Below are 72089 nucleotides of genomic sequence, written 5' to 3' on the forward strand. Positions count from 1 at the left end.
GTAAGAAGTGAATATGATCATTGTGTTTACTTTAAGCAGTTAAATAATGGCATGTTCATTATCTTAGTGTTGTATGTTGATGATATGCTTTTAGCAAGCAAAAACATTGATGAAATCAACAGGTTGAAGACTCAGATGGCAAGGACGTTTGATATGAAAGATATAGGAGCGGCAAGACAGATTTTGGGCATGGAGATTTTCAGAGACAGGGGCAATGGTAAGCTGTGGCTATCACAACAGAAGTATGTTGAGAAAATACTTTTGAGGTTTGGTATGAACAATGTGAAGCCTGTGTCGATCCCTTTAGCTTCCCATTTTAAGCTTTCTTCGAGTTTATGTCCTAATACAGATGAAGAAAAGGATTATATGTCTCGAATTCCTTATGCCAATGTAGTAGGATGTTTGATGTATGCGATGGTGTGTACGCGACCAGATATTTCTCATGCAGTTGGGGTTGTCAGCAGGTACATGGCAAATCCGGGTAAAGAACACTGGTCAGCAGTGAAATGGGTGCTTCGGTACTTGAGAGGCACAAGTAGTTATTGTATTTCTTACAATAAGAGTAGTGAATTTGTTTGCGGATATGTTGATTCCGATTTTGCAGGTGATTTGGATAAGAGAAGGTCAACTTCAGGGTACGTCTTTACTCTTGCAGGTGGAGCTATTAGCTGGATGTCAAAGCTACAGAACATTGTTGCTTTGTCTACTACTGAAGCAGAATACATTGCTGCTTCTCATGCTTGCAAAGAGGCGGTTTGGTTGAAAGGTTTGCTTGGTGAATTTGGTAGGTTACAGGATAACATCAGGTTACTTTGTGACAGTCAAAGTGCAATACATTTGGCTAAGAATCCGGCCTATCATAGTAAGTCAAAGCATATTCCAATCAAATATCATTTTGTAAGGCAGGTTATCACTGAAAGGGGAGTTTCTCTTGAAAAGGTGCATACAAAGGAGAACTGTGCAGACATGTTCACGAAACCAGTTTTGTTGGAGAAGCTACGCTGGTGTTTGGCTTCTCTTGGCTTGCAGAAAAGATAAAATAATAATAACAGGGCATCAGGCAAATTGTTGTCAAGGTGGAGATTGTTGAGATTTTCTGTTTTAGTCAAATACGCAAAAATCTCTGAAGGATGACAACAATAGGGATTCAGTTCCTAGATTAGCTCCAGGTTGTTGGGAGGGAGTTAATGCCTCCTATATTTGATGTGAGGGAGTTATGAGGCTGTTAGATTCTCTATGCTATATAACAGGCAACCATTCGGATGTTTGCCAAGAGAGTGTGAGGATTTCATGATGTAATCTCCTAATTTGATTAATAAACTCCTGATGCCTATGTTTGGTGGACGTAGCCCAGATTGGTTGGGTGAACCACGTTAAAAGCTGTGTCTTATGTGCTTGTTTATTTTTCTGTTGTGTGTTTAATTGATTTGCTGTGCCTCTGAATTCCAACATGTATATCAAGCAAATTTACTAATGTGGTTGTGGTAATGTTAGTGTCAGTCTTTGCAGCCTTCTTCCAGTGATCAAACATGTTCTTACAAAGTGATTTTAAGGTGTCAAGGTCAAATTTTGTGACAATGGAGAGAATATATGGATAAATCCTCTGAAGGCTACTTGTCACATGGTGACATCTCTTGGAAAACATTAGTACCTTGCACACCTTAGTAGATCGGTATGGAAAACATTAGTACCTTGCACACCTTAGTAGATCGGTATTATTAAAAGGATCAACCAGAGCTTGGTTGAAATGGCATGGGCTTGTCCTACTTTAATTGCGAGGAACTATTTAATAAAATAATGAGGAAGTCATACGTCTATTGAAAACAAAGATTTTGACTATCTTAAATAAATTGTCATTTCTACGTAAAATCCCAATGCAAAAAACACAGGGAATGCTAATTAAGATTTTACCATTTGAATACCACATCAAACTCCAAGGTAAAGTTCTTTATACCTTACATTTTTTAATTAAATCATATTTTTATCCCCACAAACCGATATAGGAAAACATTTCATAATATTTATTTTCCTCAATTATCTTTGTACGGAGAGGCACATTCAATAGTCTAATATTTCATAATATTTATTTTCCTCAATTATCTTTGTACCGAGAGGCACATTCAATAGCCTAATATGACATGGATGTGTAAGTATGTTCGTGCTCAAAGTTAAATTTTAGTTAATATCGGCAAACATAAAAACAAAAAATTAGAAATTCGTCTCTTCAATAAATAATAATAATGAAAATAAAAATAAAAAAAAATAATGTTGGCCCAAACAAAAACGAAAATAACCATATAGATAAAAGAAACTACAATACAAATGAAAATAGAAAAAAATAATGTTGGCCCCAAACAAAAATGAAAATAACCATATAGATAAAAAATAAACTACAATACAATTATCTCACGCGTTTAGATAAGAAAAATTACAACACACTTATATCATGCATTTAATAGTTCTTTTATCATATACATTGAATTTGAATGGATCATAAATTTACCTTCAACAAAAAAATTTACCACATTAAAATTCCAAATTAGGTAAAATTTTAAAAATCTTCACTCTTTACTAAAGCTACTACCATTTCTTAAATCAAAGTAAAAAGGTTAATTCAACACAAAAAATTCAAAATATTGCTGTAAAACTTTTAATATTTCTTTTAATTAATTATTTGTAAAATGAATCTCTAAAAAGAAAACCATATCCTATGGATATATTTAAAAACTCTGTACACATAAATATTTCCATGTCAAAGTTATAATATTAGAAAATATCCATTTGATGTAGTTTTATTATAAATTTTGTTATCATGCCATGTAAAAACATCATTAAATATAATATTAATATTTAAAGTAAATATTTATATTTATATTTATATTATTATTAAATCTAATATTAATATTATATATTATAATATTAATATTATTCAACTTAATAACTTTTAATTAATGCAATATTAATTTTTTTATATAATAATGATATATATTAACTCTAGGCCCATGGAGCTTTGGATTGACAGTGAATGGGTGTGTTGTTAAGGCCTTCCTTGCGATAGGTCACTGGTTCAAATCCCTGTGGGTACTTAGGTAGTATTATTTAGAAGAAAAAAAAAAGATATATATTAACTCTAGATATATATGGGAGGGAAGAAAAGAGACAAAGAATGATAGAGGTGGAGAGAGAGAGGGAGTGAGAGTAAGGAAAAGAGAGGGAGGGATAGAGAGAAGGAGTTGGAAGGAGAGAAAGGGAGGGAAGAAGAAATACATAGAGAGAAAAAAGTGAAGAGAGAAAGGGAGTGACAAGGAAGAGATGGAGAGAGAATGTTTATGCTTGGGGGTTAGATAGAGAGACAAAGGAGAGAAGGAGAGAGGGAAGGAGATAGTGACAGAGTTGGAGGGAAGAGAGAGAGAGAGAGAGAGAGAGAGTTTAGGGGGAGATACGGAGGGAGGTGGGAGAGGAAGGCAGAGAGAGGAAGGAAGAGAGCAAGGACATGAGAGAGAAGGAGAGAAGAAGCGAGATAGAGAGGAAGGTAAGAAGAAAGACACATAGAGAGAGAGGTGGAGAGAGTGAGACAAAGTGATAACGGAGATGGAGAGAGAGGGAAAGGAGCATGAAGGAAGAGAGATAGAAGGGGGGAGAGAAGGAGAAAGGGGGAAGAGAGAGAGCTAGGGAGATGAAGAGGGAGGGAGATATAGATAGATATTAAGAAAGAGTATGTGTATTTTGGGGGTGATATAGAAAGACAAGAGAGACAGAGGGAGATAGAGATATAGATGGAAGGTGAAGAGGGGGAAGAATATACAAATAGAGAGAGGGAGAGATAGATAAATATGGAGAGAGAGAGCACGTGTGTTTGGGCAAGTAAGATAGAAAGACGAATAAGGAGAGATTGAGGGAGCTAAAGATATAAATGGAGGGGCGAACTGGGAGAATATTTCTTGCACTAGATGCATTTATTTTAGAGTAGAAGGTGATTTCTAATGTTATTTGATTGCTTTCACTAAAGGAGATAAACTAAATTAAAGGGGGAAGGAGGAATGAAAAAAGAGAGAAGGAGAGGATTAAGAGAGGGAGAGAAGGCTAAGAGAGAGAGAGAGAGAGAGAGACAAATATGGAGGGAAGAGAGGAGGAGAGAGATAAGGAGAGAGGGAGGGAGAAAGTGACAGGGTTAGAGGGAAAAGAGCGAGTGAGAGAGACAAATATGGAGGGGTACAAAGGAGGAGAGAGATAAGGAGATAGGGAGGGAGAAAGTGATAGGGTTAGAGGGAAAAGAGAGAGAGAGAGAGATGGGGGGTGGGTTGGGGGGGCGGGAGAAATGGGTAGAGGGAAGGATGAGAGAGAGGAGGAGAGAATGAGGGAAAGAGAGGAGAAGAAATGGAGTGACAAAGATATGGAGTTGTAAGGGGAGAAAGGGAGGGAAAAAGAAAGACATAGAGAGAGAAGTAGATAGAGAGAGAGAGAGGGAGTGACAAGGGAGAGATGTAGAGAGTGTGCGTATGTTTGAGGGTGAGATACAGAGACAAAGAAGGAGAGATGGAGGGATATATAGATATGGATGGAGGGGGGAGAGAGGGAAAAATATTTCTTACACTAGATGCATTGATTTTAACATACATGTGATTTCTAATACTATTTGATTGCTTGCACTATATGCATTGATTTCACTGCATACGTTGATATCTAATCCTATTTGATTGCTTGCACTAGATGCATTGATTTCAATGTAGATATTTTCTAATTCTATTTAATTTCTTGCACTATATGCATTAATTTCAGTGTAGATAGTTATTTATAATCCTATTTGATTTCTTGCACAAGATACATTTATTTCATTCTAGATGATGATTTATAATCTTATTTGATTGCTTTCACTAGATGCATTGATTTCAATGTAGATGTTGATTTCTATTGATATTTTATTTTTTGCACTAAATGCATTGATTTCAATGTAAATGTGATTTCTAATCTCTATTTGATTGCTTGCACTAGATGCATTGATTTTATTGTAGATGTTTTCTAATTCTATTTGATTGCTTGCACTAGATGCATTGATTTCAGCGTAGATGATAATTTCTAATTATATTTGATTTCTTGCACAAGATGCCTTGATTTCAATGTAGTTTATTTTTTATTATATTTGATTGTTTTCACTAGATGCATTGATTTCCGTGTAGATTTTGATTTCTAAACCTATTTGATTGTTTGCATTAGTTGCATTGATTTGAGTGTAAATATTTTTTCTAGTCATATTTGATTGCTTTCATTTGATGCATTGAATTACGTGTAGATGTTGATTTCTGATTTTATGTAATGGGATGTATGATGGCACATTAATTTTAATGTGATTGGATTAACAATGTGATTGGCTTTAGTGTAAGCACAAAAAAATGATTGACAATGTGCATTGATTTTTTTGTTATAGTAATTCAACCTATTAATATTGGAGAGCAGGAGAGAAAAGGTAATATGTTTACCACAATAACTCGAGTTAAAGATTTGAATGGTTTACGATTTCAACTGCATTTTTCATATAATTCATATGAAAATATGGCAAAACTAACAGGGGCGACAATAAGAATAATAGAAGAAAATTGTTGAGATTGATCAAGGCAAGCAACATAGACTAAACTAAAGAACATAATTATATGGTAATTTCAGGCAAAGAAAACATAATGTAAATTTAAAAATTTGAAGTTTATCTCAAACATATACATAATAATGATAATCTAAAAATTTGGCATTGCTGCCCTCGGCTTGAATGAGCCTAGATCCATATAAATATTTATCTATCATGTGCCAAGAGGGTTCGAATCCTTCCAGGTGTAAACCTTTCCTCAAATTCTACACTCTAAAAAAAGAGTTTGCACTTTAAGGGATTTGATCCCTCTCGACGCATAATAGATCTGGAGTTAAATAAATCTTGACCGGTGAATAAAACGTATCAAAAAGAACTTGTTCTATTTTTGTTTTAAATATTATCTTATATTAATATTTTATGTCAATACTTTATCATTCAATAAAAACTATAAATTCATTTTTCAATAAATAAACATTTAAATTTTAAAATACTTTCTAGTTATACTCATTCCTTTAAACTCCTCCTAAGCATATTGCAAAACATCCAGATTTAACTTTAAGAATTTATTATTATATAAATTCACCATCTCTCCACAATTTAATATGACTTCGCTTTAATATAGACCATTCATTTCATTGAAGGATTACTATATGATTTTTTATTTATTTACAAAATATTGCATTGCTAATAAGAAATCGAGAAAAAAGATGAGTCTACCCATTCTTAATCGGAAAAAGATTCAAGGATCTAAAACTATTGTATTTCTTATGTTATACATATGTGAATTAATGCTTTTTCATTGCATGGAAAGGTGTTGTAAAACTGAGTATACTTGAATGGGTAGGTGTAAGGTTAGTAAGTAAACAATTTTAAATGTTAGTTTAATTAAAAAATAATAAATAAATAGTGTTAAAAGTGGTTGGGCATGAGAGAAAACATCTAAATATTAGTTCAATTAATAATAAAAAGTTAAAGTAATAAATATAATAAAATTCAATTGGTTATATTTTGATTTTTTATTAACTTGTGAATAGGTTTTGTTACAATACCATGAGCCAATACTATGGCTTATATTATTAACTTGTAAAAAATTGGCTTTGTTATAGTACCATTGCTTATCAATACCACATGCCAAAAAAACATAACTTATTTCATAATCAAAATATTTTATAACAATATGAAAATATTCTTAACCATGGATATCATTAACTTGTAAATAGGCTTTGTTACAATACCATAGCTTATCAATACCACATGCCCAAAAAATATAACTTAAATATTTTATAACAATATGACAAACCATACTGCATCCATTGGTGGTTTTGATAGAATCCAGCTGTGTTAAGAGCTAGTGTGGCCTAGGCCAGATGTTTGATACATCCATGGGTGATTTTGATAGCTTAGGTGCCCTTGGGTCACATTTCTGAAGCTAAAGGTTAACCATGATCTCAGTACTTACACTACTAAGCAAACAAACAAAGAAAGAAACAAAAAATTCATCTATTAATTTAATATTAAAAAGTAAATGAATTGTACATTCTCCCTCTTATTATTATTTTTAGTTAACATTTGATTTTTTTACTTTAATAACTCTTTTTTAAGTATTGAAATATTTTATCATGGTTAACACATATATAAAGTTGATATTAAAATAAATTAATTAACAGTAGTATTCATATCGTTTATTCAATTAACATGGATATACAAATAATTTATATCTTGTATTGAAATATTTTTTAAAATATTATAATTGTACATTTTCCTTTCCTACTAAACTGAAAATACAATATTTTCTTTCTTACTTTTAATTCTTTTATTTTTTTAAATTTGATATAAAATTATGTTACTTTACAGATATTTATTTATGACTAAAAGTAAAAATGAATATTTTTACCACATTTTCTTATTGAATTGTAATATTAATAATAGAGTAGACACTAAGATTATTGATATTTTATATTAATTTTAATTAAAATTAATTAAATACATATATTCATTTTTATATTTTATTATAATTAATTTTTTATTTAGAGAATACTTTTATTTTTTTTAAATCCATACCCGTCAACTTCACATTATTGAACATGACAAAATCACGGATTACCCTTATACCAAACTGTAAAATGTGCTTCACAACACAATGAAGAGACGTGACGTATCGTTGAAAACTTTAATAACCCAACTCTTTGCATTAACCCTTAAACTCCAAAGGAATTATTATCAGTGATAATTTAACCAGAAAGGCTGTGTCCAATGCATTGTTGTATTTTTGCATTAACTCTTAAACTCCGAAGGAATTATTATCAGTGATATAACCAGAAAGGCTATGTGTTGAATGCATTGTTGTATTTTAATCAGAGCATTTCTTTGCAGAGGTGGTTGCCTCCTCACAAGTTTCTTAAAATAAGCGAGAGATTATTATTGGAATGTTGAATTGGCTTTTCCCGATGCCAAGAGAGAGAGCCCATAGCAGAAGGATGATTCAAGATGGTGATTTCATAGCTTTTCTCGAGAAGTTTGATAATATGGATGATAATAACATCAACTCAGAAGTAACTGACACTATGATTTAGTTGGAGGGTGAGATGAGGCTCAACGACATTATAAAGCCCACGGAAGATGAAATTGGTTTGAAGGCATACACAGAATAAAATCATGTCTTGTGTGTGAGAGATTTTTTGGCGAAAATCATATGGGATACCATTTGTGATGAATCACACTAGTTGGTTCGAAACGCGTCACAAATGGTATCCCATGAGATTTTCACCGAAAAATCTCTCAAAAATTTGACATGGATCACAGAAGCCTGAACTCTATAAAATCATGTCCTCTCATGAAAAAGGTAACACTGATAATATGAATCACAGAAGCCTTAACTCTATAAAATCATGTGCTCTCATGAAAAGGGTAATACTGATAATATGGATTGCAAGGTGAATTAACTACAAACAAGGATTCGGAAGAAACCTCGGTGACGTTTGACATAGGAGACTTCACCTATTTATTCACGCAGAGTTTGATTTATTCGTAGATGATATTACTCCAAATGAACTTGGAATCATCATTAAGAGATCCAATGTGTGATATTATGCACTCGACACTGTGCATGGCAATGCTGAGACGAGGGAGTTTTTCCATGGATCTTTGTGGGAGGACGATATTTGGCTGTTAAATGAACAACTAATCATTCAAAATGAATCTGAATCACAGCCAAAAAAGAATTTGGAGGTACTAGACCCAAGTTTCTTGACCGTCCAACGTATTAGCTTCAGCGAGAAAATATTGTGAGCTTAAAACATACTCAGACCCAAGACTGCCATGTCAATCTGCACCTATTTTCTGTGAACTATCATAGCTTTGAAGCCGTGTGTAACTTGTCAAAAAAAATTGTATGTCAAAATTCGAAGGTCGACACGAAACGTTCTTTTCATGTTGTTTAATGATATCTATATTTTCACAAAGGTTCTCGCAATTGTTTATACATTTTGAGGAACCGTTCGGGATAAAATATTTAGCCAGTTTCCTTAGTGGAATCAATACCTTATCTGTTTAGTTCGACTTGGTTCTATTCCTGTGATACATTATGAAGGGGATGAATGCCCTATCGATTTCAGTTCTCTTCTTACAAGTTTAATGACAACATCAGATTACCACTAAAGCAACTTTCTCAAGATTGTTATATTTTAACGAAATTTTAAGATTACCACTAAAGCAACTTTCTCAAGATTGTTATATTTTAACGAAATTTTAACATTGTTGTCCATAGTTGTGGCTTCTCTTTTGAAAAATTAGGACATGTTTTTTTAAATCTTTTTTTCTTTTTTGCGTGTGGTTTGTGGACACTTTCGGTCAACGAGTGGTGCTACGTCCACTGGAAAAATCTGAACTGATGACCCTCGGCCTACTACAAGACCTGACCCCAAGAGCTTTTGGGAATTGACCTTGTGACTTCCCATCTCGCGAGGCCCCAACTTGACCGACTAAGCTAACCCTTGGGGCTTTCTTTTAAATCTTGTACTTACTACTTCAACAAATCTATTATTGTGGTTCAATTTCTAAATGGATGATATTATCATAAGGTGTAACTTTGTAGTAAGATTTTTGGAATGGCACCTATGGAATCCTCCATGTCGCATTGAGATTGACCTCTCGTTTATTTTCTATTACCTTACTCTAAAAATTAGTTGACACACATTTAAGATTATGAAATACCTACAACTAGCACAACCAACTATATTAGTAAATGTGGTTGATATATGTGGATTGATTTCATTATTATACACTCTTATTTGCATATAAAAAGTGGAAATGTCACCGATTGGTGTATATCAAGCACATTTACTAATGTGGTTGTGGTAATGTTAGTGTCAGTCTTTGCAGCCTTCTTCCAGTGATCAAACATGTTCTTCCAAAGTGATTTTAAGGTGTCAAGGTCAAATTTTGTCATTTCAGTGAGTCTTCAAGTAAAATTTGGTCACTAGGTATTAGGTTTAGGGTTTTCTTTTACTCCTATCAAAGTTGTCCAAATGTCACTACTCAGTTGAGTGTACCATCATTGAGAGGGTTTTCATCATCATGTTAGGTTCCAATGGGTCATGTTACACCTTGTTCATGCTTCAATTGCGCCTAGATAAGGTTCATTTCCCTCTCCTAGGGTTTTGAAGGTAATTTTTCTTGGATGGTCAAATCATCAGCAAAACTTGTATCCTGATGTTCATACACCTTCCCCTATCCTTAATGTACCTTAATGAACACTTCCCATCATTGATATCCGTCAAATTCCTCATTTTCGCACAAACCTAGTTTCTTGCTACAACTTGACAATTTTCTAGGCTAGGCCTGTGTTTTGCCCTTTTTGACCCCTTCTCTCACTCAATATTTGAAATTCCACTTTCCCCTACTTCCTAACATCCCTCCCTACTTCTCGAAGTTTTCTCAAGAATTTAGACGCCTCTTATCCTCTTCATTTCACTTCATTTCGACAAATCCCCTGTTCCACACATCGAGATAGGTTTTACCTCAATGATGTTTCTGAGCAAGAAAAGATGAATTTGGGAAAACTGGGAGATGTTTTTGTCCACAATAGGCCAATGAAGAAAAACCTCCTTCACCTTTTACACAAGTGTCATGGTTTTAGAGAAATGTCAAAAATACAGTTGCTTCAGGAGAATTGATGCACCTCTGATGTGACCTTCGGAAAATCAAGTTTTCTCCTAGCTTGGTTGGCCAAATGACTTCTTTGATGAGTCAAATGATAACTAGAAGCAAAGATCTTTCCAATGAGCTATCATGAGCTCAATTTGGAGTTGAGGAAGATCTTCAAAGGTTGACTGCAACATCACTTTTCCTTGAAGCAACCTCATTTTGCCCATTTTGACCAGTCTTGGAAGATTTGATTTTTGATAAGGCAAATGAACTCCAAATTAAAAAATTCAAGCTAGGTTGGAAAGTAAACTCAATAATTTTTCCAACGAGCTATTCTACACCCAATTTGGACACCAGGAAGGCCTCCAAAAGTCTCCTGCAAAAAGGCGCTACACATTGAGATGGCGCGACGCATTGGGCAGCCCTCTATAATGTAAAAAATGAATTGGCGCGGCGAATTGGGCTAAAAAGCTTGAAATCCATTCAAATCTTCCTCCAAAGACTCTCAAATTGCAAAATTTGCTCAATCTTCTTGTGTTCAAGTAAGTTAACATTTCTGCCATGACTAATGAATGAGTTACCTTGGTGTTGATGGTGATTTAATGAGAAAAAATAAAAACCCTACCTCTTTACATTTCTTGCCAAAAGTAGTTGCATAGGGTTTGCAAATTTTATATTTTGCTACCAATTCCACTCTTAGCTATCTCTCACTCCCTCACTCCTTTATTCCTTCATTTTTTCCCTCTCATTACATTTCATCAACCCATTCCCAAAATCCCATATCCCTAACATCGCTAATCCTAAATCCCTAGTCCTACTATCCCAAACCCTAGTAAAATTTCCCAAACCCTAATTGTTGTCCAAAAAGTCTAATTATTGTCCCTAAAACCTTTCTATTCCTAAGAAACTTAACAGCGATATTCCCAAAACTCCTCATACACATTTCCTCCACAGTCCTTCATACATTCTCATCCTTGACAGCAAAAACCTAAAGACACCATAAATCTCTTCATACTCATCAAGAAAACTCAAACATTGGCAAACATGGAGTCTGATCCTTCCTATGATAGAGATGAGGAGACAATCAGTGATTCTTCTAGATAAATGCATGCACCAAGGACGCCTCGCAAAAGTGGAAAACATAACCGGGAGGAGACCACTTCACTTGCCGAGTTGCAGCAGCAAAAAAACGAGTACTATCTCCACCCGGGGTGGAAGGGGTCTCATTTTCACCATCAGTAGAGCAGGTACAGGACAAGTATATCCCTTGCATGATGAGGGACCATCAGGAGGTCAAGAGGTAGATTTCATCCTCATTCAGGATGAAGACACAGATTTGGGCTCACAAAGCTAAAAGCTCAAAGAAGTCATTTGGGAGCAGCAAGATGACATTCATCATTTGTCTCTCAATCTGGAAAGAGCCAAGTGGATAATTAACTATTTGGAGTAGAGGAACAAACAACTAGAAGATCAGAAAATTATCACGGAGTTCCAAAACATGAAGGCAAAATGGCAAGCTGCCAAGAAGAGGAAAACCAAGTTGACAACACTTGAACAAGAAATCCAAGCTGATCGTGAATCTTGGCTTGAAAGGACAAACTTGCACTTGGAGAGGATGCTGGAGAAGGCCAACAATGAGAAAAATATGTTGAGGAACATGGCATACCACTACTTGGCAAGAAACAAAGTGTGCAAAGCAAGAATCAGGAACTTGAAGGCCAAGTTGAAGAAGACATCAAGGAGGCAAAAAGAGAAAGATAAACTTCAGATCTTGGCTGAGGCTTCCTTGGCCCAGCATAGCACTTAACGGAGTACACTCAGCCCAAATTTCAAAAAAAATGGGACACATTTTGTAATTTTTGAATTTTTGGCTTAGAAAATAAGCTTTACTGCCTGATGCGCGGCGCCACCTGACACTCGCTTTTGATGGGGACCTCATTTTGAGGAAAACTTAGCATTTTTGGATTTTCATGGAAAAATATGCATGCTCACAAATGGCCAAGAATTTTGACAGGTTTTGAGCTTCCAAAAAGACATAGAACATGGATATATACATGGCATTGAAGGTGCTGGAAATCTATCAACCAAGGGGCCTTCAAGATGTAAAGTCCCAATTAGAACTCAAATCTTTTGGAGTAGGAGCCCCATATGGAATATCAACCCAATTTCCATTTATTCTTATATATTTTCCTTGGCTCTAACTCTCAACAAGAGAGGAAAGTGTGGTGCCTTCTTAAAGAAAGAAGGTGTGCGTCGTGAGTGTTTGGTTGTAGGTGTGTCGAAGTTCTTCTACTGTGGAGGGAAGGAGTAAAGTGAGCCTCCAAGAGAGAGTTAATAGTACCACCCAAGAAGATACACACGCAAGCAAGAAGGATCTGTCTAACATCCAGCGGAATAGTCCATAAAAGATGTGATGGTCATTACAAATAATCAATGAGAAATATTTGTCTAGCATCTTGCAGAATAGTCCACAAGGATGGGATAGAAATAAGAACCATTATAGAACATTCTCACTATGATAAGTACTAAAATAACTAAAATAGTTCAACTACTTTAGCACAGATGAAAGAAAGCATGAAATACAAACATCTGCATAAGAGTGTTACAAATATTCATAATCCATGCATGAAGAATGTGCCGACCATGAAGGCTTTTGTTATTAAGTAAAATTTCTAAGTCATTTAACATCACTAGCTCCAATAGTGGAGTGTTGGAGCCACTCCTTGCTCCTTAAAATAACTAGTTTGTCTCCCTAATGCCTTGCGAGAGGAGCCAATATGAAAACGTACTTTGCTCTTACAATGAGGGTGTATATATAACAATGAGGAAGTATGCTTCACCTTTTTTATTCCTCTTCATATACCCTCATGATTGTTTGACTTCCTATGACTTTTGAACATTGCATGACTCTTCATATTCCATACATGTCCTTTGGACTTTCACTTTACAATACATTTTTGAAGCATGATTTGCATCATTAACCACAATGGTGTGACTCATGACATGACATGACATGAAATTGTTGAGATAAACTACTTGATGATGTGCCAATGTCAAGCCACTTCTGCTACTGTGTGTTGCAGGTCTGTTTGAGAATACTTTTCTTTTCACCTCTACATGGCTTGGTGATAAGGGATCTTCAATGATCTCAAGTCTTGAATGGTGATCATAAATATGCGTCCCTTTTATTTCTCTTGATTGATCAGCTTGCATACTCAGCTACAAGAATGTCTTTCAACATGTTGGGCTACTACATCTCCTTATTCATCAAACTGCAATGGCATGATAAGGTATTTGTTTCTGCAATTCAAGCATGATGAGATGAGATCAGTCTGAAAACCCCCTAGTCTAAGATTGTGCATATTGATCCAATGAATGAGTCAAAACCAAAAGGAAAGTTGGGAAAAGGGATAATGACTACTCATTTGTGTAGTTTAAGTAGTCAAGGGGAGCCTTGAGCCTTGAGACTGCGCAATGCATAGTTCAAGCTGGGTTGAGGAAGGAAACTACACAATTTTGGAGATCAGTGTGATAGGCTGAGGGGATAAGCATTGGGTGAGCACATTACATAGTTCTGAGAGAGAAGGGAGTATGGTCCATTGCACAATTACACAGTTCAATAGCTCAAGGATGAACTTAAGGCTAGAGACTACGGAATGTGTAGTTAAGGCTAGGCTGGGAGAAGGAATTGTGCAATTCTGGGAGCCAAGGTCAAGGTTTGAGCATTAAAACTACACAGTGCCACAATCCTGGGAGGCAAGAACTGTGAATTTTGTGGTGCCAAGAGGCAAGGTCACAGCTAGAGGACTAAGACTACATAGTGTGCAGTTCAGGGAGGTCAGGTGACGCTAGATTGCTTGGTTAGGAAACTTTTCAGAAAATGACTAAGTGTGGGATGGGTGAGACTAATTTGAACAGTGATAAGACTTTGGCTGCGATCACACACTTAGACTACTTTATGAAAAAGCAACATAGATCATCTAGGACACATGACAATGCCTTTCCCTCCATGCGACAACTTTACAACAGCTTATGACAAGCGTGAAACTTAAGGTACACATTGTGATGACTGTGATAACACTTGTGCGACAATGCTTAAAAATTTGGAAATGAGTGTGATGGATGTTTTCAAGGTTGGAAGAACTCATTTACACAAATGTGACCTCTTGAAACCACCATAACAAGCTTATATACATCATACAATAGCTAACATGTGAAAATACAACATTTTTCCTATCTTGTAAAGGGGGAAAAAGCTCCTCAAGAAAACGCATAGAATGAGTTTCAAAGTTTGCGACGACAATGTACAAGACCAAGGAAGGCTATGAAATTGAGTGTAGGTGAACATTTTGGAAGGTGTTGTAGCAACGACAACACATGGAGAGTGAGACTATTGGGTTTCATCTCCCAATGTCTCTTCGTCTTCCAATTCCCTTTATTTTGTTATTTACAATATTGACATGCATTTACCTAATCCTGAATATTAGGTTTCAACAATGGAGGTTCCAACTTTGGTAGACACAAGGTTTGTGGTGGGCCCCAGTATTGTAGCAATAATGCTACAACTCCTGGAACTCCCTTCTTTAATTTTATCAACCCGGTAGTTCGTAACAAACTTGGAAGCGACGGTGCTGTATGCACAAGTACTAGCTTTTGCCGCAGCTGTCACTTGGTCAGCTGGCACAAGTCCGCTAGGGGCTCAAGCCAACTTCTATGAGCTCTTAGAAGAAGCTTTTTAACTGATGGACGAAAGCTAACTCAAAGGAAGCTAATCTACTTGCGGAAAGAAACTGAAAGCCAAAAAGAAATACAAACCCTAGCAAACCCTAATTCTACCAACTAGTCCTACTGATGCAAAAATGAGAATGCAAACTACGAGAAGAGATGCCATTACTTCTAGGAAGGTAAAATGCATGTGTCTAAGTTATCACTATCTGAAGAAAACATCTTTTTGTATTTTTGATTAAGTTATTAGAATTATCATGCATGTGCTTTTAACTGGATTTTCACTGTGCAAAGGTGGATCAAGGAGGAGAAATGCTTGGAAAAGGTTGGGAAGGTACAGAAAGGGTCTAAGGAGTCCCTAACATCCTTTCAGAGAATTTCATGAAGTTCAGATGCTTGGCAACCGTGTTTACAAGCTTCTACAAGAAGTCTGCAGGGGTTTCTACAGGATGTTCTGTAATTCTTCTACAGGATGTTTCGAAATGGGATTTTGGAGCATGGATGGAGGGAAAAAGATGGAGGAATGAGTATGGAGGTGAAATAGGGGTGTGAAGAGGTCTAGGACTTGGTGGATGAGGCTAAGGAGTGATTGGATTTGTTCAAGGATGGATGAAGCGATGTTGCACAAGAAGATGAGAATCATGGCAAAGTAAGCGGATGAGGCAAATGTAAGGTAAGGTTTATAAGTGAAGGATGAAGCAGGTAGGTTGGATGGAGTATGGGAAGGTAAGGAAGGATAACAGGTACTCTGCAAGTGGTTTTTCAAACTGAACAAACAAAGACATGCAAGAAAACAAAGATCTAGTTATGCTATCCTAATATGATCTAGCTAACAGTAACAAGAATGGACATCAGCTTTATTTGCAAGGAAACCATGTACAACATGTGAGCAAGAACAGTCCAAAAGATCTGAATGCATGACTAAATCCTACCACTCTATTCCAAACATCAAAAGCTACTTCAACCATCAAAAGCAACCTAAGTAACAAAGCACGAATTAAATCTAAAGAGCAGACTTTATTTTAAGAATGCAGCGAACACACATAAAGATAAACAAGGGAGGTGCTGGGCGCTTGAGATGGGCCCAACCCCAAGAGCTACAGCCTCCCAAGAGAGATTTAGAGCTGGTGCAAAGCTGGATTCATCTTTATTAATCAAGAATGAAGAGTTACATCAAAACTGTCCACAAGGAGAGCTTGAGAATGAGCTGAGAGCAAAGCTAGTCTATTTCCTACAAATCGAATTACAAAATGACTACAACAAGGCTATGAAATGACTAACTACTAGCTACTATTTACTGGCTAACTAGCTAACATCCACTGGCTACACTGGCTAACCAAAATGAGGCCCTAAGCCTTCTTATTTATACAATTTGAGGACCCAACAGTCCTCCTAAAATTTAGGGACTCGGCTGCCCAAAACTTGGAGTTAACAGCAGTCCTACTTGACTTGCTTGGCTGCCCTTGTGCTGATTGATTCGGTGGCCTTTGAACTCCGAGCTGATGGTGGAGAATTCGAGGTAAGGGCCCATAAATGAAGGGGACACCTTCCTACAAATCCTCTAGCTTGCTCTCCCACGAATTTGGCTGCCAAGTGCTCATTAAGACCTTCAATTTTGTCTCCAAGTTGACCAAAAAGGCTACACAAAGCACCCATTAGACTTGTTGGCATAATGACTAACCAAATTCACTCTATTAACATAAATATAATAAAAAACATGCAATGAACTAATGAGAATGGTGGATTAAGTCAAATTAGGAGGTTGAATGAGCCCAAATAATTGTCCATTTTTGGGGCTCATCAGTTTGACCCTGGGTGGGCCCTGTCACAACTGAACCAAGTTTCTAACAATCCAAAAAACCTTTCATTGGTTTCTTTGCCATAAATTTTATATAAACCCAAGTTTACCATTCAACCGAGGAAAGAAGAGGTGGAACCACACCAAGAATAGCAGAAATGAATCGTGTGGCATGCAGTTCAAGGAGGGTATATTCTAGGGGAATATTCCCATGAAAAATCTTGTGGAGAATCTTGGAGATTCCCTTGGAGCTAATTTTTGAAGGTGTTAGAATTATGTCGAATTTATACTCTTTTTTTTTTATTTTTCTCTAGGAACGTGATGGTATGATTAGTTTCTTCATCTGAGCAGCCAAATTTTAGGCAGCCCATAGAAGAGAATCTTTGAGGAATCTTTGAGATTCTCGGGGAGCCCAAATTTGACTGAGTCAGAAAGGGGTTGAGTTTATAGTTATATTTCACTATTGTTCGCTAGGAATTCAACTGTGTTTTCTATTTCCTTGATAGAGTTGTGCATTTTCAGGCCATCCCAAAAAGTGGAGGTATAGGATGCTATGATGCCATGTCTTCTTTTGATTTTTGCTGAGATTATAATTTGATGTTGAGATGCTTGTTTGCCACTTTGTTGGAGGATTCTTGTATGCCACTTCATGTGAGAGTTTGGTATTTTTTCATGCAGAATGAGAGCTTATATGAGTGAGAGTTCTCATAGGAGAAATTCGTATGGAGAGACATGTCACTCTAGCTAAGGAAGTTCTTCCTTTTATTAACAAATAATGCATCATGTACTCATCATCATCTTGCCAAATTTAATGAAGTGACCTCCCCACACTTGACACCGAGCCTAGAGACATCGTCCACATTGAACGAACTTCATTATCAAGTTGTATGTGTTCTTTTATTTTTATTGTTTCCTTTATGTTTCCTCCTCTTTCAATTATGCACATGTGATTTCTTCATACTCTTTCACATGCAATTATGGCAACATCACATAAGTAAAAGATCTTGGTTAATTTTGGTAACTGAGAGAATCCAGATCATTGGAAGATGTAGATTTTGCTACTTTTCACAAAAACTTCTTGCCGACTACCTATTTTATAAAATCCAATACTAAGGATTCACATAATTCATAATATGTTTTATTAGACCAATGCTCAATTAACTATTTACTTCAAAGAAAATTTTTCATTTTGACAACCCAAAAACCAAATCTTCTAACAGTAAACATAGGAGGTGGTAGCAGATCCACACTACACTGATCAACCTCAATTTTTCTTTTGTCTTTTGTTGAAATTCTTGGTTCCTCAACTATGGCCTAAAACTCTTTAAACATGGCAATGATCTCTGACTCTTCTTATCGATTACTTGTTTTGATATGCTTCAGTCATCCTTTTTGACCCATGACTGTTGTCTTTCTTCTGTCTTATGGATGATTTCCTTATTGCATGAGGCTTCTTTCATATCAACCCAAAAAAAAATATCATTTTTAATATATATCCTTGTATCGAACACTCTTAAACCAAAAATACTATCATAATTAACAAAATAGACAATTTCCACAAACTTTCTCGCTTTTTCAAAGATCTAGACTCTCTCTCCAATAAGAAGGCTTTTTTTAATACTATACACCTTTATTGTTTTATTCTTTTATATAAAAAGAAAAAATCTTAAAAAAAAACCTTTTTATAAACCTTTACAAAATCCTTGTATAATATTTTATAAACACTTTTTAGGGAACCTTTATAAGCCTCCCAAAAAAAAATACTTACGATTCTTTTTGTTATACCATAAAAAGATTTATTGAAAAAACTTCCTCGAATTGCATATGAATCTTTACACGTGAATCTCCTTTTGGAAAAAGCTTTTAGAATGACCTTTAAACCTTTGATTGTTAATTTTTTCTAGTTTACCATGGACTTTAATGTGCCTTTAACCTTTAAAATAAAGCTTTGAATGTTTTTTTTAAACTTTCCCTTTTTTTGGTTACGTTCTTCCCTTTTTAAAGATCCTTTTGACTTTCTTAACGTGGCTTGAAGTATAGTGGGGCCGAGTTACTAACACTACTCTAGAGCTTTGGAGGTCACATTAGTCTGCTACTACTAGCATAGAGAATACGCCTTTTATGGGGCTCTTCCGCTTTATAATGCACGTGGAATAGTTTCGACCGAGCATTATATTGATACTTTTCAAACAAAACAAAAAAATCCCCTCACACAGATTGGAACTGCTCCCTTTAGCTCCTCCTTGGACACTTAAACTCGATCTCAACTTTGGTACCAATTTGATGGAAAGGCAGAGAGGAGGTAACAAAAATTAAACACACAAATAAACTTCAATTCATAAGACTCTGACATACACATTCATCTAAATAAGGCTCTTGGCTCTTTTTGCCTCATACATCTCACAATAAACCAACTAGAGTATATAAAGCCCTAACTTATTTAATATGGAATCATGCTATTTCTAACTAACTTGACTCAACTCCAAGTAACTTTTTCATGAAAACACACACTAAATTAGACTTTTCCACATATATATAAAACTCAAACTAACTCACATTTACTCAAAGTAACTCATACTCTTAATATAGACTGCACTGCATGTGAGAGTAATTTTTATTTCCAACACTCCCCCTTAATTACAACTGTATGAATCAACAAAACTCAAACATGACTCAAAATAACTTAAACATGACTCAACTGTGTATGTTAGGCTTACAATAAAAATTGACCCAATCATCACTTAAACATGCATGTTGTTCTAAATCTCATTTAGGCTTACAATGATTCAAAAAATTTACAATGTTATATTTTATTTTTCATTTCTTCTAAATTAGATACCCTCAAAACTACTTCACTCTCAGCAACACTTTCTTGTTGTAAGCTCCATATTTCTTCTCTTCATGTTGCTGCAATTTTTGTTTTACTTGTGTTGTATTTGTTCTGAAAAAATACTAAACGTGTCTTCAACAACATCCTTTTCAAAAAAAAATTTACTCATGGATTGTTTCCACAACTCTTCATCTTCAAACTACCTTCTTCACTCTACTTCTTGCACTTCATATTCATGATCTTCTTTCTGCCATATTTCGTGGTGATGAATCTAATTTCTTCTTGAATCCATTGCTAAAAAATTGTTTCAATGCTTTCTTCTTTGTCTTAAAAGACTTCTATATCTTTCTCTTCACTTTCATCATGAGGTGCTACTACTTTTTTCCTCTATTCCACACATTCAAGGTCATCATTAGGATTACATGTAAAATCATAATCCTGCTCCTTTTTTTGGTTCACCATTTCATTTAATTCTTTTATTCCAGCTACTGCTTTAAGACTCTCATAAATTTGTTCAAATTCCTTCTCAATTCATTCTTTAATGGATTCAAATTTTCATCAAACTTATTAATAACGTTTTTTTCAACTTCAACTCCCATACTATTTTAGAGACTTGCATATTAAAAAACAATGTTAAATACATCTTCATTACACTATATAGTGAGATATTTCTCCTCTTCCGCATCCTTCATTTCCTCCTCAACTTCATTGAAACTATCTTCCACCATTATGTCGTTAGTGGATACTCTCATCAAAAACTTTTAATTATATTATCCTCTTGTTCATCATCAACTACTTCTAGATCACACACTACTTCTTGTGGAGTTCCAATTGCTTCATAACTTGTTGCTATAGTGGAAATTTTAATGTTCAATTCTTCATCAAACATGGAACTTACCATATTACCACGATAAGTCCTTAGTTCAAAAAATATACACAATTTTCATTAATTAATGTTCATCAACCCTATGGTGGGATATCTGAGTATGCATGTGCTTAATAAAAATTTCAACTTCATCAACTTAATCACCTATGGATGGATTCACCAATTCACATTTCATTTTGAAGTTATCATCCACATGTGTCTCATCATTGTGGGATTCACCATCATCGTCACCATCCAAATTATAGTGGATTTATTGAGAATTTATATTCTCTTGTTGTACTCCATACATAAAGGCTCCAACTCCTCTCTCCAAAATCTTTGTTGCACATTCTCTAGCCATATGCATGTCTGCATAATGGGTTTCACTTTTATATTCTTCATGACCACCATCCACTTTTGAGCAGGATTCTCTAGGCTTTGTTGTCCTCTCAAATTCTTTCACATCTACTCTCAGACCTGTGATTGACTTTTCTATTGATTCTTCTACAGAATATGACACAAATTGGTCTTGAATGCCACTTTACTTTGTACCAAATTCTCCTTCGAAGATCTTCCATCCTTCCTTAGAAGATGTAGCTTTTTCTACCTTGCACGAAAAATTCCCATCCAATGTCTGTTTTATAAAATCCAATACTAAAACATCACATACTTCATCATATGGGTTATTAGACTGATACTTAATTAACTCTTTACTTCAAAGAAAAGTTTTCATTTTGACAACCCAAAATCAATTTTTTCCTGGTAAACATAGGAGGTGATAGCAGATCCACACTACACCAATCAACCTCGATTTCTCTTTCACCTTCTTCCAGAATTCTTGGTTCCTAAGGTACGGCATGAACCTCTTTAAACATGGCAAAAATATTTCTCTCCTTGTCAAAATCTTCTTTTGATCTACTTGAGATGTCATTTTCGACCCATGAATGTTGTCTTTCTTCTGTCATATGGTTGTTTTTCTTATTTCATGAGGCTTCCTTCCATATCACCCCTAAAAAAATATGACTTTTAATATGCACCCTTAGGCACAATATTCACCCAAAGATGTTTCCATGCTTGAAAAAAGAAACAAACAAATTGTAGACTTACTCACTTTTTCGAGACTCTAGACTTTCTTGCAAATAGTTTTTATTTTATTTTTAATACCATACACCTTTGGTTTTTTTTTTTATATAAAAAAACCTTTTTATAAAACTTTGCAATATCCTTGTATAAACTTTTATAGACGCTTTTTAACGAACCTTTATAAGGCTCCCAAAAAATATACCTTCAAATTAGTGTTCAAAATTGAACACATCACAACCCGTCAAGAGGCCTATGGCACGTTAAGGAAGTGTTATGAGAAAATCACCTCTTAAAAGAATGTAAAGTTTGATTTCTACTAGTTTTTAATAAAATTTAAATAATATTATAAAATGTCATATGAAGGGTTGTTAGTTTCTAGATAAATTGTTAAATATCTATTATCTCGGTTGGAATATTGGACCAGTGGACAGTTGATCCCCGAGACCCCATTGCAGCTTACCTTGTTCCACTTGATGTATAGCATATGTATAACGTTATTGTAGTGTAATAGAGGTTGTTGCAGCGTAATGGAGGTTTTTTCTATAAAACTTGACTAAAAAATAGCTAAAAGGCATTTGTTTCCTCTTAGTTATAAGGATATTTTGAGAAGAGGAAGTTTGTATACTCAGTAGTGGAATTTTAACAACTACTCGCATGAAAGTTGAACTGAATTGCCCCAAAACTATTAGAGAAAGATTGAATATGGTTGAAAATAGAAATATAGATATAATAGAAGGCACTACCACGGATGGAACAATGATTTCTGGTGGTCCTCCTTCATTTGATACCCTACAAGTTCATCACATTTCTCGTTAGTATCCTATTATGGTAGGTCATTTTTATTGGGAAATCTAGTGTCCACTCAGAGCTGCTAGTCCCACTAAGACTGGTAGCTATCTTAGAAACAAACAAGCTAAAACTACTTTCACTTTCCTTTATGAGAAGTAGATAAGAGGGGAACAAAGGACACCAACCTCAGTCTTGCGCCTAGTTCCTTGCTTGGTTCCTCTCCCTTATGACAGATCCTTGCCACTTTTCTTTTGTCTACCCAGCTTCAAAGAGCACCCGTGGAATCAAAGAAGCATAATACTATCGAAGAACAGAGATCTACAATCATAAAAAATATAGGACCAGATATATATTGACCACACCAATGCATATATCATCAAACATACAAGAATGTGGAGGAAAACTTCAATAGCTTTATTAATATCAAGAATAGCAAAGAGGATTACAACCAATTGTTTTGACCCAGCATCATCCTCCCAGCATGAAAGCCCTTCTTCACCTCATGAAAAGCTTAGATCACCCAACACTATGATATTCCACCAAGAAACCAATAGCACTTCCTTACAAGATACAAAATTCCAGCCTCTGGATCTCTGGGATGAGGGATCAATATATAGATGATTGTAGGGCAGTGAGTTAGCTTATGGGATTTTGATTAGTGTCCTCTATCTGATAGTTCTTGATTTCACTTGGAGATTGATGATCTCTTACTCATCCCTAGGCGATTTCAGAGAGGCAAGTGTCACAGGAGAAGTTTCTGGAAGATTCCATGACGATCCACCTTGCAAACTATCTCTGCCATTTGTCTACTCTCGCCCATCGCACCCTACATAAGGGCTTTCTAGTATGCATCACTGTTGTGGGGAAAAGTATCCAACACGGAATGACCCTATCCCACTCTAAGGGTGATAGTTCCTTAGCAACAGCTGAAGCAAAGCTATCTAAAGTTACTTCTTTATGACATGCAAGAGATGAAAGGAAGAGATCCACTTACCGATGTCTTGCGCAAATGGTCGATCCAATCTCCTCTATTTGCCGCTCGCTCCCAGCTCCAAGTCTTCTCACGGGCCCAGCTACACGAGATCCTGCGAACAAGACAAGAAAAGGAAACTACAAGAAGCATGCATTCATAATTGATTCAAGGATTAGCATAAATCAAATACGTAAGTAAGACAATACACCATTGAAACACATGCGAATAGAAGAACCTCAAATGCTTTATTAATATAAGGAAGTAAGGTTCAGGCGGTGATACAACCGTGAGAGGTCCAATCCAGCATCACCTTCCCGACGGAAAGAAATCTCCTCTTCACCTCCCTCAAGCAATCACCCAATACTCACAACTGTAAACCAACAGCAATTCTTTGCACAAAATTCCCGCCTCCAGATCCCATGGGATGAGATCCTTATATAGAGTTTTGGAGTGAAGATAAGTCAGCTTGATGTGTGACTTGTTGTCCTCTTCAACTCCAGTTGTTCTTCAGTCCTTGAGTCCACTCGGAGTTTCTACCTTCCACTTGGAGTTTTAGAACCTCTTTACTCATCATTAGGCGAATCTTCTGATCCAAGTGTCATTTTGGAAGCTTCCTGGGCACTGGCACATTGAGAAAAGATTCCTCCACATGTCAAAGTACGCCCAGCGTAGGTAGCCTTTGTTGTTCTTGCTATGCAGCGCAGGTACACCATAGAGCTTTTGACATTCAGCGCAGATGCTTAATGGAGCAGCTGCTTTGATCCAAAATTGACCTGTTTTTGAGTGTTTTTCAGTGGAGAACTGATCTGAAGTGCTGTGGTTTGCTGACCTTGTTCCTCTAGGGGTAGGAACAACATGTTTAGGGACTTTGGATCCCTCAGATTATTGACATTTCATGCTCCATGCTGTAAGGCACAAAAATGTCTATAACAGTTGCCCCCTAAAGTATGAGGTCGTTTATCGGGTGAAATGCTTTATTAGGAGGATCCGAAGTTCATTCAATCGTCGGGAGGTGACCTGTAACAAAATACAATACAATACATTATCTTTTCATACTTTCTTTTCATGATCTAGCTGATGCGGGCATTTCCCATGCTCAACTTTATAAATACATTTGCTGTACATAAACAGACGATCGTCTGATAATAGACTGATAATTCTCTGCTTTTAATTATCATCCTTTTAGTAGGATGATCATCTGCTGCACATGTTTATGTTTTTATCTCCTGAATATATATCGCAGCCCGGATGGATGAAACTAGATCCGGGGTCTTCAAACTTGTCCGATCTTCACTCTAGTACAAGTCAATCCATGTGAGAATTTCTTGAAGTCGAACATGGAAAGACATCGCTTGATTACCAGTCAATAATGTAAACTGTTAACAAGCGCGAGAGGAATCACCGATAATGATGATGACCCTCAAGGTACTGCAGCACAATTCACGTGGCGTGAATATAGGATCTGACATCGAACACCACGCAAAGTCTCCCGATCGAAGGTCATTAATGTATACCTATCGCCGGAAGTGAGAAACTTGCCATTGAGGCATGCAAGCTTCAAAGTACTGAGGGGGTGTTCCTAGATCAACTTCTTGGATAATGAGCTGATGTCGACAAGAAGTGATCTGTCAAAGGAGGGCCTTAATGAATCCCACATCAGTGACACGGAACGGAGCTAGTGATGATGGTGAAAACGATCTGTGAAATATGATTCAGGGTGGCGGTCATGGAAGGGCGAAAGATGATGTATGGCAGTGGATGGGACCCGGTTGACACTTTCTGAATGACATCTCTTGAACATATAACGACACTGATGTGATGGATCGGTAGCATTACCCCATGTATGGATGGTATGGCGAGACCATGGTGAAGGGACTGGTGAATGATAATAACCCAACCCGATATTTACGGAGGCAAAAGTGTCATGTTCAAGAGCGACTTGCTACCATTAAGCTTTGAGGTTCTTCCCAATTTTTCCCCAGTCATTTCTGACCAGTACCTCTTTATTTTTGTCAAGCTTGAGGAGGATAACATATGCTTGTTCTATAACCTGCCCTTCGGGCAAGCCCATCGCTATGTTTTAACGAGCTTAGCGATAGGGAAACTCGTTCTCGTCTAAAGACAAGTTTGTCGCTATTCAATATTTTTAACGAGCCTAGCGACAAAGACAACTCGGCCCTTTTCATTTTTAGAGAGTCTGAAAAGGGTACATAAAGTGGACTCCAGGGGTCCTTTTTCGTCATCTAATCCCTTAAGTCTGAAAAAGTATAAAACAATACAGAAGGGATGAATGTTCGATATCTTTATCGAGCCGAACTAGACAAGCGCTCGATCTTTTTGTGCAATAATCCCACAGGTCCAAAAAGATTAAAATCTAGAGGAGGGATAGCTCTTCCGGTCCTTTTAACGAGCTGGAAGGCCAAAACTCGGCAAACTTTTCATATTTTACGAGTCAGTGAAAAGAGTTCAAAGAAGACTCGTATTTTGAGGAACGAGTGATAAACAGGGATAGCAGCAGATTCCAGGTACAGGTTGGAATTTTCCAATCACGGCAGTGTTACAAGGATGGCTAGGTGAAATCACTCTTCGCAGCTGTTCCTCAAAATAGGTAAACAATCAAGTGGATGTGAATGATCGGCCAAATGAAAAGTGGAGGTGACGGTGCACAAACACGACCAAGGCTTTTATGGCTAATGAATTTACGGTCTCAAATGGTTATTTACCGTTCATTTTTTCTGGATGAGCTTGAACTCTGGGGGGGAAGCCTGCTCACATGCTTATGTTTATTTTTTAACGAGCATGAATTCCGCGTTAAAACTGCTCGGATCTTGCGTTTATTTTTTAACGAGCATGAACTTTGCCAAAACTGCTCGTGTTTTTACCAGTCATAAAGTAGGAAGGTCTCCTGGTAGGTTGCTCGCTATTTTTTAAGGAGCTTCATCTCGCTATGCTTTGCTCCATATCCTCTCTTTATGCAAGCTGGGTATCGGCTAATCCTACGAGTTTAACGGGTTAGACCTACAGGTTTAAAGGGGTGACCTAAAAAACTAAAAAACAAAATAGCTGCTCGTGCTTGCATTCCAAGAGGTTTGCATGCCCCCAGGTGTAAGTCTAATTTCAAGGTCTCCCCTACTTGTCCGTCAAAAACCCTTGTTTTCAACGGGTGAGGCTTACCTCTTTCTCGTTACCCAAAGAATGGTTTTGTTTGCTACCGCAAATGAAACTCTTTATTCGGTGATGTCTATCATTAGGTTACACAAAGATGGTTACAATTTGTTGCAGCAATAGAATCTCTTTCTTTGGAGGCTGCCCCTACTTATCCTTTAAATCATTTGTTTTAATGGGTGAGGCTTGCCTTTTACCCAAAGATGGTTACTACTTGCTGCCGCAAACGGATCCCCTTCTTTGGCAGAGCCTACTTATTTAGACAAAGGTGAATGACCTTTGTCAAACAAGTAACCTTGACAAAAGAATCCTTTTCCAGAACAACCCCATTCCTAACTGCCCCTTCTTCTGCATGAGAGCTCTTGCTGGCTCTTCTGTTTTACGAAGATGAAGGAGGGGACGGGGCACGGACTAGTCATATTCTCCCGCGGAAATTCTACTTTACACCCAAGGTTTTCTCTGACCCCAGCAGACCAGGATGCATGCCCCCTGGGTTCCGGCCCTACTTTCCCGAATCACTCGCACTCATCAGGAAGAAGAACTGGAGGTAGAGACCTTTCTTGATCGAAAAGACCATTCAGGATAGGTATGTGACTATTTGCGATGCGTGATCCCGGAAATGAAAGTTGGTCTACGAGCTTGACCATTCTTCCTTCGTATGGAAAACACATTATTCGAAAGAGTGAGGAGACTATTGCTTCCATGCAATATATGTAGTCTCGTCCAAGGAGTAGGTTATAATCCAAGGGTCCTTGGACGACCATCAAATTCATCTTGACAGCCTTCCCTTTCAATGTAATAGGCACATTAGGTAGAATCCCTAATGGTCGACTGGTTCCTTTGTCAAAACTCGAGAGATTCCTTATCTCAGGAAAAAGCGCTGGGCAACCCAGTGCTTTCCAAGCAATAGAGGACAGGATACTCATAGATGCCCCTTCATCAATGATAGTCCGAGCCATCACCATTTTGTATATTTGGACTATAATTCTAAATGGTATACTGGCTGGTAACCGGGGTCTGCCTAGTTGGTTCCAATCAAAGGACACAACCAGGTTGCTTGGTGGTGGGACCGAATATACGGCTGGGTATGATCCTGACGATGCTCCTTCTTGCGATAAAGGAGTGGGCACATTGCCCTGATGTTCATCAGAATCGGTGTTGATGAAAAGAATCTGGACGGTGTCATCCTTACTCTCTTCGGTAGGGGTGTCAGCTGAAGATGAATCCTCAGTGACTTTGGTATTTGAAGATGAAACTTCTGAAGGGAGAACCGGGTCAACTGCTGTTTCGACCTTTGGACTTTCGTCCGGTCCGGATTCAGTAGGTTCACTTTCAGTGACTGACACTTCAGCTGGCCCTATGAGCGGGGCAGCTGTATTTTCGACCAACGAAGGACTTGGCGCGAGTTTTTGGTATCCAGGAGGAAGTAGCAACGGTGCAACCGGTTGATCTTCCAAAACTCTCTTTGCTTTGTCTAAAAAGGGACAACGGCGGAGGGTGTGATTGCCTTCACATAGTTCGCAGGGGAATCTCATTCCCCTTCGTTGTCTAGAACCTTCACTTTCGTTGGTCGACGGTAAGCATTCCACCTGGTTGTCAGAGGTTGACGCTTCCGAACTGTGCAAACGAGGGGACCAGTCCCTTAGTATCCGGGGAATACCGAGACAATCACGGTGGAGGTGGTCCCCTCTACATATGACACATGGAGATTTGGGCCCGGTCCGTGCTGTGTGTGGATTTTTGTTAGATGCCTTTTGCTTGCCCCCAGGCGCCTTTGGCTCCTTCTTCTTCTTTTCTTTCTTCTTCTTTTCCTTCTTCTTTTCTATGGGAGCTCCGCTTTCGGCGGCTTGACCTTTCGAAGAAGAAGGATCGGAGGAAGGCTTATAAGAAGTGGAAGGCTGGAGGGTAGCTCTAGACTGGTCTAACTGTTGACTCGACTGTTCAGGAACCGTGGTGTTCTGAACTATAGTGGTTGAGAATAGCCAAACTGGCAGGCCAATTGTCAGTCCTGGAAGCGACAACGTGGCCATGTGGGGCGCACCAACTTCTCCCCAAGAGGAGAAAGGGCTAGGGTTCCCATCATGTGGAATCCCTCGGTTGGCGTGTTCCATGTTCCCAACCTCAAGATCAACGCAGGAATAAGGGGTGATTATGTTCCGTTTAGAATGAATTTTATATGACGACGCTTTAGACACAACTTGCTTTTTCAATTTTTAAGAGTCGAGAAAAAGCTAAAGATGACTCTAGTCTCCTTCAATGTATTAACGAGCCCGAAGTGACAAATGCTCGGATGGACTTTTTCAGTTATAGAGTTTGAAAAAGGCCAAAAGAAACTACTCTGGAGTTCTAGGCAGAGGGTGTGCCAAACCTTTCGCGAAACCACAGAATACGTTTTATGGTACGAGTGGTCGATCTTCGTGAATGTTGTGTTCACTGCATCGCGATCAGTAGGGCGGTCGACACGGCTTCCTATGGATAAAGGCTTTGTTCCTATAGGGGTCCCCCAATATACGCGACGGTACGCGGGGGCACAAGTCCGTATTAGTGCTGTCGTCCCTCAGGAGGAATCACCCACCTTCGTAGAGATCGACGGTCACTATGTTTAACGACGTCGGAACACGTCTCTACCTAGACCTCTACTGTGTTTCGTTATGTTTCAAAGCGTTGTTAGATAAATTCAGTTCTTTTTTAGGTTGATCTTGCTTAGCAGTTTGCCTTTATGGATCACCACGTGATGTATGATACAACTCCTAAATGCAGTCTAAGAATGATAAGCAAGCTTTTTCAATTCTTTCAACTTATGAAAATCTTAACTACTGAGGGAAAAGAAAGACATCATCTTTTCAAACAGATCATAGAGCACACACTGATGCACTTTTCCTAAATCGACATGCAAACTGTCAAAATGCACATGCACAATGCAAGTATTTCTTTTCTTCTTCCTTAATGTTGATGTATTACAAAAAGAAAGCTGTTGTATAATTTCGAATTCAATTTCAAGTGAAAGAAAACAAGTTTTTGTCCAATAATCAAAAGAACACCTTAAGATTCACTCGTTTCAACACAAGAAATACTGAAATTCGAACCATATAACGAAAGCAAATGTTTAAGCAGCTATGAACAGTAATAAACTAGCTCTTAGAATCACAATGACACTTTCTTACAGGCCTAGATCCAAGAGGTCACAGCAAGACTAGTTCACTTTCGCTACGGGAAACTGTGAATGAAAGCAAGAAATACAATAAGAACAATCACGGTTTCTTCATACAACTGAGGCGGAATGAAGGCAAAGAAAGGTAGTTTCAGCTGGGTATACAGGTTGACAACAGGCTGCAAAAACAATATTGAAAACTGGGCAACAGACAGTAGGGAACCCCAGTTGCACAAGGCAAAACTAGATCAACGCAGGTACTGCACTGTCAATCTGACATGCAGCGCAGGTAGCCCCTTCGGGGCCTGCGTTGCAGCGCAGGTAGCCTTTGCTGCAGCTGCACTGAAGAGACAACTCTCGTCTCTCTCAGATTCCGGGTCACAGTTTGCTCAAAAATCAATGGTTTTTGGCCAAATCAGAGGCTATCAGCCAAGTATACACTAGAGGATGATTAAGGAAGATGAACACTATCACAAAGAGCTAAAAAGAGTCCTTGTGGATCAGCTCTTCAAATCATAAACATGCCCAGCACTGAGCTAGAGTAGCTGCCCTCTACTTTGCATTCGAAGGATTCGAATGCAGTTCGATTCGGTACTCCCTTTGTTTAGGAAATGAATAGCAAGAAACACAAGCTACCAACAAGACACGATCCCCAGCGGAGTCGCCAGTCTGTTGTCGGGAAAAGTATCCAACACGGAATGACCCTATCCCACTCTAAGGGTGATAGTTCCTTAGAAACAGCTGAAGCAAAGCTATCTAAAGTTACTTCTTTATGACATGCAAGAGATGAAAGGAAGAGATCCACTTACCGATGTCTTGCGCAAATGGTCGATCCAATCTCCTCTATTTGCTGCTCGCTCCCAGCTCCAAGTCTTCTCACGGGCCCAGCTACACGAGATCCTGCGAACAAGACAAGAAAAGGAAACTACAAGAAGCATGCATTCATAATTGATTCAAGGATTAGCATAAATCAAATACGCAAGTAAGACAATACACTATTGAAACACATGCGAATAGAAGAACCTCAAATGCTTTATTAATATAAGGAAGTAAGGTTCAGGCGGTGATACAACCGTGAGAGGTCCAATCCAGCATCACCTTCCCGACGGAAAGAAATCTCCTCTTCACCTCCCTCAAGCAATCACCCAATACTCACAACTGTAAACCAACAACAATTCTTAGCACAAAATTCCCGCCTCCAGATCCCATGGGATGAGATCCTTATATAGAGTTTTGGAGTGAAGATAAGTCAGCTTGATGTGTGACTTGTTGTCCTCTTCAACTCCAGTTGTTCTTTAGTCCTTGAGTCCACTCGGAGTTTCTACCTTCCACTTGGAGTTTTAGAACCTCTTTACTCATCATTAGGCGAATCTTCTGATCCAAGTGTCATTTTGGAAGCTTCCTGGGCACTGGCACATTGAGAAAAGATTCCTCCACATGTCAAAGTACGCCCAACGCAGGTAGCCTTTGTTGTTCTTGCTATGCAGCGCAGGTACACCATAGAGCTTTTGACATTCAGCGCAGATGCTTAGTGGAGCAGCTGCTTTGATCCAAAATTGACCTGTTTTTGAGTGTTTTTCAGTGGAGAACTGATCTGAAGTGCTGTGGTTTGCTGACCTTGTTCCTCTAGGGGTAGGAACAACATGTTTAGGGACTTTGGATCCCTCAGATTATTGACATTTCATGCTCCATGCTGTAAGGCACAAAAATGTCTATAACAATTGCACCTTTTACACTTAGCAGGTGAGATGCATCACACCCTCTGCACTGGGCAGTCTGTATGGTCCAGCTTTGACCAGTTCTGAGCAGTTTTCTATGGAGAACTTTTGGGAGATGATGTAATCAACTGACCTTGTTCCTTTAGGGTGTGAAGCAACACTTTTAGGGACTTAGGAGCCCTTGGTTTATGGACATGTGTGATTGGGGTTGCAGTTCCCAAAAATGTCTATAACAGTTGCCCCCTAAAGCATGAGGTCGTTAATCTTTTGATGTCGGGTGAAATTCTTTATCATGACGATCCGAAGTTTTTTCAAGCTGGAAGGCGACCTGTAATAAGATACAATACAATACACTATCTTCATAATATTTTTCATGACCTAGCTGAGGCGAGCATTCCCATGCTCAACTTTATAAATCCATTTTCATGTACATAAGACAGACAACCGTCTGTGTGGCAGACTGATGATTCTGATAGGGTCATCATCCTTTGATTCGGATGATCATCTGTGTAGCAATGATGTACATTTGATGTCTTTATTTTCCTGAATATATCGCAGCCTAGATGGATGAAACTAGATCCAGGGTCTTCAAACTCGTCCAATCTTCACTCGGAGTATAAGTCGATCCATGTGAGAGATGCTCTGGAGTCGAACATGGAAAGACATCGCTTGATTACCAGCCAATGATGTAAGCTGTTAACAGGTGCGAGAGGAATCACCGATAATGATGATGACCCTCAAGGTACTACAGTACAATTCGCGTGGTGTGAAAAAGGGACTTGGCGTCGAACACCACACAAAATCTTTTGGTCGAAGGCCATTGATGTAAACCTGTCACCAGAAGTGAGAAATTTGCCATTGAGGCATGCAAGCTTCAAAGTACTGAAAGGGTTGTTCCTAAGCCGACTTCTTGGATAATGAGCTGATGTCGACAAGAAGCAACCCGTTTTACGAGGGCCTTAATGAATCCCACATCTACGACATGGAACATAGTAAATTATTTTGGAGGTGAATACGATCTGATGATACAAGGTTCAGGGTGGCGGTCATGAAAGAATGGAGCGTGAATGTATTGCAGTGGATGAGACACAGGTGAATTCTCTGAGTGACTTCTCTTGAACATACCGGTGACACTGACATGGATTGGTAGCGTTAACCCCAAATATGGATGGTGTGATGGACCAATGGTGATATGACCGGTGAACGGAATAACCCAACCTGACTCGGATGTGGAGTGAAAGTGTCATGTTCAAGAGCGACTTGCTACCAATAAAGTTTCTTCAAATTTTCTTCCCAATTTTTCCCCAGTAATTAGTAACCAGTACCTCTTTATTTTTATTAAGCTTGAGGAGGATAACATATGCTTGTTCTATAATTTTCCCTTCGGGCAAACCCGTCACTATGTTTTAACGAGCCTAGCGATAGTGAAACTCATTCTTGTCTATACGGACAAGTTTGTCGCTATTTGGTTTTAACGAGTTTAACGACAAAGATAACTCGGTCCTTTTCAATTTTAGAGAGTCTGAAAGGGACGTAAAGGAAACTCCAATAATCCTTTTTCATCATATAATCCCTTAAGTCCGAAAAAGTATAAAATAATAAGAAAGGGATGAATTTTTGGTAATTTTAAGGAGCCGAACAAAACAAGCGCTCGATCTTTTTGTGTAATAATCCCTCAGGTCAAAAAAGATTAAAATCTAGAGGAGGGATAGCACTCCCGGTAGCTTTAACGAGCTGGAGAGGCAAATTGCTTGGCAATCTTTTCATATTTTACGAGTCAGGTGAAAGGAGCTTAAGGGAGACTCATTTTTTGAGGAACGAGTGATATTTCTAGGTAACAGTTGATTCCAGGTAAGGTTTGGAATTTTCCAATCACGGTAGTGTCACAAGTATGGCTAACAGAATCACTCGTCTCAACTATTCCTCAAAAGGGTAAACAATCAAATGGAGGCGTATGATCGGCTAAAACAGAGTGGATGTGATGATCAAAACACGACCAAGGCTCAAAAGCTGATAATAATGCATTCACAATGGTTATTTACCAGAGATTGGTTCATTTTTTAATGAGCAACTCTGGGGGAAACATTTGCTCATTGCTTAGGTTTAATTTTTAATGAGCTTGAACTTTGCATAAAAACTGCTCATGGTGGGTTTATTTTTTAACGAGCTTGAAACCTGTGGTAACACTGCTCGTGATAAGTTTGCATGCCCCCAACATAATAACGAAAATCAAGGTGCATGCCCCCCAAGCTTCATTGCATTCAACACGGTGGTTGGAATGAAGGTTTACCTTCGAGATCTTTGAAACACTCGATTTGGATTTTACGAGATTGTAATCAAAGACGCGATTTCGAAAGGGAGTTGTTTCAATTTTTAATCAGGTTGACACAAGAAAAGAACTACCCTCAGAATCCAACATATTTACAGTATTTGATAGAAAATCAAAAACTGAAGGATGATTAAGGTTGCCGAAATAATCTTCATGGTAATCCGAAAGATGGGAACAATGGTGGTAATCTTCCCATGGTGCCTCTCTTATCATCTTTGACTAAATGATTCCTTCGTCTGTAGAATGTACATGTGACCAAGGATCTGAAGAGGTGCCATATTCCTTAGACCTATCTATCCAAACACTCAATGAGCTTTGATTTGGGTTTGCCTCCTAGGCCAAGAAAATTGATTGCTACAATATTTCTAAAATGGCGATGATCCATGCTGTCAAAATGTTCAGGAATCTTCTAAATCTAGAAGATATCATATTGCAGGTTCCCACCGTGGCCACTTCCGCTAGATTGTTTGGAGGCAGTAGGGCAAAAGTACCCATCAATGTAGGGTCTTTTAGTAGGCCTACTCTGATATTTTGAAGTGCCTGAGAGCTTCCGTGGATCATCAGAATGCTTCCTGTAACTTGTGAACTGTTGGGGAGAAATGTTTGTTGGTCGACGATTGTAATTCCTCCTTGGAAGGGAAATGCAATCTTCCTGAAGTAGGTCGACACAACAGCAGCCATAGCATATATCCAGGGCCTTCCCAGTAGGATGTTGTAATCAAGGTTTCCATCGATAACTTCAACATCAATTTCTACTGTTTTTCCCCCCAGTTCAATTTGCAAGTTACTTAAAATCCCATATGGAGTGTATGTTCATCCATCAAATGCTTTTAACATCATTGATGATCGCGACAAGGGTGGAGAGCCTAAACTTTTTCAGCAACTCATTGACATAATACATGTAGATGACCCCTCATCAATAATTGTTCGATGAACAGTTTTGTTGAGGGCTTTCACTTGAATAAGGAAAGCTAGTTGAGCTGGTAGCTGAGGGTCATATCCTTTGTGATTAAAGGCCACAAGATTGGAATCCATTGGGTCAATCCCACCTATCACTGATAATAAAGCCTGCTTTTGGGAGGGGCAATTTTGTAGTACCACAAGTGTTGACATAGCAGACGATGATTGGGCCAGATCCTCCACTACATTATAATGATGTGCTGCTTTGGCACAAGGATTAAATGTCGATATGTGTACTACTCCCTTCGACAGTTTTATCGTTAGCTCAGGGATGATGGGTGGCACAACTTCGGTCAAAGTTGTTGTCAAACTACTAGGTTGATCATTAGACTTGTTGTTTGACAGCTGTGGATTCCCGTAATCTTTATTCCTTGTTGATATCAAAGCATCATTTTGGTGCTTCGAAATGGACAACATAAGTACTTGGGATCGGAAAGCATTGTCACTAGCAACTAGATTGGTTCCTAGGTTTGGAAATGGATCAGTCAATACCGCTGAAGTTTCTAAATTCTTAAAGAATTTCTTAATCTCAGCTTTATGTGGACAATCTCTTGTCTGATGATCCTCATTGCATATCTGACACCTCGAAGGGGGTTTCCTTTGCCAAGAAGGATTTGGAGAAGATTTCCTAGGAGATGACTCCTCCTGTTTTTTCTTCTTCCCTTTCTTTTTCTTCTTGCCCCGTGGTTGCTTTGGTTCTTTGCCTTTTTCAGTCGACACGACATTTACCTCTAAGGCGAGAAGCTCCTCATTTAAATTTTGACTTGAAAACGTACGAGCCTTCTTTGATGTAGCTTTTACGGTTTACGTGCTAATCGCACCTATCACACAATCGATGGCATGCGAGCCTTTGCTTGATTTAGGAGGGGGAGGAATGGAAAATTTTGGTCTAGGAGCATCAGGGATTTTATCGTAGAGCATGCCAGACTGAGTATAGATCAAATCTAAATATTGCGCACGAGCAATGACTTTCTCTTCAGTGATGACTCCTCCCTTTGCCACATCTTCTGTAATAGAAGGTAACAATGACTTAATAAATCACTCAGCTAACAACTGATCAAGAACATATGTTTTTACCATTCTACGATGACGTCGCCACTCATGAATATGATCGGATATATGAGTGGCCGTCGTTTGCTTGAAATTGGTAAGAAGCTATGTTCCCGTTTCGTACCTTATGGGTAACTGAAAATGGGTTAAAAAGGTTGTGGCTAGGGTACTGAAGTTATCAAACGAAGATCTAGGAAATTCGATATACCATTTTGCTATTGGACCAGTTAACATTCGCTGAAAAAGGTGAAGCCTAATCGAATCATCATTTAGAGTGTTAGATGAACACCACAGATGAAAGGTCATCACATGATTCGACGGGTCTTCACCCGGATTTCCATTAAATTTAGCAATATCTGACAGAAGTTTATGAGGAATTGCTAGCCACCAAGGGGCGTAAGCGATTGGATCGTTTGTTAGCCGATTTAGATCTGGTAACTCTAAAGTTGACTCGAAGGGAAACTATTGATTCAGGTTCGGCGAAGCATACCTAGGATAAGATGGGATTGCCTGAGCAGTGGGTCTTTGCATACCTGCATAGTGCATCTGATGTTGATAACTTTGGTAAGGTTGATGGGTGTAACCGTTATGAAATGGTTGATGTTGACCATTTTGAATATACCACTGCCCATTACTTGCAAAGACTTGGTGCTCAGATCCTTGGTAAACTTGTTGGAATTGTGGTCATTGATATTGCACCAGCCATGGTTGTCAGATCATGTTTTGTTGTCCAATACTAGTTGTTTGACCAAGATGACGGGTAATGGTACCCGTTTGAGCCTGGGTAACTCCAGTTAAGGAGCCACTAATCGATGATTGTGGTGGCGTCGCAGAGACAAGGGGCTATTGGATTGCGACCTAAGAGACTTGAGGTTGGCATACAACAGGTAACGCTTGTACTTGCGACACCATCACAATAGCCGGTGTAGTGGGGATATTTGACATAGGCAGACTTTGTTGCATTGAGTATACAACTCTTGGTTGTTGAGGCAGTATTGGCATCCAACCACTGGATGTAATTCCAACATAACCTAAATTCTGTTGCGAACTCTCGCATGTTTTTTCTCCTGGAGGAGACAGTGAAAGGGCATATTTCCCCCCATACGACAGTAATCCAGTGCTTAAGGGAATGATTTTCCTTTGAGGATCGGACTGCCCAAATTGACATTGTGAAGGATCAATTTTCTAAGACTCAACATAAGAGATTCCAGATATTATTCTGGGCGAACAAACGAGAATAGACCATACCATCGAAACAGCCCCTGGATGGGTTCCATCCAGTGATTGAGATCTAGTTGTGACAGATGGTACGCTGGCGAACATTGTTGGAGTGGCAGCAGGAAGTTCTGTCGCTACTGTGTCAGATGACACAGTCCTAGATGTCGATGATTGTTCAGACATATCTAGTCTTTCCAAAATATTTCCTAGAGATTCTACAGGAACTTCTGATAATGGTAGACTAATTTCTGACGAAGAAGGATATAGGGTGATCCCAACTCCAAAATGCGATGGAGTACTAGATGGGGGATCCTCCACAATCTCTTTGATAGCAATCAACCCAGGTGGAAGAGGTAGACCATCAGGTCCGTAAAATATTTCCGGTGCCTAAGAAGGTATAGACTCTGCAGCGATAGATGTTTGGGGAATAACACCTTCCGAATCAGTTGTAGATGGAACAGGTTCAAGTATAGAAGTGTTTACCCTCACACTAGGATCAGTTATACTATCCTCTAGTGGCTGCGGAACTTCTTCTGTAAAGGCAGGGATACCAGAAATGTTTGGAGTAACCAGAGTCTCCGAGGGTGTCAGAACACTTGTTCCAACTAGACCAGGGGACTTTGAACTCGTTAAATGAGTTCGCTTTGTCTGGAATAGTTTTGATTTTGGATACAAAGACGGTTGACTCATAAGCCTCCATGAACGACGGGGTTTCAATTGACTTTCCTCCACGATTGCGGATTAATCGATCAACTAAAAATAAAGGGGAAAATGATTCCGAGTTAAATGAATTTTAGACGCTTTGACACAACTTGTTTTTTTAATTTTTAAGAGTCGAGAAAAAACAAAAAATGACTCTAGTCGCCTTCGATTTTTAATGAGCCTGAAGTGAAAAGTGCTCAAATGGACCTTTTCCTTTAAGGAGTCTGAAAAGGAATGAAAGAGACTACTCTAGAAATTTATACAGAGGAATTACCAAACCAATTGCAAAACTACAGAATAATTTTTACGGTATGGCAGTCAATCTTCCTGAATGTTGTGTTTAGTGCATTGCGATCGATAGGGCGGAAGACACGGCTTCCTATGGATAAAGGCTATATCCTATTGTGGTCTCCCAATATATACTCGACAGTACATGGGAGCACAAGTTCGTACTAGCACTTGTCATCTCAAAGAGGAGGAATCACACAACCAACAGTGAAAACGACAGTTACCAGGCTTTACGACACCGGAATACATCTCTAGCCTAGACTTCTAGATGTTGTGTGTTAGGTTCCAAAGCATTTTTATGTTCATTGAATTTATTTTACAGTCAATCTTTCTTAAGAAATTTTCCTTTCAGGTTCACCGCATGATGTAGATGTACAATTCCTAAAATGCAATCTAAGATGATAAACAATCGTTTAATCTTCTTTTTGCAATGAAAATCCTAGCTACTAAACAAAGAGAGATGATATTCTTTCAACATAGAGCAAAGAGCACACACTAGATGCACTGTCCTAAACCAAACCAACAAGCAGTCTAACTGCAAATGCACATGCATGCATTTGTTTTCAGCAAGGATAATTTTAGGGGCGAATGTTCGCCCTTTGGCGAAATTAAGGGGTTTTAAATTTTTAGTGGGCGAATATTTTGTATCATATTACATTTTTACAAATCACCTCAAATAGCCCACCTTATTTTAAGGGAGAGGGTAAAAAAGGTAAATTTAGCCCTTGAAATTAGGACTTACAACCTTCCATTCGCCCATTTTCAAGAATAGGTTTTATTTAAGTGAATCCTTTGGGCCAAATACCATATTTATAAAAGAGGTATGGTAAATTAATAAAAATATAAATAAATGAGGGGTATGGTAAATAAATAAAACATTTTTTATATTTACTCCATAAGTCACCTTATATACATGTAAGGATGTAAACAAATAAAAATATAAGTAAAGTGGAGGTATGGTAAATAAATAAAACGTCTTTTTATACTTACTCAAAAGGTATGGTAAATAAATAAAAATATAAATAAACTAGACGTATCGTAAATAAATAAAACCTCTTTTTATATTTAGTCCATAACCCTCGTTCTATTTATGAAGGCTCAAGAAAGAGGTTTTATTTAAGTGAATCCTATGGGCCAAATACCATATTTGTAAAAGAGGTATGGTAAATTAATAAAAATATAAATAAACGAGAGGTATGGTAAACAAATAAAACATTTTTTTATATTTACTCCATATGTCACCTTATATTTACGAACACTCAAAAAATGGGTTATATTTAGGTGAAACCTATGGCCAAAATACTATGGGACAAATACCATGGACTAGATTGTTATTAATACCATGCAAAAAACCATTATTAACCCTAATATTAGAATTAATAAAAATAAAAATGGCACATGGTATTGACCCATGGTATTCACCAAAATGGCACATGGTATTGACCCATGGTATTCACCTGGAATGTAGCCTATTTAAATGGGGGAATTAAACCAGCATGTAGCCTATGCTAAGATTCACTAGGACTTTACAAACTTTTATTATTTAGTGAAAGACTCGCCAAGATCTTACAAGATTTTATAGTTGAGTAAAATATTCGCCATGCCTGGTGAGAGATTCGCCAAAAAATTATAATACATATTATATTATTGATAAAATCGCCTTCCACTTTTCCTATATACAATGGAGATTCGCCCATTTATTATATTTATAAATTTAGGGGGGGTTCTTAAAAATTTCCCTGGTTTTCAGATTTCTTAATGTGTGAATGACAAGAAGAATGCTAAGTACAAATCTGAATTATCTTTTCAAAGCGACAGTACTAACAAATTTCTCTTCAAAAACAAAAGGAAGATAATGACGACACTTTGCTATTTTGAATTGAAAACTGCTTTCGACACTTGAAAAAATACTAATTCAAATCAAATACAAGAGTAACTGTATAATCGACCATCGAGAACAATAGAATTCTTTTCTTTGACTGAACACCACACTTGCGACACTTTCAAATCAAAAGACGACAGTTTGATTATGTTACTTTTTGGAAAAGAGAACTGTAAATGGCGCACAATACATAAAAACATTCACAATTATTTGTACTATGGAGGCGAAATCATGCAAAAGAAGGGAGTTTCTACAGTGGTATACTGATCACAAATAGAAAAACTCCTAAATAGAGCTGAAGAGAGTGAAGAAAAACCAAAGTCTGAAGGAAAAATTAGCCTTTTCTAACCATCGCACCTATTACACAGGGAAAGCAGTATGCATCCCACCTACTGCACATGGGAGGTGTGATGCATACAGACTTCCTTGAAGAGAGGGTGCGATGGTACCAGTACGAGACTTTTACTTGGTCTTTGGTCACAGTTTGCAGCTCAGTTCAGGGATTTAGGCCGAGCAAGTGATGTTCAGTAAATATAAATCATAGGGGTTGATCTAATGAGGTTACTAGAGCCACCACTAGGGCAATTAGAAGGTTTGAAAATCGATTGTTCAATTTATAAACAAAATCAGGAGATAGACTAAAGCAACATTGATCTACTTTGCACTTGCATATCAAATGCAGTTCGAAGGCTAGCTGGCTTAACTTCAGGCTGCGTCTGTAAGTTTATAAAACAAACAAATATAGACAATCAAACAATCTATTCGTTCCCTAGTGGAGTTGCCATTTTCTTATCGGGAAATCTAGTGTCCACTCAGAGCTGCTAGTCCCATTAAGACTAGTAGCTATCTTAGAAACAAACAAACAAAAACTACTTTCACTTTCCTTTATGAGAAGTAGATAAGAGGGGAACAAAGGACACCAACCTTAGTCTTGCGCTTGGTTCCTCTCCCTTCTGACAGATCCTTACCACTTTTCTTTTGTCTACCCAGCTTCAAAGAGCACCCGTGGAATCAAAGCAACATAATACTATCGAAGAACAGATATCTACAATCATAAACAATATAGGACTAGATATATATTGACCACACCAATGCATATATCATCAAACATACAAGAATGTGGAGGAAAACTTCAATAGCTTTATTAATATCAAGAATAGAAAAGAGGATTACAACCAATTGTTCTGACCCAGCATCATCCTCCCAGCATGAAAGCCCTTCTTCACCTCATGAAAAGCTTAGATCACCCAAAACTATGATATTCCACCAAGAAACCAATAGCACTTCCTTACAAGATTCAAAATTCCAGCCTTTGGATCTCTGGGATGAGGGATCCATATATAGATGATTGTGGTGGGGTGAGTTAGCTTCTGGGATTTTGATTAGTGTCCTCTATTTGATAGTTCTTGATTCCACTTGGAGATTGATGATCTCTTACTCATCTCTGGGCGATTTCAGAGAGGCAAGTGTCACAGGAGAAGTTTATGGAAGATTCCATGACAATCCACCTTGCAAACTATCTCTGCCATCACACCCTACAGAAGGGCTTTCCAATATGCATCACACCTTTTACACTGAGCAGGCGAGATGCATCGCACCCTCTGCACTGGGCAGTCTGTATGGTCCACCTTCAACCATTTCTGAGTAGTTTTCTGTGGAGAACTTCTGGGAGATGATGTAATCAATTGACCTTGTTCCTTTAGGGCGTGAAGCAACACTTTTAGGGACTTAGGAGCCCTTGGTTTATGGACATGTATGATTGGGGTTGCAGTGTCCAAAAATGTCTATAACATTCCTATAACGATTTCTCACCCCCATGTGACCGTTAACTGTGAGGTTAATGGGTAGAAGCACGACATAGACCTCTGAAACCCAAGACATGTTGAGGATAAGCCCTCTTTGAGTGATGAGGATGAGAAAAATTAGGATGGAACAAAGGCCGATATGGGCAAGAAGGGCTCCTACCTGTGGCACCAAATGAAATGGACAAATGACATTGTTAGGATTTTTATTTCTGTGGTTTCATATGTGGGTGAGGATGTTGACTATACTAATGATGGGAATAAAAGGAAAGTTTGGATTTTGTAGAAGAAGGGAAAGTGGAAGTATGTGTCATGATTCATGATGGAAAAGGGCTATAGTGTTTCTCCATAGAAATGTGAAGATAAGTTCAATGACCTTAATAAGATTTACAAGGGTCTGAGTGATGTCCATGGAAGGGGAAGTGCTTATGATGTAGTTGAGAATCCTAGCATTCATGATGGCATGGATCTGCCCCAAGATGAAGGAGGGTGTCAGGAATATATTGAGCTCTAAGCATCTTTTTTACGGACAGATGTGAGCATATCACAATGGTGGCAGGATGCATGCAAAATCTAAGCATAGTGTGATGCTGGCATGTGAAAATATGATAAGCGGAGAGAGGATTGAAGTGATTAGGCTAATGACAAAGGAGATGGATGATGAGAATAACGTGGATGAAGAGGAGAATGAGGAGAGTGATGAAAATGAGGGGGTTTTTAGGATTGAGGGTGAGGTCCAAACATTCATGAAAAACCCGAGGGTAGTTCAGGGGATGTATGGACAGACACAAGAAGGAAAAAATATAGAATGCCCCATATAGTTTAAATCAAGAGATAATGATTGTTTTGCATGATGGTACCAGGATAGAAGGGAAAAAATGACAGTGGATGTGAAATCAAACCCTACAATTAGTACAATTGAAATAGGGTATTCAAGCTAGGGAACTTGAATTGGAGAAATAATGCTTAAAATGGAGGAGGATTAGGAGTTAAAAGAACAAAGAATTCGAGAGGTTTAAGTTGGAGAATGAAAGAATGAAACTTGAGACTGAGAAATTAAAAATTTAATTGAAGAAGACAAAGCTAGGGTTTGAATTGAAAAGGTCAGAGGCATTTATTTCCTCTTTGTCTTCCTTTCACCTGGGAAAAATTCACATAAGGGAGCAACATGATATACACAGTGGAAAATGGGTTCAATGCATTGGAATTGTATAGGGATGATATGCAGCTTGTCACGAACCTACCATTATCTGGTACTTCATAAAGCTTCAACACATGGTGAGATATTCTTCAGTTACTGAGTATTTTCTAGGTATGCTTAAAACATACAAAGGCACATAATTCTTTAATGAACTTTGTAAATCATATATTGATGCTTGCTTTTGTAAAAAATGCATTTTGCGATACACTTAAGCTTAGGTACTTAACCTAAATAACATTGAGCCTAGTGGTTACTAGGATTAACATTCATGAAGGTTGTGGATGGAGAAACTTTGTTTTCTACAGAGAGTTGTAATCTAAGCTTGGAAGGAAAATACTTTAAGATTTTTCTCCTCTTTAAAAACCTAGTGGATAGTTGATGTAAATGCATTTTTGTAGAACTTGATAAAAAATTCCCACTAATTTATTGTTCAGACACAAGCTAATGAACATTAAACTTTATTCCAAAGATACAAATTATAACAACGACTTTTGAAAAAAATGTCGTTTTCATCAATAAAATTTCTTTACCTAAAAACCTAGGGTATGTGAGAATAATACGGCTAATCAGATGCTTTTTAAAAAATCTACTCACAAGACTTACTGGTTCAAATTTAGATGCAATGATTTTTTAGCGTTCTTTCATTTCATATTGTTATGTCTGTGAGGTTTTACTCTTTGTTGGAATTATGGCTAATGTGTTGTTTGTGATGGAAACCTACTTGATAAATATTTCAACATTGTTAAAATATGATGATTACGAAACTCATGCAAATTGGTATATATGCTACAGAGGATATGGACAAAGAAATGGAAATTCAGTTATAGATGGATGACAAAAGTGAATTTTGAAAAAGTATATGTGGTTCCTATGAAGAAGGGCCACGTACATATGAAGGTATTTTGAGTAATCGTCATGTACATAATTCGAACCATGAAAATTTAGATACCAAGGGTCATTACCATGATATTAACCCACAGTGATTGGAGCAACAATTTTCATTTGATCCCATCAACAAATATTAATGACATTACCAAAGGATCTACCTAATTTGTGCAAGTGAATGTGTTATTCATATGTGATTTGATCTGAAAGAGGTGTGCACTAGGAAGAAAGGAGTAGGCTCAGATCTAATAGATTTGAAAGTATAGTAAAGACTAATGAATACCCTTGCTTGATCTGTTTATAAATATAGCTAATAATGGTAGATATGTGGATATAATGATGTTGTAATTTGAATATGTGACAGTAAGGTTTGTGGAATGGAAATTTTCAGATTTGTTCGTAAGTTTACTTTTGCATAGTCTCATACAAACACAATTATTTCTAGATAGTCACACATAAATTATCTGATGTGTTTTTCAGTATGTTGAGATTTGTATGCAGGTGTCCCATAGTATAAGAGTGTATATATATTGTCCCACTTAATAATTGTTGCATATATATTCTAAGACAGATTTGGTCAAGTTTTGTAGTGCTGCTTGATGATAACTGTTTTCTGTTCAATTTGATATTTTATGTCAATGACGTCTCTGTGATTTGTGTCTGACAATGTTGGTCTGGTTGATTATGGATTGGAATGTTGATTGGTAATGATGCCACAATGTGGTGATTTTTGAATGGTTTAGTTATCTGTGATTGGTTCAGTACTTGATTCAGTGAGTGGTTTAGTGTTACAATGACCTAAATGATTCAATGTTTAGTAATTTGAGATTTGTATGCAGGTTTTATGTAGAGAAAGTGCATATATACACATGTTTTATTAAGATTAGTAGCATAAATATTTTGAAGTTCATTTTCTTCGTTGGGTTCTGGATTTAGTGTCTTGATGCTTCAAAAATTTAGTTGATTTGCATAGATTCAGTGGTTTATTTTTGTGCATCAATATTTCACTTTGGATAGTGGTTTGGGCTTATTGTTGGTGTGGATCCAGTGTACAAATTTGATGAAAGGTTGTATGTAGGTTTTTATGATTGGTTGAAAGGTTGATCTAGTGTGAAACATTTTTAAATGAGGTCCACAAGGTGCTAAGGGTTGTAGCCTTCATAATGGGTCCACGATCTCCCTTCTAGTAAGAGTCAATAAATAAGATCAGGGTGTTATAGCTCCCTTCTAGTGGGTGCTGGAGAACAAGTGGAGGTTGTAACCTCCTACAAGTGGGTGCTGTTATGCTGGTAAGAGTTTGTGCTAGTCTAAAATGTAATGAATATTTTCTTTATATAATAAGAAAAGAAGACAGAGACAGTGGCAGTGGTTGTTTTCTCCCACATTGGGTTTCCACCTAAAATCCTGGTGTTCTATGTGTGTTTCTTATGTGTTTTGATTTATCTATTCCTTACTACTTTATAAATGGTGAATGGATTAATAATTCATTGGTTAACTTAACTCACTGATGAAAGATATGTCAAATTAAGTTATTTGGATATACATTGTTTTTCATTTGCAAGAGCTGTGTACATACATTGGATGCATGAATAATATTAATGTACAGAATCCTGAATATGAAATTAAAATTTAAAATATTGATTCGCCACCATCTCCCTCTCAGTGTTTTTCCTAAAAATTGGTATCAAAACTTGTATCTTTGAGGAATCTTGATCTCTTAAAGGGAGATCCATCAATATGAGTAGTTAAGAAGGATAATTTTCTATTAACCCGCCTTTGTTTAATGGAACTAACTTTGTATTTTGGAAAGTTAGAATGAAAGCATGCTTCCAGGCACTAGGAGTTGATGTCTAGGAAATTGTTGAAGGTGGATATCAATAACCAACTTCCATTCCCACAGATGATGCGGGGAAGAAATACTATGAGATCAATGCAATGGTCGTCAATTCTATCTTGGGAAGTTTGGATGAATCTGAGTTTCTGAAAGTCATGCAGCTGAATACCACAAAGGAAATATTGTATAAGCTTATCCAAATCTATGAAGGTGACACTAAGGTAAAAAGCATTAAAATTCAAACATTTAGAATTCAATATGAGACTCTTAGAATGCATGATGATGAATGTATTGGAAGCTTTTTCCTTAGAGTGGATGAGATTGTTAACTCAATGAAAAACCTTGGTGACAAAATAAATGATTCTACTATTGTTGAAAATATTTTAAGATCTCTAACCTCAAAGTTCAATTAAAAAGTCTTTGCCATTGATGAAATGCATGATTTGAAGAATCTCACTATTGAACAACTCCACGAGATATTGTAGCTTATGAGACAAGAAAACAAGGTACATCAAATATTAGAGAAACAACATTCAAAGCCACAAACAAAGGGAAACAAAAAGAAGAGACTAAGGAAACAGGTTATGTTTCAGATGAAGAAGAAGTGAATTTTGTGAAGAAGATTCAAGTAGGAACAAGACAGTTCAAAGGTAATATTCCTTTCAAATGCTTTTCTTGTGGAAGAGTAGGTCACTATGCCGCTAAATTTCCTTATAAAGAAAACCATCAGAAAGGGAATAATATTCCAAAGAATAATGTTAAAATAAATTGTGATAGCAAGAAAAGCTTTTATACTCATGAAGATATTGAATGTTCTTCCAATAATGAGGATGATGAATTGGATCAGGATTGTTAATTACTTATGGAATCTGAAGAAATAATGTGCATATGAATTTGACGATGTCTTTATGGATGCTCTAGAATAAATAGATAGACTCAGGGTCATAAACAAGAATTAATAAAATGAAATAAGTATGTATAAGGAAAACACCCTTGTTGGAGAAATAAATTAGGTAAAGGTTTATCTAGAAGAAGCCAAATTAGTTGAAGAAGCTTTGAAGAAACAATTCCAAGAAAAGGAAAGACACTGTGAAAAATTAGAACTTGAAATTGTGGGTCTAAGAAAGGAACTTGAGAAAACAAAGGCTCTAAATCTTATATTTGCTAAAGGACCTGAAACTTTAGAAGAAATAGTTAAAGTGCATTGTTCTCCACTAATCAAGACAAGTCATGGATACAATCTAAATCAAAATGGTGAATCATAAGAACATATGAAATATTTTGAAACAGGTACAAAAAGCTACGTCAATGTGGCAAAAGGAAGTAATCATTAAAATTATAGGACTCAGCAAAACAATGAAGGATCAAATATTTCTCATGTAAAACAACCTTTCCATAAACAAAGGGAATGATACTCAAGAAGGTATTATACTGCCAATTATTATTACTTCAATGGTCAATTCTTCACTTGTCACAACTTTGGTCACAAAACAGTTCATTGTGTTTCTTATAAACACATTATGACTAGAGAAGCAAGAAAACAATAGAATGCAATCAGGACAAAGAAATACTCTTATAATGCTTTCTCACCTCTTCAAAATGAAATTGAATGTTCTATTTACAATAACTTTGGTCATGAAGAAAATAAATGTAGAATCAGGATGAAGTCATCTTATCAACATGAACAAAAGATAATACCACCCAAGGTATGGAAAAATAAAATTTCTACTTATGAAAATTGTGGTCTAACATTATATGCAGGAGATCAAGAGGATCTATGGTACATTGAAAATGGGTGTTCGAAGCATATGATAGGTGAAAAATATAATTTCGTTTCTTTTAATGAAATTAAGAAAGAAAAGAATGTGAGTTTTGGTAATACCTCACCCGCCACCATTAAAGGAAAAGGATCTATGTTTTTAAAAGAAAAGTTCAAGATTGAGAATGTATTATTTGTTGATGGTCTAAGACATAACTTGTTATGTTTTAGTCAAATGTGTGATCAGGGGAATGAAGTTATTTTCAAATCAAAGAAATGAATGGTAAGAAATTTGAACACATGTAAGGCTATAATCAAGGGAACCAGAAATCCAAGCAATGTCTATATCCTAGAGGGCAAAAAAGAGCACTGTTTTTTTAGTAAATGTGAAGAAAGTTTCGTATGGCACAAAGGTTGGGGCACCTCGGGTTTTCCCAATTATACAAATAAAGTAGGATGAGAGTAGTTCGTGACTTGACCAACATTTATCCACCTAAAATTAACATTTCAAACCATGTCAATTCGGTAAGAAATCCAGAGTTCAGTTGAAAGCTAAAGAAGGTACTTTAAGTAAACCCCTTGAACTTGTTCAGGCTGACTTTTTTGGACCTATGAGAATGAAGTATCCTAATGGTGAAGAATAATTCATGTTATTTATTGATGAATTTACAAGAATGTGTTAGGTTGGTTCACTAAACATAAAGATGAGGCATTTGAAAAGTTTAAAATATTAAAGGCTTTTCTAGAAAACTAATTGGATCTAAAATTCAAATGTCTGAGATCTGATAGAGGACGAGATTTTATATTAGATGAATTTTTCAATTTTTGTGAAAAACATGGCATCAAAAGGTTGTTTTCCATAGCTAAAACTCCTCAACAAAATGGAGTAGTAGAAAGAATGAACATAACAGTTCAAGAAATGGCACATGCCATGCTTGATGCATCAGGAACAACTCACACCTTCTGGGGAGAAGCAATACATACAACTGTGGATATACCTAACAAGGCTCATGTTTGAGTAAGCAGTGATAAAAATACATATGAACTTTGGTATAGTGAGCCTACAACAATCAAACACTTTAGAATCTTTGGAAGCAAATGTTTCATATTGAAAAATGATGATAAGCTTGGAAAATTTGAATTCATAGCTGATGACAATTTTTTTCTTGGATACTCTTGCAGAAGAAAAGGATATAAATGTTATAATAAAAGGCTTCAAAATATTGTTGGAATTATATATGTTTTGATTGATGAAGCACCCACAAGTACAAGAAGGGAAGTAGAAGCAGATGATGAACGTCTCCCTACTAAAATCCAAGAGTTTTTCGGAGAAGGAGAAAGAGAAGCATCAAAAGAAAGAAATGAAAATACAGGTATGGTAGAAAAGAATCCATCAAGATATGTTCAGAAAAATCATCCTGAATCTCAAACTCTAGGTGATAAGGAAGTAGGAATATAAACTAGAAGAACATTTGTTTGATCATCTAGTTGTTTAGCCGTATTATCTACAATTAAACCTCAGAATGTGAATCAAGCAAGAAAATAATAATGTTGGGTTAAGGAAATGCATGAAGAACCATAGTAAAAGAATACATGGGAATTTGTTGGGTTGATCAATTAGAAAAATAACCATACACGGGAACTTGTACCAAGGCCTCATAATAAAAATGTAATTGGGACAAAGTGGGTGTTTAAGAAAAAATTAAATGAAATGGAGAAGTAATTTGAAATAAAGCAAGACTTGTATTGTTAAATCTACATTTTTAAATGGGGATCTAGAAGAACAAGTTTATATTGAAAAACCTGGATGATTCATACTTGAAAACGATAAAAATATTGTTTGCAAACTTCAGAAGGCATTGTATGGGTTAAAAAAAGCTCCTCTTGCATGGTATCATCTTGACAGGTATCTTTAGCAACAAGGTTTTAAGAAAGGATCCACAGATATAAATTTGTATACCGAATTTGACAAAGACAAACTTTTAATAGCAGTGGTCTATGTCGATGACATCATATTTGGATGAAATGTTGAATTTATGAGTCAAGGATTTACTTCAGCTATGTAGCAGGAATTTGAAATGTCTTTACTTGGTGAGCTAACATTATTTCTTGGTATTCAAGTTCATCAAACTAAAAATGTTATCTTTCTCTCTCAAACCAAGTATCTCAACCAGGTTATGAAGAAATATGGAATGAAATATTGCAAACCTATATGACATCAATGGTAACGAGGTGTAATCTATGTTAGAATAATGATTCTCCTACAACTAATCAATCCGAATATAGATCTATGATTGGAGGCTTGATCTATCTTACAAGTATAAGACAAGAAATTATGCATGTAGTTGGCATAGTTGGACGATTTCAAGAAAATCATAAGGAAACTCATCTCTAAGCAGTCAAGAGGATATTCAAGTATTTGCAAGGAACTCAAGATTTTGGTCTATGGTATCCCAAAAACCACCAATTTTAACTTCATGCTTAAACAGATGCAGACTGGGTAGGTAATGTTGATGACTACAAAAGTACTAGTCGAGAATCATTCTATTCAGGTACTTTCTTAGTTTCTCGGTTCAGTAAGAAACAAATTTATATTTCCTCATCAACTGTTGAACAAGAATGTGTTGTTGATTCCTCTTGTTGTACTCAACTTCTATGGATTATCCAAACATCGCAGGACATTCAAATCACTTACCCTCAACCTGTAGCTATTCTCTATAACAACACTGGTGCCATAAGTATCTCTAAAAATCGTATCATGCACTCCAAAACTAAGCACATCCCAATAAAATAACATTTTCTTAGAGAGAAATTGCTTGAACAAAAAGTAAAGTTGGAATATGTTCCTTCAAAGGAACAAGTTGTACATTTATTTACCAAGCCTCTTCCACATCATTCCCTTGAATATATCAAACATAAACTAGGCATGATTTATGCCTCTTCACTCTGCTAATTGTTCTAACAAGCATGACATTTTCAAGGGGAGTAGTAGCTATAATCACCAACAATTTACTCTTTGTATGTAGATCTTAAGAAAGAAAATCACATGTATATGTGGTTTGTGATTGTTATAGACATTTTTGGGCCCTACAACCCCAAGCATGAAATGTCCATAAACCAAGGGCTCCTAAGTCCCTAAAAGTGTTGTTCTAACCCCTAAAGGAACAAGGTCAATAGATTACAGCTTCTCCCAGAAGTTCTCCATGAAAAACTGCTCAGAATTGGTCAAAACTGGATCATTTCACTTGCTCCATGGCCAGGGTGCGATGCATTGCACCTTGTACACACGGGAAGTGTGTTGCATTTCAAAAAGCCCTTCTATGGGGTGTGATGGATGGGAAAAGACAAGTGGCGGAGACAGTTTGCGAGGTGGATGATCATGGAATCTTTCAGAAACTTCTCCTGGGACACTTGCCTCTCAGAATCGCCCAAGGATGAGTAAGAGACCAATGAAATCTCCAAGTGGCATCAAGAACTATCAGAGAGAAGACACTAATCAAAAACCCAGAGCTGACTCACACCTCTGCAAATATCTGTATATAGATCTCTCATCCCAGAGATCCAGAGGATAGAGAGGCTGGAATTTTGCATATTGTAACGAATTGTTGTTGGTCTCTTGAGACAAACATCAGATTGTTGGGTGATCTAAGCTTTGTTTGAGGTGAAGAGGGGCTTCTTTGCTGGGAGGTTGATGCTGGGTCAGAACAACTTGTTGTAACTCCTCTCGGCTCTTTTCTTGTTTATCAATAAAAGCTATTTGAGTTTTCCTCCATGCTTTTGTGTCATTGATGCTTGTTACATTTGTATGGTCAATTTACATCTGATCCTAGATTGTTTATGATTATAGACCCATGTCTTTGTATAGTGCTATGCTTATGTGATCTTACAAGGTACTTTGTGAAGCTGGGCGTGCAAGGGAGCAGGTAGCTGAGGACTATCAAAGAAGAGAGGGATCAAATCAGGAGATTAGCACAAGACAAAGGTTGGTCTTTCTGTTCCTCTCTATCTATAATTCATAAAGGAAAAACAAAAGTAGCTTTTCTCTGTTTGTTTCTAAGGCAGCTGTCACACCTTAGTGGGATAGAGCAGTTCTATATAAACACTTTTCCATGTAACAAAATGGCGACTCCGCTGGGGAGCTAATTAGTTTGTTTGTTTATCATTCTTTGTTGTTTGTTTCATAAACTTACAAGTAGCATTCGAACTGCATTTGCCATAACAAATGAAAAGTAGAAAACTGCTACTTCAATCCATCTACTGGATCTGTTTATGATTTAAACAACTGATTCACAAACTATCTGATTGCCGTTGTGATAGCTCTTAGATCCTCCTTAGATCTACCCCTGATTGTTGCATTACTGATTGCTTTTTGCTCGGCCAAAACCCAAGAACTGAACTGCAAACTGTCACCCAGAATCCGAACAGAGCCTCGTTTCTGGACCAGCGCAGGTACTGTTCAGAGATTCTGAATTTCAGTGCACTTCCTGAGTGGACAACCTGCGTTGCATTTCAGATTCTTTGTGTTACAGGTGGGCTGATCAAACTAGCTCTGTGCAGTTGTGGCTTCTGTGGTTCATTCTTTCCAGTTCTATTCCTGAATTTTGCTGCCTGTGATCAGTATATGTCTGTTTGAAACCCCTTTTCCTTGCTGTTATTCCGCCTCCTTTGTACAAAAGAACTGTAGATGTTTTTGTGTGTTTGTTGAGTCATTTACAGTTCTCCTTTGCAAAAGTAGTGTAATCGTACTGTTGTCCTTTGATTTGAATCTGTCGCAAGTGTCGATTTCAATCGTAGGAAAGAGTTTGATTGCTGTTGATGGTTGATTATCCTGTTACTATATCTTTTGGTCTGAATTTGTATTTGTCTAGTGTCAAGAACAAGTATTCATTTGAAAATCGTAAGGTGTTGTGATCGTCTCCATTTTTTGATTTCGAAAAGAAACTTGTTGATATCTGTCGCTTGAAAAGAAATTCAGATTTGTGCATCAACTTTCCTTTTAGCATTCATATACTAAGAAAGTCGAAAACAAATACATGCATGTGCATTTGCATATAGACAGTCTGATTGGCTTGATTTAGGAAAGTGCATTTAGAGTGTGCTCTTTTCTCTTTATGAAAATATTCTGTCTTTCTTTTCCCTAGTAGCTAGGATTTTCACTGCATAAAGGAGATAAAAAGTTTGTTTATCATCTTAGATTGCATTTTAGGAATTACATCTACATCTCGTGGTGAACCCGAAAGGCAAACTTCATAAACAAGATCAACTTAAAATAAATTCAATGAATCTAACAACGCTTTGGAACTTAACGCACACCATTTAGAAGTCTAGGCTAGAGACGTATTCCGGCGTCGTAAAGCCTAGTAACTGTTGTTCTCACTGATGGTTGGGTGATTCCTCCACTTTGAGACGATAAGTGCCAGTACGGATTTGTGCTCCCACGTATCGTCGAGTATATTTTGGGAGACCCCAATAGGCTTAATCCTTTATCCATAGGAACCCGTGTCTGCCGCCCTATCGATCGCAATGCACTAAACATAGCATTCGGGAAGATTGACTGCCGTACCGTAAAAAGTATTCTGCAGTTTTGTGATTGGTTTGGTAATCTCTCTACCTAGATTTCCAGAGCAGTCCCTTTTGTTCCTTTTCAGACTCCTTAACAGAAAAGGTCCATCTGAGCACTTGTCACTTCAGTCTCATTAAAATCGAAGGAGACTAGAGTCATCTTTTGTTTTTTCTCGACTCTTTAAAATTGAAAAAACAAAGTTGTGTCAAAGCGTCTAAATTTTATTTTAAACGGAATATTCATTACCCTTTCCTACGTTGAACTTGGGTTGAGAAAATGGAATCCACCAACCAAGGAATTCCCCTTGGAGGAGATCCTAGTCCCTTCTCCTCTTGGGGAGATGTTGGTGCACCCCATATGGCCACATTGTCGCTTCCAGGACTGATAATCGGTTTGCCTGTATGGCTCTTCTCGACCTCTGTTGTTCAAAACACCACTATTCTTGAACAATCGAATCAGCAACTAGACAAGTCTAGAGTAACCCACCAACCTTCTACTTCCTCTAATTCTTCCTCTCCTCCTTCCTCTTCGCTTGATGGGGCTGGTAAAGCCAAAAGTCAAGTACCTAAGGAGAAGAAGGAAAAGAAGAAGAAAGAGAAGAAGAAGAAGGAGCCAAAAGCGAATGGGGGCAAACGAGTGTCGTCTTGCGAAAATCCACACACTGCACCGACCAGGCCTAAATCGCCATGTGTCATTTGCAAAGGAGACCACTATCACAGAGATTGTCCTTGCTTCCCTCGGATCTTAAGGGACTGGTCTCCTCATTTGCACAACCCAGTGTCGTCAACCTCTGATGATCATGTTGAAAACACACCGTCAACTAGTGAAAGTGAAGCCCCAGGACAAAAAGGAAGATATAGATTTCCTTGTAAACTGTGCGAAGGCGATCATGCCGTCCACCGTTGTCCCTTCTTAGACGAAGCTAAAAGAGTTTTGGATGATCGTCCGGTTTCACCGTTACGACTTCCTCCTGGATATAAAAAACTCTTGCCGAGTCCGTCACTAGTTGAAAATCCAGCTAACTCGCTCAGGTGGTCAGCCGAAGCATCTATCATTGAAGATAAGCCATTTGAACCCATACCAGACGAAAGTCAAAAGGTCGAGGCAGCAGTTGACCCGGTCTTGCCTTCAGAGGTTCCATCTTCAGATGATACAGTCACGGAAGAGAACAAGGATGACACCACCCAAATTCTTTTCATAAGCACAGACTCCAATGAACATGGGGGCAATTTACCCGTTCCTTTACCGCAGGAAGGAAGTTCGTCAGAGTCATACTCGGCCGTCTATTCGGTCCCACCTCCAAGCAACCTAGTTGTCTCCTTCGACTTGAATCAACTAGGCAGACCCCGTTTACCAACTAGTATACCATTCCGAATCATTGTTCAAATATATAGAATGGTTATGTCTGGTACCATCGTAGATGAGGGGGCTTCTGTGAGTATCCTTTCCTCAACTGCTTGGAAAGCGCTTGGTTCGCCATCGCTTTTGCCTGAGATGAGAAATCTAATAGGTTTTGACAAAGGAACTAGTCGACCGTTAGGGATCCTTCCCAATGTGCCCATAACATTGAGAGGGAAAACCGTTCACATGAACGTGATGGTAGTTCAAGGACCCCTGGATTACAATCTACTCCTTGGACGAGACTATATTTATTGCATGGGAGCAATTGTCTCCTCACTCTTTAGAGTAATGTGTTTTCCGCACGAAGGAAGAGTGGTCAAGCTCGTAGACCAGCTTTCATTTCCCAGATCATACAGAGCAAATAGTCATATACCATCCCTAAATGGTCTTTTCACCAAAGAAATGTCTCAATCCCCAGTCCGTCCACCCGATGAGGGCGAGTGATTCGGGGGACATAACTAAAACCCAGGGGGCATGCACCCTGGTTTGCTTCGACAGGAAAACTTCGGGTATAGGGTAGGTTTTCGCGAGAGAATATGACTAGTCTGTACTCCCGTCCGTGATTGGAAGAGGGGGTTATTCTAGAACAAGATTCTCTTGTCAAAGTTATGTGAGTGGAGTAGCCTCCTTCACTCACCTTTTTCTATTTCGGTAGACATCGCCGAAGAAGTGTTTTGTTTGCACTGTGAATAGAACGATCTTTGGGTAACCTGTAAGAGGTAGGCCTCTCTCGGTAAAACAAATGTTTTAACGGACTAAAGAAGGGGTAACCTTGAAACTCTGTTTTATGCCTGGGGGCATGCAAACATTTTGGAGTGCAAGCAAAGAGCGATCATTTATCTGTTTTTTAGATTGGTCATTTCCTAACTTACATAAAGAAAGGATGTGGGGAAAAACTCTAAAAATTGCCATTTTTATGAGGCATTCTTATCACACGACTGGATTAATCGAGCAGTTTTAGCACATAGTTCAAGCTCGTTAAAAAATAAACATAAGCCATGAGAAAATGTTTCCTCCCACGTTTAAGCTCGTTAAAAAATGAACTATTCCTCGATAAATAACCATCGTGAATGTAGTACTTCGGCCATTAAAGCCTTGGTCGTGTTTGCACCGTCACCTCCACTTTTTCATTGGCCGATCATTCACCTCCATTTGATTGTTTACCCATTTTGAGGAACAGCTGCGAAGAGTGATTTCACTAGCCATCCTTGTAACACTGCCGTGATTGGAAAATTCCAAACCTTACCTGGAATCAGTTGCTACCCAATTTTATCACTCATTCCTCAAAAGACGAGTTTCCTTTAAGCTCTTTTCAATTGACTCGTAAAATATGAAAAGATTGCCGAGCCATTGGCCTCTCCAGCTCGTTAAAGGGACCGGAAGTGCTATCTCTCCTCTAGATTTTAATCTTTTTGGACCTGAGAGATTATTAGACAAAAAGATCGAGTGCTTGTTTTGTTCGGCTCGTTAAAAGTATCGAAAATTCATCCCTTCTGTATTGTTTTATACTTTTTCGGACTTAAGGGATTAGATGATGAAAAAGGAATTTTGGAGTTTCCTTTACGTTCCTTTTCAGACTCTCTAAAATTGAAAAGGACCGAGTTATCTTTGTCGTTAAACTCGTTAAAATTTTAATAGTGACAAACTTGTCCATAGACGAGAACGAGTTTCACTATCGCTAGGCTCGTTAAAACATAGCGATGGGTTTACCCGAAGGGAAAATTATAGAACAAGCATATGTTATCCTCCTCAAGCTTGACAAAAATAAAGAGGTACTGGTCAGCAATGACTGGGGAAAAATTGGGAAGAAAACTTGAAGAAACTTTGTTGGTAGCAAGTCGCTCTTGAACATGACACTTCCACTCCGTGTCCAAGTCGGGTTGTGTTATTTCATTCACCAGTCACATCACCATGGTCCCATCATACCATCCACATTTGGGGTTAATGCTACCAATCCATCACATCAGTGTCACCGATATGTTCAAGAGAAGTCATTTAGAGAATTCACCTGTGTCTCACCCACTACCATACATTTATACTCCATTCTTTCATGACCGCCACCCTGAACCTTATATCACCAGATTGTTTTCACCTCCATTAAAATCATTTGCTCCGTTCTGTGTCATTGATGTGGGATTCATTAAGGCCCTCGTGTGACGGATCACTTCTTGTCGAGATCAGCTCATTATCCAAGAAGTTGATCTAGGAACACCCCATTCAGTACTTTGAAGCTTGCATGCCTCAATGGCAAGTTTCTCACTTCCAGCGACAGGCTTACATCAATGGCCTTCGACCAAAAGATTTTGCATGGTGTTCGACTCCAAGTCCTTTATTCACACCACGTGAATTGTACTGCAGTACCTTGAGGGTCATTATCATTATCGGTGATTCCTCTCGCACTTGTTAACAGTTTACATCATTGGCTGGTAATCAAGTGATGTCTTTCCATGTTCTACTTCAGAACATTTCTCACATGGATCGACTTGTACTTCGAGTGAATATTGAACGAGATTGAAGACCCCGGATGTAGTTTCATCCATCCGGTATGCGATATATATTCAGGGAAATAAAGACATCAAATGTACATCATTGCCGCACAGATAATCATCCAATCAAAAGGATGATGGCTCTATCAAAATCATCAGTCTACACTCAGACGATTGTCTGTCCTATGTACATGAAAATGAATTTATAAAGTTGAGCATGGGAATTCCTGCCTTAGCTAGATCATGAAAATATTATGAAGATAATGTATTGTATTGTATCTTATTACAGGTCTCCTCCCAGCTTGAAAGAACTTCGGATCCTCATAATAAAGCATTTCACCCGACATCAAAAGATTAATGACCTCATGCTTTAGGGGGCAACTATTATAGACATTTTTGGGCCCTACAACCCCAAGCATGAAATTTCCATAAATCAAGGGCTCCTAAGTCCATAAAAGTGTTGTTCTAACCCCTAAAGGAACAAGGTCAACAGATTACAGCTTCTCCCAGAAGTTCTCCATGAAAACCTGCTCAGAATTGGTCAAAACTAGATCATTTCACTTGCTCCATGGCCAGGGTGCGATGCATTGCACCTTGTACACACGGGAAGTGTGTTGCATTTCAAAATGCCCTTCTATGGGGTGCGATGGACGGGAAAAGACAAGTGGCGGAGACAGTTTGCGAGGTGGATGATCATGGAATCTTCCAGAAACTTCTCCTGGGACACTTGCCTCTCAGACTCGCCCAAGGATGAGTAAGAGATCAATGAAATCTCCAAGTGGCATCAAGATCTATCAGAGAGAAGACACTAATCAAAAATCCAGAGCTGAATCACACCTATGCAAATATCTATATATAGATCTCTCATCCCAGAGATCCAGAGGATAGAGAGGCTGAATCACACCTATCTAAATATCTATATATAAATCTCTCATATTCTGCTCTAGAAAAAGGAAAGAAAGTCTCTTTTGGAAATGATACTCCTGCGACTATAAAAGGAAAAGGCATTGCTCAGTTAAAAGAAAAGGTCAAGGCTGGAAATGTTTTGTATGTTGATGGATTGAAGCATAATCTTCTAAGTGTCAGCCAGATGTGTGATCAAAGAACCGAGGTTATATTTAGATCAAATGGATGTCTTGTTCGTGATCTTGATACAGGTAAAACAGTGATCAAAGGCAAAAGAACTCCAAATAATCTGTACATATTTGAAGAAGGACAACAACAATGCTATCTGAGCAAGGATGATGAGCACTGGTTATGGCATCGGAGGTTGGGACATCTAAGCTTTTCACAAATAAGGAAAGCATGCAAATATCAGGCAGTTCGCGATCTTCCAGATATCAAAATTCCTGACAACACCATATGCAAATCATGTCAGTTTGGAAAACAAACCAGAACTAACTTTCCAGAGAAAGAAGGATCAGCTAGCATGCCTCTTGAGCTAGTACATACAGATACATGCGGTCCTTTCAGGAAAAGAACACCTCGAGGAGAAGAATACTTGATATTATTCATTGACGATTTCTCCAGGTTTGTCTGGTTAGGATTTATGAAGCACAAAGATGAAGCATTCAAAAAATTCAAATCCTTCAAAGCCTTGGTTGAAAATGAATCAGGTCACAAAATTAAGTGCCTCAGATCCGACAGAGGTGGGGAATTTACTTCAAATGAATTTTTCGATTTCTGTGAAGAACATGGGATAAGAAGAGAATTCTCTACAGCAAGAACTCCTCAGCAAAATGGAGTTGTGGAAAGAATGAACAGAACAGTCCAACAAATGGCTCGTGCTATGCTTGATGAGTCAGGAACTCCCGCAACTTTCTGGGGTGAAGCTGCACATGCTACGGTTGTTATTCTCAATAAAACAAATGTCCCAGTGAACAACACTCAAACTCCTCATGAGCTCTGGAGTGGTAGGACTCCTTCAGTAAAGCACTTCAAAATCTTTGGGAGCAAATGCTATATCAAGAATACTGATGAGCAGCTTGGCAAACTTGAACCTAGAGCAGATGAAGGCATTCTTCTTGGTTACTCTCCACATAGCAAAGCATACAAATGCTACAATAAAAGACTTGGCAGAATTGTTGACAGCATTGATTTAGTGGTTGATGAGAAGGGATACATTCCTAGGCAAGTACATCATCAAGACATCGAAGAAGATGAAGGCTACCCCCAACGACAGAATGATGAAGAAGAAGAACCTCAAGAAGAAACTAAAGAAGAACCAGAGGAGCAAACAAGAATAGAAGAAAAGACTCCATCCAGATATATCCAAAAGAATCATCCAGAATCTCAGATTATGGGGCAGAAAGAAGCAGGTGTACAAACAAGAAGAACAGTTGCAGAAGCTTCAAGCTATTTGGCACTACTCTCCTCTACTGAACCACAAAATGTGAAAGAGGCATGCAAAGATGAATGTTGGGTGAAGGCAATGGATGAAGAACTTGAGCAGATCGAAAAGAACAACACTTGGGAGCTGGTTCCTAGACCAAAGGATAAGAATGTTATCGGAACAAAATGGGTCTTCAAAAATAAATTGAATGAAAATGGGGAAGTAATTAGAAACAAAGCCAGACTTGTTTGTAAAGGGTATGCGCAGCAAGAAGGAATAGACTTTGAAGAAACCTTTGCTCCTGTTGCAAGACTTGAGGCCATTCGAATGTTCCTTGCTCTCTCAAGTTTTCAAAACTTCAAAGTATTTCAAATGGACGTGAAATCAGCCTTTCTGAATGGAGACTTGGAAGAAGAAGTATACATTGAACAGCCAGATGGGTTCATTCTTGGAAATGATCCAAATCTTGTATGCAGATTGAAAAAGGCTCTCTATGGTCTCAAACAAGATCCAAGGGCTTGGTACTACCGTTTGGACAAATATCTTCATCAACAAGGCTTTTCAAAAGGATCAGCAGATAGCAATCTTTATATAAAAGTTGAAAATGACAAATTGCTAATACTTGTTGTGTATGTAGATGACATTATTTTTGGCAGCAATGAAGAAGCTATGAGTCAAAGCTTTGCCTTGGTCATGCAGAAAGAATTTGAAATGTCCTTGCTAGGAGAACTGACATATTTCCTTGGTTTGCAAATCCAACAAAAAGAAGGAGGAATCTTCTTATCTCAAACCAAGTATCTCAAACAGATTTTGAAGAAATATGGCATGGAAGATGAAAAACCAATATGTACACCCATGGTCACAGGATGTAGCCTCAGTACAAATGATGAATCTGCAGCAGTACATCAACCAACCTACAGATCTATGATTGGCAGTTTACTTGATTTGACAAGTACTCGACCGGACATCATGCATGCAGTTGGAATAGTTGGAAGATTTCAGGCAAATCCAAAGGAGACTCATCTTCAGGCAGTGAAGAGAATTTTCAAATATCTTCAAGGGACCCAAAATTATGGGTTATGGTATCCTAGAGATACAGATCTTACACTTCATGCTTATACAGATGTAGATTGGGCCAGAAGCGTGGATGACAGGAAAAGCACAAGTGGTGGTGCGTTCTTTATGGCTTCCAGACTGGTATCTTGGTTCAGCAAGAAACAGAGTTCGATTGCCTTGTCTACAGCTGAAGCGGAATATGCTGCTGTTGCATCTTGTTGCACCCAACTCCTTTGGATGATGCAGACTTTGCAGGATTTTCAAATCACTTGTACACCACCTATCCCCATCTTATGTGATAACACAAGTGCAATCAGCATCTCAAAGAATCCTGTTATGCATTCAAAAACCAAGCACATACCAATCAAGTATCATTTCCTTCGGGAACAAGTGCTTGAACAAAAGGTCAAGTTGGAGTATGTTCCTTCTAAGGAACAAGTTGCTGATATACTCACCAAACCATTGCCCAGGGACACTTTTGAATACCTCAGGCAAAAGCTAGGGGTTGTTGATGCATCATCTTATTGCTGAACCTCTTCTGATTGATGGTTGTATATGCATACATGAGCTGGGTGGCTGATTGGTTGAAGATTGATGGTACAGGTTCAGGGGGAGCATATAATGCATTGTTGGCATTATGGAGGATGTGCAGAAGGAGATCATGGAAGTAGCTGCAATATGTCTCTATCTCTTTCATGGTGGATTATGGTTTTTCGCTGCAGATCTGGTTCATATTCAGGGGGAACATGTTCTTAGGGGGATCATAACCCTTTGCCCTTGATGTCAAAGGGGGAGAATGAAGCTGAAGTTTGTGAGGTTGCCATCAAGTCCAAAGGGGGAGATTGTTGGCATTATGTTTCTGGTATGGCTGTATGTTACAGATGTTGTACTTGATGGCAACTCCTGTAAATGAAGCTGAAGTTTGTGAGGTTGCCATCAAGTCCAAAGGGGGAGATTGTTGGCATTATGTTTCTGGTATGGCTATATGTTACAGATGTTGTACTTGATGGCAACTCCCGTGGCAAGTCTCTCAATATGTTGAAAACTAAGAAGTACGCAGGAGATCAGTTCAGAAAGTGCGTACCCGCAGGTACACCGTGAAGGGATCGCGGCCTAATATGTAGATAAGCCATCCAGGAGGTGCGTACCCCAGTGCACACATTTCAAGGCAAAGAAAAGCACACGTGGGGTTTCTTATGTTTAACTAGCCGACGGTATTTGTGTTTCTATGGTTTTGGCTCGTGGTATTGATCCATGTTTTTAGGAGGAGCTTGCCTATATAAAGCAAAGGAGATCACTTGGCTAAGTATCTTTTGCAATTGAATATCTTAAGATCTGAAATATTGGGTTATGGTCTTAAAAGCTTGATCTATATGAAGTTGAAAGTGAATCTGTGAAGGGTGATCTCTCGAGCGCATCTGGGCATCTGAGCATCTGTGCCACTCTGGTGGACTGCCTATTCGGCCCTAATCAGAAGTACGCAGAGCAGAAACAGAAGATCTGCGTGGGTACGCAGAGGAGAAACAGAAGATCTGCGTGGGTACGTAGAAAAGAAACAGAAGATCTGCGTGGGTACGCAGAGCAGAAACAGGAGGTCTGCGTGGGTACGCAGAGCAGAAACAGGAGACCTGCGTGGGTACGCAGAGCGACGAAGGTTCAGGTGCGTACGCACAGTAACTGTACGCGGCGCGATAGTATCTCTGGGCGCGTACCTACAGCAACAGTACGCGGCGTAATAGTATCTCTGGGTGCGTACCTGTAGTAACAGTAAGCACCGCGGTTGAAGAAACAGTGCGTGGACACGCAGTGCGGCAGAAGGGTCTCTGCGGGTATACGCAGTGCAGCAGAAGGTGAAGTGCATACGCACGCAGACCAGAGAAAGAAGAACTGCGTATCTGTCTTAAGACATTTTGTTTGACTGTATTTTTCTGTTGATAAGGTGTTCTGGGTTTGGTTCTATTATTGTTGATCAGGTTTCTACAGTTGACTGGGTGATTTTCTTATACTTGATGATCATTTGATGCTTATGGATCCAGTTTGAAAATTTATGAAAAGTGGTCCTTGTAAGAAAAGAAGTAGGGGGTTGTATCTCCCTTCCAGGAGAGACTAGAAAACGAGAGAGAGAGTTGTAGCTCTCTGTAGGTTGCAGCCTGCGTACTGGTAAAGGACTGCACCAGTACAAAACCATTGTAAAAGGAGTTTCTAATTTGAAAGAAGATAGAGACATATTGCAGCAGGTGGTTTTCACCCACATTGGGTTTCCACCTTACATCTTGTGTTCTTTGGCGTGACTATCTATTTTCTTTGTTTTATGGTACTGGCATGCAAAAATAATTCAAAGAACAAATAAGGAAGATTTATTAAAATTATTAGATAATACTGATTCACCCCCCCTCTCAGTATTATTTCCAACACACAAAAGCTTCAACATCTCTCATTGTTGTCTTTATTTTTTCTATTTCTTCTTCTCCTACAACAATGACATCGTTTCCATCATACTTGAGCTCTGAATCCACATAAGAAATAATAATTCATCTTCCTACTAGAATCAATCTTCACTACCAGGTTCTCTCATTTTTCTAATACTGCAAAGGAAATTTCTATTTAATCTTCAATTTCATTATCTATATGTGTATTTACATAGTTCACTTCACTTTCATCCTCATATCCATGCCTATCTCATAGAAAGTCACATTTTTCATATGCAACTTCTTGAATAAATTTCCCTACAATGTCCGATACCACTGCATGTTCATGTTTTGTATATCTTCATCTACTTCAATAGGGTCTCCCACAACTTCTCCAATTTTTTATGGAATATTAAGATTTTCTAATTCTTCTTTTATAACAATTGCTTCATAAATTGCAATGCTTTGTGACTCAATTTTATGGTATTCCATCTCCAAAATACCCCAAGATTCTTTGAACTCGGTTGCTACTACAAATTTGGGTCATCCAAACCTTATTGAATGAGAAACAATGTTACTACATTATCCTTAGTGTTAAATATAAATTAATCCCTTTAATTAATTAGTGAAAATTTTCAAAACCATTCAAAGCAATATCCCATAAATATTTTCCAAATAATCTAGTTTTCTCATTTTAATTACCCTTACATAGTAAATAATGAGAAATGTTTTTTTTAACAAATCCATCTTAATCACATTCAAAAATTATTATCTCCAATTTAAAATTAATTTTAATCCTTCTTCAAAAGTTACCACCCGAAACCCATGCTTGAGCTACTCATGCATATATGTATCTTTGTATGGTACTGTCTTGCTAGGATTGAAGGTGACTCTCTTTCCTGGCAGATTCTAGCCACTCGGGGTGGTACGACTACAACTGTTGTGGCCGTCACTCTTTAATTCAAAGAACAAGGAAATGAAAACTTCTACAACTTCTCTATTAGTTCAACTCTAATATATTTGGCTCTCCTCAAATATGGTAGTGGTGTACAAAGGAAAATACTTGGAATAATGCTTACAATAGTATATAGGTAATATTAATTTGTTAGATGCAGATTTTTGTTGAGATATTTTCTCAAAAATAAATTTATTGGTTTGGAAATTGTTGGATCTCATAAGTACTATATATATGGCATGTAATTTGGTTTTGAGTGGTGTGAGTATACAAATTGTTTTGAGTGCATCTATCCACAATATTTGTTCATCAAATTTATTACTTGGTATCAGGGCCAAATCTGGCTAAAATCCCTCACGAGCGAGGCGAGAAGATGTGAAAGGTATTTTTTTTCTAAGAGTAGAATGGTAGTAGATTATCTGTTTGGTGTGTGTTTTGTAAAATTGTGTAAATATTAAGTGTGGAGGATCTTGTGACCTGGAAGACATCTGTGGAGATAGTTATTATTTCATATTCCTTCTATAAATAGAGAAAAGTCAATGATAAATAGGTGGAATTTATTCGACATGATTAATAGAGAGGTATGCCTTTGCCCTGAGAAAGGTCATGAGTTTGATATGGCTATGCCTTGGGCTGACTGATTGGTGGAGTGAATATTTTTGGATAAGCAAATTGTCTGAAGACATTATACTAAGGGGACACTGACTCTGTTCTTTATTTCCTGCCAAAGGAGACTGAGAGAAATGATTATCTTGGCTTGGCTCAGCGATTTCAAATCCAGTGCAGTATATATTGCTAATGCACGTTTTTTCTAGTCGACGAGATTCTTATTACTGGAGTATTTCTTTCAATATATAGTGAGGAGGCATTGATGTGCATTTGTCTAGGAAATGTTGTTGAGTATGGCATGGTGTTGGTTTCTTATAATTTGCATTCTCTATGATTTCTATGTTGCGATAGAGGATAAGGTTGTGAAGGCGCATAAGTGAGGCACTTCTTTGCTAAATATTGTTTGTAAAAATTTTGACATAATGGATTATCAGTTTATCCAACGCAATAAAACTCAACGTCTCTATAAAATGGAGAACATTGATTAGTTTTCATACATAGAGTGGTGTTGGAGGTCTCTTGCCCGATGTGAAAATCAAGCAGAAGCTCTTTTTGTTAAGAAATATAGGGTAGTTAGATGATGTGATTTCTCTTACTTTGATAACTTCTTGCGTTGTATTTTTGCTTATCTTGATCAGATTCTTTATCACCTTAATTATTATTATGTTATTTTCATCAAGAAACTACTAAATCATAAAGAATAGTGAGACAAAAGGATAGAAGATATAGGCGATTAGCCAAGGCCAAAACCTCTCCACTTGAGCAGAAAGCGCACAAGAATTCTTCGATTCTTATAGAATCTTCAATTGATGAATTCCAAGACTTATGACCCTTGACCATGGCCCTCCATGACCAAGTCCCTTGACGAGCTTTCCTTCTAGCAATTCGTTAGGAAATATTGCAATTTTCGCCTCCAACAAATTCTTCTACTAGTAAATTATTATACAACTTTGATCAACAGATTCTACTACAACTTCGACCTCTCTTGCAGATTCACAGTTTCGGTCTTTCGTAGCTTCGACCTAGCTGCAACTTCATAGCTTCAATGCAAATTCACAACTTTGATGCAACTTCACAACTTTGATGCAAATTATCAACTTCGATGCACCTTCATAGCTTCGATGCAGCTTCACAGCTTTGATGCAGCTTCAAAATTTCATCTTTCCCAGTAACTGTAGAAACCCTAACAAGAGAGAGAGAGAGAGAGAGAGAGAGAGAGAGAGAAAGGCCCAAAACTTTGATCTTGTTCTTCTTCTTCTTCTTCATCCTTTTCCATATTCTATCTTGAGGATATTGAAATTTCTTGAGAGTATGTCCAAATGAGGTTAATTTCCTTCTTATTTATAGGCTTTTGAGGGGTACAAATTGCTATATTTAGGCTGACTTGTCCCTTCATGTAGGTCAATTTGATATTTTCTCCATGATGAGGACTTGGAGGGTATTTTGACTTTCTTTTGACTCATATAATTTTTGTTTACAATATGTAACATTCCCAGAAGGGTCTATCATACATGACAATGACCCAATTGACTTGTATAATCAATGACAAGCCATAGAAGCATTCAATGGGTGCTTGGCCTAAAGATAAATTTCCCTTAAGCATGAAACCCATGCCTCACGAATAATAATAATAAATTTCTTTTTCTCTTTTCATTAAATACATAGGATCATAATTTCATATGTCATTATGAAGACTGAACCTAGTTACATATTTCAACACTCCCTCTTAACTAGGAAAGTATTCATAATCCATACAAGGTACTTGGACATTCTCAATATGAATAATTCTCATAAGAAGAGTCAGATTGGTAACCCATCTGTTTAACATCATATCATCCAGCATTGTCACATAGAAAGGAATTGACTAACAACTCTATCTATCCACAAGATAAAAGACAAATTTTGGCAAGACCAATGACATATAGACACCATCATTATTGTCTCTCAAGGTACATACCCCACCTGGGTGTTCACTGAGTATGTTCTTCTAGGACTATTCTTATTTTGGATTCCCAGTCCTCCAAGAATATTGCTCCTCTTAGACTACCCTTACCTTGGATTCCCTACCTCATCCTCAAAGAGTATTGGATGCCACATTCTTACCCAATCCTCCATTCTTTCTTCTGAAAGTGAAGACAAGAATGATGTGTCTATCTCTCCCTCTCAACTAGGGAGGATATACCCATTCCTATAAACGAATGTACTCATTCCTATAAAAGTAATATACCCAATCTTTCCTCTTCTACATGGACTTGTCCAAGATCCTTCTTAATGAGGGACTTATTTTCGAATAGAAGCTCCTTTTTGAGATCATGGCACTATTAGCTGCTAGGAGAGCTCCTCATTTTGATGTCATGAATTTCATTTTTATTATTATGGAACCTTCAACTGTGGGGAATTATTCATAATGAATCAACCATCTGTCACTTTACTTCACAAACCATGTCAATCAAGTCATCCTTCCTTTCATCGGAAAATGATCTACTAGTCCATATCTAGGTTTTCTTCATACAACTACCTTTTCCAAATCATCTTTTCTTCAGGATCTGCCATCCCACCACATGATTATTAGTTGTAGGTGACATCCACAACTCTCTGTCAATAGCCCTATATCAACCCATATAGATATTGTTCAATAATAAAAAAATGAACATCAAATGAAAATTACCTTTTGTGATGGTCCTTCATCATGACATATGTTTGTTGCAACATCAACATCCTATGTACATATTGACACATCTCCAAGATATTCAATGTGGAGGGTCTCCTTCCTTTCCAGACTTCATCAAAGTCTTCATACCATTTCCATGGAGATGTCATGGTCAATTATTTTAGACATTGGATGTTGATTTCATTTTCTACATGACTAAATTTGCATCTTTCACTATCTCTTCTTTCTTTATTCACATATTGCTCCCCGAGAACCTCCATCCATAGTTCCCACATCTTTTTCAACCAACTCATATTCCATATGAGGAAATATTATTTTTATTTCATCTTTTGAATATGTTAATCATGCCTTCATGCATCTTTTCAATGGAAGATATCCATTTCCTTTGATTATACTCATGAAGTAGAGTATTCACCCATGCTATCTGCAACTATATGATGACATGACTTAATCTATCAAATATATGAATACATAACTCTTTTCTCCTTTTTTCATATAGAATTACTTCAACAACTTCCTTTCCTTGATTGAGAGTACTTCAACAATCTTGACATACTTCACTTCTTTGTTATGGTACCATGATTCTTCCACACAATGAATCCCATACAAGGTGGAATTCTTGATGTGACACTTGCTTCTACCAAGAGAGGTGAACCTTCTAATGAAGATTCTAACGGAGGATCTTGGTTATCCTCATCCTCCAAATTATCCTTCCCAATGATGATGATGTATGATGAACTCTATTCGAGATGACTTTATTCTACCCATAAGTAATACTTATTCTTTCAATAAGGCTACCAAGATCTCCTTTGATGACTACCATAAACTTCTCCTTTAGCTATCTTTCAAGCTTCTTATAATGTTTTCATGAGATTTCGTTTCAATCGTATGCTATTATGATGCCATATCCTAAGAATTATGCATCATATCATGCTTCTAATGTTTCCTTCCATGATATCTATACTGAAAAGAGCTTAGTGGAGGATATTATCCCAATCATGGTAGAGATATTTTACTTCCTCTTTCTTTGACTTCTTCTTTTTAGCTTCTTCCACTTATTCAGCGATATGGGTTTCTTCCCTTCCTCTTTTGTTTTTTTCCTTCTTAAATCTAGTACAATTTATCTTGTAGTGCCTATATTCATGACAAACATAATATTGGATTTTCAACATATCCTTCTTTTTATTTTTCTGAGGATGAAACCTTCCAAATTTTTCTTTCTTCTTAGCCATGACAACAAATGGTTGTGCCTGCCTGTTTGATCCTACATCACTTTTTCCCTTCAACCTGGTTTCTTAAATTTTATATAAAGAACAAAGTTTATTGAATGGGGTAGCTTCCTTCTTTCCACATATTCTTGATGTAAAGTTGCCCCATTCCTCTAGTAGTGCATTCAACACTATGGCAGTTATCTCTTTATCAGGCATTATTTCTCCCAATTCTTGTAGCTGATATTTTATTTTTGATACCCTCATAATGTATGAGGCTATTCCATCTTCCTTAGATATACACATGTTATAGATTTATTGTCTTAATGATATCAGTTCACTGGTATGAAGAATAATTCTACTAGTTTATTGTATATTTCTTTTGATGCCTCCAACTTTGATACATAGGGTATGAGGGGATCTTTGATGGATTCTATAAGGATCCTTTGGGCCATTACTTCCCCTTTCATGTAATTTTCAAGAGCTTGAGATTCTTCCTTTGTACGTTTAGTGATTGAACCCTTAACATGATCATCAAATTCATTTTCTATGAGGATCAAATCAGTCCTCTTCTTCCATGCAAGAAAGTTTGATGACCCAACTAGTTTGTTGTTTTCCTTACAAAGTGAAGTCATTTCGATATATTCATATGTGGACATAAGTATAGTTACTTGTGAAGATACTCATTGATGAAAATATACTAAACTTGATGCCTTTGTGATTTTGATGATGATGTTAATAATAGAAGATGTCTTCCTTCAAAAGTGATCCTTCAAAGATTGGGAAATCACTTTGATTCCTTGATGATGATGACAGTGCTTCTACCTACTTTCCTTGGATGTAGGGACTTCAATATGCTTCAATTTGAAGACATTCCTTCTTTGAGTAATGTTAGTGTCTTTGAGGTCTCCTCTTTCCTTGAGGTGATGATTGTGAAAGATTCCGAGGAATCCTTCAAGTGTAGAGTCCTTCTTTGAACGAACTAGGGTTTTGAGGTCTTCTTTAGTAACTTACTTCAAGATGATGATGTAGTCCTTGTCCTTGTGGTTCCTTTGAGATGAGTGATTGTTGTTGATGGTTGAAGCTATTCAGGATCCTTTAGCTTTTCGGCCCTTGAGTGTCCTTCTATAAGCTTGATTTCCTTGTCTTATCACCTTATCTCTAATTCCATGTTGAGAAATATAGGAAAATTAGATTATGTCATTTCTCTTACTTTGATAACTTCTTGTGCTATATTTCTTCTTATCTCGTTTAAATTATTTTTCGTCTTAATTATTATTGTGTTCTTATCATCAAACAATTACGGAACCATAAAGAACAATGAGACAAAAGCACACAATATATAGGTGATCACCCAAAATAATTCTTCTCTTCTTATATAATCTTCAATAGATGAATTCCAAGACCTATGACCCTTGACCAAGACCCTCCAATGCCAAGTCCCTTGATGAGATTTTCTTCAAGAAGTTCCTTAGTAACTACTGTAATTTCGACCTTTAGCAAATTCTTCTGCCCAACAACTTCTTCTACAACTTTGACCACCATATTCTACTACAACTTCGACCTCTCCATCAGATTCACAATCTCGATCTTTCACAACTTTGACCTAGTTGTAGCTTCGATGCAAATTCACAACTTTGATGCAACTTCACAACTTTGATGCAACTGCACAACTTCAATGCAACTTCACAGCTTCAATGCATCTTCACAACTTTGATGCAGCTTCTGAATTTTATCTTTCCTAGTAACTATAGAAACCATAACAAATGAGAGAGAGAGTGAGGCCCAAAACTTTGATATTCTTATTTTTCTTCTTGTTCTTTGTCCTTTTCCAACTTCTATCTTCAAGAGATCAAACTTGCTTGAGAGTGTGTCTAAATGAGGATGAGTTCCTTCTTATTTATAGGCTTTTGAGGGGTATGAATTGATATCTTTAGGCCAACCTGTCCCTTCATGTAGGTCAACTTGATCTTTGCACTATGACGAGGTCTTTGAGGGATTCTTGACTTTTTTTTAACTCAAATAACTTTTCTTTACAATATGTAATGTGCCCAAAAGGGTCTTTCATACATTACAATGACTCAATTAACTTGCAGACTCAATGACAAGCCCTAGAAGCACTCAATGGGTGCTTGACCTAAAAATAAATTTCCCTTGAGCATGAAACCCATGCCTCAAGAATAACAGTAATAAATTTATTTTTCTCTTTTCATTAAAAACATAAAATCATAATTACATATGTCATTATGAATACCAAACCTAGTTACATATTTCAACACTTATAGTGTCACCAGATTAGTTTGATTGCTACTAATTAGGGTGAATCATCACTCAGATGATGCCCAATAATAGTTAGAGGTATAAATATGTAGGAATTTACAGGGTAAGTTCCTCAGAAAGAATACCAAAAGGACACCGCTCACAACCAGATCTCAAATCAATACACCAGTATTTTTGACGTGGTTAAAACCCTCAGAGTGCAAGGAGGGAAACAGTCCACGGCCTGTCCCAACGTGGGTACAGACAATTTATTAATCAAAGAATGAAAATTTACATAAGCTTCTCTCATGCACGGATTACCCGAACAATGACCCTCCATGCGCTTTAAATAGAACTCATGGACCAATCGGGTGTCAAGCCACGGATCAAGTGTCGGTAATACCGAGGTGAGAGTGAACCGTCGGATCACTACATATCGTGACCGTCGGATTGTAAGTTACAAAATGTACAACGGTAAAGAAACACACTTTACCTAACTCTAACCTAACTCTATGCTAGACCAAGTTGAACTTAACTATATCCTATGTGTCGGAATATCCTAACATCCCCCCTTAAGAACAACTTGGGATAGGATTGAAGGATTTACAAATATGACACAATAGGAGAAGGAAGGAGGCACTAGAGCCTATCCCCCCTTAGTGACAACTTCCTGAACTCCAAGCATATATCGAAGTTTAGTGAACTTCGCCTCTGTGAGAGCCTTTGTGAAGATGTCTGCAACCTGATCATCCGTTGGACAATATTGCACTTCAAGAACATGGTCATGAATGAGCTTTCTGATGAAGTGCATGTGTAGTTCAATGTGTTTGCTGCGCTGATGCTGGACTGGATCTTTGCATAGCTGAATGGCACTTTGATTATCACACCAAAGTGTGGTTGGATGCTGCTGCTCAAAGCCAAACTCTGATAGGATCTGACGAAGCCACAAGGCTTCCTTACTAGCTTCCACGGCACCACGATACTCTGCTTCTGCTGACGAAAGAGAAATGGCAGCCTGTTTCTTACAAGCCCATGTAATAGGTCCTGAACCAAGAGTGAAGACATAACCGGCAGTAGACTTCCGATCATCAAGGTCACCAGCCCAATCAGAATCAGTGAAACCAACTAACAGAGGAGCTGCTTTGGCACTGTAATGAATCCCAAACTGTACTGTACCTCGAACATAACGAAGTATTCTTTTAGCTGCTTTCCAATGACTTTCACGGGGGTTTTGCATAAAACGAGCAACAAGGCCAACAGCAAAGGAAAGATCAGGACGAGTATGGGTTAAATACAAGAGTTTTCCGACAAGTTGACGGTATAAGGTAGCATCAACTTCAGGAGAAGTACAAGAGACTGAAAGTTTGACTCCAGACTGAAAGGGAGAAGGGGCTGGCTTACAGTCTTC

This window comes from Pinus tabuliformis, chromosome 4_2, assembly GCF_031772625.1.
Source record: "Pinus tabuliformis cultivar Carrire ecotype Pingquan chromosome 4_2, CPIR1, whole genome shotgun sequence".
NCBI classification, from domain to species: Eukaryota; Viridiplantae; Streptophyta; class Pinopsida; order Pinales; family Pinaceae; genus Pinus; species Pinus tabuliformis.